Consider the following 72,089-nt stretch of genomic DNA (forward strand, 5'->3'; position numbering starts at 1 on the left):
ACTAATCTGGAAGCTTCTTATCTACTGGATTGCTTCCATAGTGCTACAGGGTACAGTGCATGCTGCCAGAGAAGAAAAATAATCATTACTCACACACATCTATGAATCTTGCAAACTACAATAATAACCAGCTGGGCAAGACATGCCCACTGATGCAACAGTAGGAAAGTTGTCATGGGAGTAACCAGCCAACTTCGATTTACGGCCCAATTCATAAGATGACACCCATCCCTGGAACTATCAATTGGACCGAAGTTCTGTACTTAAGCAGGCCACAGGCCTTAGAGGAGAACTTAGTACTATTATTATGCTAAATGGTCACAATAGTAAACTAACACCTAATGACATTGTTATACCCACTGTACCTGTAGATTAGTGCATGGGTCAACCCTGTCAGAAAAGCTTCTTTGTGCAGTGGATGGCAGTTGAGACAGAGACCCACCACTGACAAAGTGCAGAGCATAAGAGACTGCAACATGTCCAGCCTCAAATGGACCATATGTATACCACGTTCTTCCTCCTAAGGCTCAGGAATCATCGCAGAAAAAAAGAAAGAGTGTAAGAGCCAGAGACAGCGGACAAGCACAAAGAAACAACATTTTTTAGACACAATAGGGCAAAATTGTACCCATGAATTCACAGCAGAGAGACAGCATGCACAAGACCTAGGCTTGATGTTGCATGAAGAAGAAAGGAGAGGAGGGGAGGGGAGGGGAGGGGAGGGGAGGCAGAGGAGGGGAGAGGAGAGGGAGATGAAAGGGAGAGGAGAGGAGAGGAGAAATGGGCATGAAGTCGGAGGAGCTGTTGGAAATTGATGGCTGCTGGGAGGAGAGACAGTTTTCTTTAAAAGGTGTGGCCCCTGGCAGATGAACCATGTCCCAGTGGTTGCCCACAAACTAAAGAGGATATATGCAGCAAAACTGCACTCAATAGGTTTTTCAAACATGAGAACCCAAAAATTTCATGGTGTGTCCATCTGTTTTCATCAGCTGGACACAAATCTAGACATGCCCAGGAGGAGGGAATCTCAAATGAATAATTGATGATATCAAATTGGTCTGTGTACAAGTCTGTGAGGTGTTTTCTTGATGAATGATTGGTATAGGAGGACCCAGACCACGGTGGGTCGTGCCAACTCTGGCCATGTGATCCTGGGGGTGTATAAGAAAGCAAGTTGAGCAAGCCAATGGGGGGCAAGCCATAAGCAGGATTCCTACATGGCCTCTACTTCAGTTCCTGTCTCCAAGTTCCTGCCCTGATTTTCCTTCATGATGTACTATAACTGCAAGAAGAATAAACCCTTTCCTCTCTGAGTTGCTTTTGGTGATGGTTTTTAATCTCAGCAATAGAAACCAAAGTAGGACACGTGGGTAGGGAGATGAGGTGAAACTGGGAGGAGTTAGGGGAGTGGATGAATACAATCAAAATACATTACAAAATTCTCCAAGAATAATAAAAGTCAGCACATGATTCTATTTTGATGGCAAATTTAGAAGAGATTTCTGGAAAATTGCACATGAGGTATGCTAAAAGATAAACCATATAAAACATATCAAAAAAGTAACAAGCAATCGTATTTAATTTAAGCAAGCAATTTAATTAATATGTATTTATAAATAAGTTAAAAAATAAAATATAACAAGTTTATTTGAACTAATAGGAATTCACGAAGCACATAGTGCCATTTGACAAGCAGATTGGGAATTCATAAAGTGGGGATTTAAGTGAAACTTTTGTGAATTACCTGAGGAATAAGAAAAAGAAAGTATTCAGTTGGAGTGAGATGGTTAATCCCTACTTAGAGGTGAGGTGGTGATTTCTTAAATTCTGTGTTACTATTTTCATTTAGTTCAACTTGTGTGTTACCGGGAACCCAAGGCATAGGGCTTTCTCAGTCCCAGAGCCACTCCGTTCTTAATCTAAACAGCTGTGAAGGGGGAGTGGCCAATTAGCTGGAAAGACAGTGTGGCCATTCTCTGACAGCTTTGGGAGGTGTCAGACTGAGATAACTCTAGTACATACAAATGGGGGTGAAAAGTTGAGATCTTACATGTGATCCCTGATTGGACACAGAAGCCTGGACTAGAGACAGAAATCTCAATCCTTGACATATCAGTGACTTATCAGTCCCATGTCAACTAGTGGGATGAGAATTTAGATTTTGCTGGCTTTGTTTTTGGTGTTCTCTCATTCATAATCATTTTTCCTAATTAAATGACTGAGAGAGAAATCTTGGATTCTTAATTACGACCGACTCCACCCCACTGTTGTCCTGCAAAGAAGAAAATGAAAATGTATTCAGAGAAAATTGAGCTAGGGCAGGGGTGCTATTGATGAAGGCCTACCAGCAAGCTGTGGCGAGCACTTCACCGTGGACTGTGTGAGTTTGCTTAAACAGACCGGTTGATGACAGTAGAGAGTTCACAGTCAGCCAAATGCCTTCCTGGAATTCATCTTCAGATTTGTGGGTTTTTAATCCTGAAGCAAAAAATCTAAACAGACGCCACAGAAACTCACTTTTTTTGCTACCAGCCTGCAGGAACGGAATGGGGGTGATGTCACAACCGTGCAGCACGCAGTGTGCAGAGCCCCACCGATGAGAATTGCATTCCAAAAGGCCATGTGACCTTGTCTGGAGCCCTCATCCTGGCAAGGGCACCTCTACTGCGTCTTCCTCGGTTTGGAGAAACAAATCTTCACTGTCTCCTACACTGATCCCATGGAGGTCTTAATCAGATTTCTTTCTATAACAAGTTAAATTGGAAGAAAAGGATTATCTGATGCTGGAAGTTGTTTTTCCAATCCTGACTCCCATGGGAGTGGGTCCAGGAAAGGGTTCTGAGATGTGAGTGAGGAGATATTCTGAAGCATCTTTCTAAAAGGAGAGACAAAGCACCGCAGTGCTCAGACCCCACAGTGCCTCTATCGGAGAGAGGGGTTAGTTTAGGCAGGACTCCTGCTGTTTATGTAGACAGTGTAGAGAGTGCTCGTCCCCCAGAAGATGGCTGGAGAAGGTGGGCTCCTGCATGCTAATAGAGAAGCCGTAAGTAAACATGCTTTCTTCTAAGACTGGCAATGAAGTCAAGAACTATCCTCTTCAAATCACATGGACACCAGCTCAAGGCTCCTCAAGGGTGAGTGCTGGAGTCCAGGGATTCAGCTAATAAATGTCTTTCATTAGACTTCTCAGTCTGTGACCTACTCAAGGTGGGCAGAAGCCATAAGCATGCCTGAGATGCAACTTCCTTTTGAACAATTGGAACTAGGAAACAGAAAACTGATTTTGTTTATGTGACAATTAAAAGATGCCACGTATCTTTGGTGTCATGCTGAAGAGTACATCAGTCCTACATAATAAGCCCTTAGAAATCTGCTAGAATAATTTTCCTGGTTCTGTTTCTCACCAGTTCTTTTGGTCATCCGCTCTATCCTCAATTCTGCTTCTCTGATCACTTTAACACACATCTTAGTGTCATATACCTATGTGTCTTGTGGGCACTTCAAATGTAACCGCCTTTTCAATTTCTTCAAAATAACTATCTTTGGATACTCTTTCTTATGCTTCTATTTTAACAATTACATAGATAGCATAGAATAAATACTAAGTGATATACATGTTTTTGACCCTTGCCTATGTTATTACTTATTAGGAACAGTTACACAATTATTTTTGCCTTTCTGGCCCTATTAAGTGAACATGTATGGTTTATTTCAGGGTTCAATAAACAGGCATGGTCTGTGTTTAATTAAATGTCTATAAAGGAAAGGCAAGGGGATAAAATGCTTGGAAAGAGAAACAGAACCAATCCTAATTGTTGGTGACTTGATTTTGTTCATACACAAAAAAAAAATATAAATAACTACAGAAATACTTCTAGATGTAGCTGAGTGTAATTAGCAAGAGTGTGGAATATGAGATCTTATAAAAACAGTCAGTCATTTTCCTGTAGGCAAGTAATCAGCAAAAGGGAACTAATATTATACACACAATTCAATAAGTACATCCTATTACACTAAATAAAGTGGGTAAGTTTAAGTCTACTAAAACAAGTATGAGACTTTTATGCTAAAAAAATGTCTAATAAGGGAAACCAGGACCTAGACAAATAAGAGATATATCAATTATCTTTATTTTATAATTATCTTAGCAGTTTAATACAATTTTTATAAAAATTCTAGAGTACTCATTGAAGATATGGATAAAATAATCCTAAAAATTACATGTAAAGGAAAAAGAACCACTGATGAAACAAATTCAGAAAAGAAGGTAGTTGAAGAATCACACTACCTGATCTTCAGGCTTCCCTGACGATAATAATCAGGTCACTGTGCTGCTGGCAGAAGATGGGGCAAATCCACGGGGTAGAAGAGAATGGCCGCCCTGAGGCGCCACCAATGGTGTTTGACAAAGATGGAAAACACCACAGTAAAGCTGGGTCAAAGGAATAGTGAGTCAGAGTCAGCCTGAGCTGCAGAATGAGACCCTGACTCAGTCAGTCAATCAATCAATCAATCAATCAATCAATCAAAGAAACAAAAAAACAAGAACAAAAATAAGAAAACAAATTAGTAATGGGAAAAAGTCATAAACCAACACACCACAAAGGTGGGTATAAAGCCCCAAATAAACAAATGAAGACAGATTCCCCACCATTAGTCCTTGGGAAAATGTACATTGAAATCCTAATGAGATTATTGGCTTATAACTATATAAATAGAAAAATAAAAAAATGATGTAAAAGTCTATTATAAAATAAAATCTTGCCAAATACTGTCAAGAAGCTGCACCACTTGGGAGGAAACAGATGGCACAGCCATCTTGGAAATGGTTTAGTCATTTCCTACAGACTACACACGTTTTATCACACAGCCCAGCAAACTACCTCCTAGATCGCCATCTTGAAGAAATAAAAGGTTATTTATGCACATAAAGTTTTGTGCAATATTCACATATATGCACAATATTCATGAATTATACATCCCAACCAAAATGATAAATTACAAAAACTGGTGAAATAAAGTTTTTACCTTAATTAATAATGTCCTAACATCAGGTTCCTGGTTTTGGTAACGTATTATGATTGCAATCATATAATATGCTATCATTAGAAGACTCAGATGGGCGGTACACAGGACCTGTTTATACTGGTCTGGGTAAATAGGAATTCTCTGTCATTTCTTATCAATTTTGCTGTGAACCTGAAACTACTTTAAATATATGTTCATTCTGGAGAAATAAAATGAAGATAAAATTAAATGTCCAACAAATTTAAAGAGTGTGGAGTATCTCCCCCTCTAACTGGTGTTGGGGGCAATGTGTCAGTTTTATAACACTCCCAGAGAAGCTGTTACATATGAATGCACCTCCCAGAAATGAACGATTGTGTATTAAAAGCCACTCACAGCACATGAACATAAAGTCCTACGTGACAGGACAGGGGAACCATTCTAGAGGTGCATCGTGTGAAATGTCTACAGAACAATACTCACTCCAGCAGTGTGTTAGTCAGGGGACCCGGAGGAACAGAGCCAATGTGGTGTAAATATAGTTGTAAAAAGTGTTTCACCAGACTCAATTTTGCACTCAATAGCTGAATAATTCCTCAGTGGCCAACTGCATATTCAAAAGCTGAGGAACCCAGTAGGTGGTCTATTCGAGTAACTTGGAGGCTTAGCGCAAAAGGAGTCAAAATGTAGACCACTCAGAGGCTGTCACAGTTAGGATTGTTATTGCTGTGATGAAATACCATATGAAATACCATGACCAAGAGCAAGTTGGAGAAGAAAGGGTATATATATATATATATATATCCTAAACTGCAGTTCACTAAGGGAAGCCAAGACAGGAATTCAAACTGGGCAGGAACCTAGAGGCAGGAACTGATGCAAAGATCATGGAGGAGTGCTGCTTAATGGCTTGCTCTACATGGTTTGCTTAACCTGCTTTCTTATTGCACCCAGGACCAACAACCCAGGGGTGACCCTACTCACAATGTGCTGGGCCCTCCCACATCAATCATCAACTAAGAAAATACCCTACAGGCTTGCCTACATTCCAATTTTATGGAAGCGTTTTCTCAATTGAGATTCCCTTCTTTTAGACGACTTTAGCTTGTGTCATTTTGACAGAAAATTAGCTAGCACAGAGGCTCAAGGTCTGAGCTAATCCTTGTGTGAATTCATTAAGAAGTTGGAACATGCTGTTCAACCTTGTACCCGCCTAAGAAAAATTGAGTTTGTGTGTGCCCATGAACTTCCACTTTCTATCCCATCTTGTTGCATCCCAGTGCCTAGCCTATTAAATGGTACCACTTCCACTCAGGGTGGGTTGTGTTCCTGACTGATCTGCATGCCAATCTTTTCTGGAAATACTTTTGTAAGTATAGATAGAGTATGCATTACTGGTTTTCTAGGCATCTCTCAATCCAGTCAAATTGATGACTAAGAGGAATTAGCAGTTTATTTAGTTATAGATAGACAAAGGCTATGCTTTTGTAGCTCAACATGTAGCCTTGAAAGGGTGTAAGTTCACATCCATTCCAGGGGAATGCAGGAGTTAGTACAGTCATTCACATTAGCTAGCATTGGGAAATATTGGTTACATCACTGGAAATAACCACTATCACAGGGTTGAAGGAAGAGTGCAATGAATGAAGATTCCTTTCACAATACTTTCTTCAAATCAATTTTGTCCAAAATAGTTATATCTCCATGCACCCTGCTAGAGTCTAGATTATATTGGTCACAGTGCACCCAGTATTAGCAGCTATTTTGAAAATCTCTGTTTTTGCTTCCTAAAGTTTCCACTAATTATCATAGAGGTAACTAAAAAGCCTCTTAGCAAAGATCTGGTTGCCTTGAGACATAGTCACACATGTGTCCCATCCATTCCTTAACAGACTTGTCAAAACAACTTAGATCTAAGACTTTCAAGCAAAATTCTTTCTAGGTCCAGTCAATGAATCAATTGACTTCAAAGCTAGAACCATAACTTTACCTAGAGGAGAAAATGGTGAAGAAATATTGAACAGCAGTCATCATGTAGGATGCCCTTGAGTTCTTACACAAACACACAGACCCAAGCTGCGGTACAAATCATGCTGGTGTGAAAGTTCATTTTGCAAGAGCCGCTTTGAGATGACTACTAAAATCACACTCATCTTAGGTGCCAACAATCAATCAATACTATGCTGGGAAGGAGTCTTTAAAACTTCAATGTTCCTCGAGCTTACCAGCAGCTGGGTTTTGAGGTTGATGCTTTTCCCATTCTCTCCACAGCCACCCATCCATTGACAACAAGGAAAAGCACCCAGCATATTAAACAGACCCTGAACCCAAAGGCTCAGGTGTATTAATAGCTGTTACCATTATAAAAACCCTTCAAAAGCAAGTCACATCATTTTTGTATGCCAGGCTCCTTCGAGAAAAGAAGATAAATGTAAAAATAAGACTTCTTGAGTCAACTTGTTCAGCTGTCGCTGTGACGACAGAGCTAGGTTCTTCTAAAAATAGAGTACCTGACCTTTTGTAAGGATACTCAGACGTTCTTCTGGTTTGATCTGTCTTGACCTCAGATAAAACTTTGTCTGCTAGAAAATGCCTTTTTTAAACCCAAGAGCTGTTCATGGAGCAATGTTCCCACAACATTCTACATTATTGACTTTTTTTTCTTAGAATATACAAGAATTTATTTACAAATTGGTACTGTGATATTACAATAGAATTCTCTGCTGTTTGTGATTCTTAACGCTTCTTTGCCTTAGCATATTATCCACAGTTACTGGGTGAAAATGAAGTATCATTTGTCTCGATTGTGTATACGTATTTCTTCTCTCATTGGAAAAGAGGCTCTGAAAACCTTGTAGGAGCCATGATAAACTATTATCTCTGCCCACTTTTTCACAATTAGTGCGTATAACACTGAGACATCTTGTTTTCAAAAGAAATCACACTTCTTAATTGTATCAACAGCAATGTCATTTAGGAATCTTGTTTCCCGAGCTAATTATCCTACAGGTATTACCAGTAACTGTTGTTCTGATAGAGATGATATTGGGTTGAATTATTGTAAGTGAAAATAATATCCTGCCTCTTCAGTGGGTGAAGTTGTATAATCATTTGGTGGGGATTTGCAGGCCAAGTTGAATATAAAGAGAACGCCTGGTGCCTGGCAAGGATATACTTAAGGAATAAATGTATGATCAATATATTTTGCTTCCCTCTTTCTGTGTGTTATGGCTAGTTTTATGTCAACTTGACACACAAGCTAGAATCATCTGAAAGAAGGGAACCTCAATTGAAAAAATACCTCCATAAGATCCATCTGTAAGGTATTTTCTTAATTAGTGATTGATTGGGGAAGGTCCAGCCTATAGTGTGCTATCCCTGGGCTGGTGATCTAGGATTCTGTGTGAAAGCAGGCTGAGCCAAGCCATGGAGTGCCCTCCATGGCCTCTGTATCAGCTCCTGCCTCCAGGATCCTGCCCTGTTTGAGTTCCTGTCCTGACTTCCTTCAATGATGAATAGTGCTGTGGAAATGTAAGTCGAATAAATCCTTTCCTTCCTGAGTTGCTTTGGTCATGGTGTTTCATCACAGCAGCTAAGACACTGATAAAAGCAGCTTGGTCCAAAATCAACCAGAGAGAGGAAATGATTTATTTGACCTACAAGTTGTAGTCCATCATGGAGCAAAGCCAAGCAGGAACTCAAGGCAGGAACAGAAGCAGAGACAATGGAGGAACATTGTTCATGGGCTTGCTTTGCCACTTTGCTTATACGGCCTAGGCCTATTTGCCTAGTAATGGCTTCATCCACAGTGGACTGGGCCCATGTACGTTAATAATTAATCAAGGTCAATCGGTTGGAGGTGTACCTAGATTGAGGCTTCCTCTTCCCAGGGGACTCTAGTTTGGGTCAAATTGACAAAAGCTACTATAAACTCTATGTCTGAAAAGTTGACTCTCATGAGACAAACCTATTATGGGGAGGCGTTTGCTTCTCTCTCACACTGGCATTCTACCCTCTGTGTACCCTCATACAGGAACTGTTTCCAGCACAAATGCATGTTTGGTGGTGTAGATGTTCAAAGGAAGTTTCAGCACATCCTGGTCCACTGGAACCAACTGTGACATGGGAACAGCTGTCGGGACGTGGAGCATGAATTGAACTATGTGTGTAATGAGCCGAAGCATCTACCCTCCCCTGAGAAATGTTCAGGGGACTTGGCTAGGAAGACTTTTACTTTTTAGCTCAATAAATCGCTCTTTTCAGTTTAATTGTAAGGACTTTTGTGAGTGTAGCTCACTCCCAGTACAGTTTTGAGGCCTCAAAAGCATTTTTCAATGGTTCTTTCAGTTGTACAGATCTGCTGAATTCATAGACACTGTGCTTAGCAAGCCCACTCAGGTTTAGCAAGGTGATGGGGACAGGAAGTGAATGGACTTTGCAGTAATATAGTCAATTCCGATGCTTTTTTTTTTCTTTTTGTTTTTGACAAAGTCTCATTTTGTAGCTCAGGCTAGCCTGGAACTCCCAGCATTCCTTTTTTCTCCACCTCCCTAGTTCTGGGATTACACACATGGTGTGGTGTCATGCCTGGCTCTGCAGCAGGATCGTATTGATTTGATTCCCAGGATGCCAGTATAGGGAACATCATATCTCAGCTGCCCAGAGTCTAGCCATGTGTTTAGAGTCAAAGACAATAAAACCTAATGACAAGAATGTCTCAGCAAGGAATGGTGATGTTAGTTGTCACCCTACTATGTGCCCGTGACTCTCTTGTCAGCATAATTATAAATCACATAATTCCATTAAAATTGGTTCTAACTTGACTTTTCTCACTTATGACAGCAGAATTCTAGTTTAGGTATGTGTATAAAATGGAAATATCAAGTAGAGTGACATCAAAAATATTCAATTTTAAAAGGCCAAATTCACATAATGGAATAAAAACCATTTCTATATCATACTAATATACATATATATTCTAATGTAGTTGTAAAATATAAAATTTATGTATGAATTGATTTTAATATAAAGATCACCTGTGAAGTTCTGTTGTTAACCCCCATTATATCTCATTTAGAAGCTGATGAAATGTCTTAGCTCGGAATATTAAATAATCTTCAAAGTTACAGTTTCGTGAATGAACATAATCTCTCACTTTATAAGGATGCCAGGATTAATTCAACTGTACTCAATAGCACTGAAAGACAAGCACACATTGTTATCAGGAGCTAACAAAACCATTTATTAGTTAAGAGGACATACTGCTCTTGCAGAGAACCCATGCCAGGCAGCTTCCAATTATCTGTAACTTCAGCTCCAGGGGATCTGACGTCCTCCTCTGGGTCCTAGGAACACCCGCCCTCACACGTGCACATACTCTCCAAATACACACAATTAAAAGGAAAAATAAAACCTTTTATAAAGAAAATGGTTGAAATTATGTTTTCACATATTAAATCAACTGATTGAATTCTTTAACATGCAGGGGCTGTGTATGTGCTAATGTTGAAAAATAGTCATAGGATCAGTGTAAGAGAACAGCCTGGAAGCAACTGTCAAGTATCTTAAAATGTTCATAGCCTTCATGCTAATGATTATCCTAAAGTAATAGAGAAATAGGTATGTGAAGTTTATGTAGGCAGGGATTGGATATACCATTTCTTGTCCACTCTGTGCCCCTATACATAACTCTATATTTGTTCTGCCATATCTGACTTCTTTCCATTATTAATGAAAACATCATGCAGTTAGTACTGGGTCAGATACTCTGATTTACTCTCTGGATCCTGGGGCTGGTGTAGTTTGCATGAGTGACTAACTAGGTTTGGTTGTTGTAAGAAAAGCGTTGCATGTGGCTGAGTACTGGTACTAGGTACCTGTCCTCAGGGGAAGCACTGGACAGAAGGTTCTCTTGACACTTGCAAATCACAGCTACCAGCTACTCACTGAGTTCACCAGATCCATGTTTTTTAAGGCTGAGTCACAAAGCATTTTAGTAATGTTCCTTTTAGGGAGACTTGCAAAAGAATGCTGTTGATGGTTTTTAAAATCAGTAAATATCTCTACTAGTAGCAAATGCTGCAGTTAATTAGATCAGAGTTACTTTAAAAACACACACATGCAAAAATAACCCAAAGCAGGAGATCTATGACTACTTCCAGGGAACACACTTGTCACCAGCCATTCCCCACCAAATAGCAGCAAATCCAAAGATGTTGTTGCTACTACAACAGAAACCATAAAACCATAATGGAAATATTCTTATGTATACTCAGGTGAAAAAACTCTCTTAAAAACATTTTTAAAAACTACCAAAAGAAGGCCACTGTTTGAGAGGGTGAGGCCCATGATATAATGTCAAGAATCTCTTCTTTTCACTAAGTTGTTAAAAATATGAATCTAACTCCTTAATCAAGTTTACTTAACTATAGGTGATTTAAGTATTAATATAGCTGCTGATACATCTTGGGATTTTAAATTTTAATTTCTTATAGGAATAAAAATGTCCTCAAAGCTTTTACTCTGGCCAAGCATAATGGTCACTTGTGAAATCTCAATATTAAGAGAGGCAGAAAGAATTGTAAGTTGGAGATAACCTGGGCTACACTACAAGTCCCTGTCTCAAAACAAAGCAACCAAGCAACCCAAAGACCATTCTACTATATAACAGCATTTTAGTTCTCTTTCGTGATTTTTTAAAAGAGTTTCTGTCAATGTTAAGATCATTCTTTTGATGATCTCAAGCAATCTTTTTTAAAAAAAATCGTTAAGAAAAGTCCAATTTTTCTTCTGTTTATCTCTGTGTGGGAATGAACACATAAGCCTGTATGAGTGTGGGCACACTTGTGTAGGCCAACCTATGTATGACAGTCAGAGGACAACCTTAGAGGTTGACCCTCACCTTCTACCTTGTTGAGACCCAGTTTTTCTAGTTGTCCACCACTGTGTATGCCAGGCTGGCTAGCCTCTGAGCTCCTGGAGATTCTCCTAGCTGGGCCTCCATTTTGTTCTAGAAGCACTGGAATTACAGACACAGGCTACTGTGTCCAACTTTGTGTGGGATCTAGGGAACTAAACTCTAATTCTCATGCCTTCTGGGCAAGAACTTTATCCACTGACCATCTCCCCAGTTGCCCAAATGAATGTTTTTAAGTTACATGGCACAATTTACTTCTTATAATTGGGGGAGATGGAGAGGGAAGAGAGAGGGAGGGAGGAGAGAGGAGGGAGAAACGGAGGGAAGAGAGAGGGAACAGAAGAGAAGGAAGGAGAGAAGGAAGAGAGGGGAGAAGAGGGGAGGGGAGGGGAGAGGAGGGGAGGGAGTGGAGGAAAGGAAATTTTCAGTTAGACCACAGAAATGATCAACTATTTAAAGACAGGTTTTTAAACATCAGGTTGAGTCTACCTGAGACAGTATGTTCCCCAAAGCAAGAGCTCACTAAACTTTAATGAACACATCAAATGTGGAAAAGAAAATAAACACTATTGTGAAAACAACTTAGTACATTATTTGATTGACTCAGAAACCAGTGAGATGTGGAATTTAATTCATGAATTGAATTATGGGCTAGCTGAGATCTGTATTTTCTCTGCACAAAAGTATTGGAGGGCCAATAAGATAGCTTATCATGTCAAGACAATTGTCATGCAAGGCTGACTACCTAAGTTTGATCACTGGAACCCACGATGGAGGGAAAGAATCAACTCCTGAACATTGTACTCTGCATTCCATACACACCAGCACTTATTTACACATCATAGAGATATGCAAACAAACATGCAACAGTACTAAGCAACTGAAAGATGTATGTGTCATTGAAGATTTTAAAGAGCTAATGAAGAAGAAGGGTGCTTTTATTCTAGCTCATACAAAATAGTATGCTAGTGGGCTTCTGAATTGGGTAGGTTGATAAGGGAGTAGAAAAAAAAGGTAATACAAATATAGCAAGTATTTCAGCAAATAGACACCTGGAGAACAGAATGAGTGCGCACTGCACTTTCAGCAAAGCTTAAGAATGTCCTCATCTGCCTCGGCATGACCCTCAGGGCAGCACAATGGAGGACTCCCTAAAAATATGGAAAATAATCTCTGATTGGTGATGCGGATTAATCCACAAGACAGGAGGTAATGTTTATAGAAGATTCAATAGCACACAGATCCAGGACCACAACTCCTATGCTCAAAGGTGTTCAATGGCTCCTACTGCTTCTCAAGGGGCATATTCTCAAGGGATCACTTCTATTGATTAGCTCCAGGGTATGCCTCCAAGTTCTCTGCCCAGTTCCACTTCTCATATTGTCATGTTGATGTTGGTTCATATACTATGTATATGGCATCAATATTATTATTCCTTCTGCTCAGTATTCTGCCAATTCCTACTCTTTCTATAATGGCATCTAGCTATCCCTGCCTTTTCTCAAGCCTCAGCAGAGGGATCAGTTTATCCATAGCATCACCTAATTACTTAAACCAAGAAGCCCTTCCCTCCCCCTTTTCTTGCTCCTTTCCTTTATTTACTATACTTTGAATAGTCATTTTAATTTCTTTCCATTCTGTTTTAAAATAACTTCATTGTAGATAAAGAATCTGACCCAGTATTTTTACTAAATGCTCTGTCTCTCTGTCTCTCTGTCTCTGTCTCTCTGTCTCTCTCTCTGTCTCTGTCTCTGTGTCTCTGTCTCTGTCTCTGTCTCTGTCTCTCTCTCTCTCTCTCTCTCTCTCTCTCTCTCTCTCTCTCTCTCTCTCTCTGTGGTAGGGTAGTATGTGTGCATCTGTGTGTGATGTCCACATATTTGCTTGTTAACTAATTCCTCTCAAGTGCCTGCCTTGAAGAGATTTCTATCAGGGTCCAGAACAGATGCTACAAGTGGCTAAGGTTACTAATCTGAGGGATAGCAAATGAATCTAAGCACATTGAGTTCTTTAGTCCATTCACTTTATTCTTCTAAGTCAATTCTATCTACACAGTTCTTTTCTGTTCTCATTCTTAGCTCCTCTCAGTTCTTCCTGTTCTCAGTCCCTTCTGCTGTTCTCTCATCTCTATCTTGTTCTTTCCAACTCTGTCCTCATCTTTGTTCTTCCAAATCCATCCTCACCATGCTGTGAGGGGACCAGTATATATACACAAGCAGTAATTCTTTGGCAAAACAATTCCAGGCTTGAAGTTTTCAGGGTCATAGAGAGAGGTGATAAGGACCCACACATAAAGCAATAAATGTCAGCTTCCAATTACAACCCAAAAGGGGAGTGACTAAAGGGGAGTTCTCTGGTAGGGTCAACTAAAGGCTAAGATCAATTAGGGAATCTAGGAACAGCACCTGGCTGAGGAGGAATTAAAACTTAATTTGCACAAGAAAGAAGCTTGGCACCTATCAACTACCTGGCCTGGAAGGCAATCTCCTTAGGTTGGTGGGAAGTAACTGCCTTAACTCAGTAACTAGCATGTGGCTAAAACATCATCCCAGGAATATAAGTAGTAAATCTCTTAAATTAGGGTCTTGTGTAAATAACCTGGGGTGAACGTAAGGAGTTGAGGATTTAATTGTAGTAGTTCTTTTTCTCTATCTGTGAGTGAGATGAGATAATGTTTACCTATGCACAGTTTTGTCCTTGGAAAAAGGTATCTTTGCTGAAACACTTCTGTCTGGAGAGTGGCCCTGGCCAGATATATGTTAATGAAAAATAAACACAGCTGGGGACAGTTGTCCAAATACCCCAAATGTATAGGGAAAGTTGTGCCCAAGATTGAGATGCAGTCGTGAGATTACATGTGTATATACATGGAAATACACGGTAAATGGGGAGAATCATAGCTGTTATTGCACAAGAAGTTTACAACAAGAGACAGCCAATTCATTCAAAAGGCCGTAACTCCATAACGCCTTGCATGATGGTTTCTATAACAGAACCCATAGTTCTGATAGATTGACCTTCTGAACTCTAGTTGTCACTGCTGTATACTCCATGGACTTTTGCTACCAACAGCTCTCAATAGCTCGTGCATGTAGAGGCCGGAAGAGGACATTGGGTGCCCTACTCTATTGCTCTCAGACTCACTTCTTTGAGTCAAAGTCTCTCCCTGAGCCTGGAGCTGGGCTGGTAGCCAGAAAATCCCAGTGTGTCTCTACCATCCCAACCACAACCCCACATTTCTGGGGTTACGGTCATGTGCCCAGCCACATCCAGTTTTTTACATGGATGCTGGAATCAAAACCCAGGTCTTAATGCTTGTACAACAAGTGCATTTGCTCAATGAGTCATCTCTCTGCCCATCAGAGAATGTCTCTTTCCTACAGGGTTATAAAATCTTTTATATTACAATCTCCAAGAATAGTTATCATCTATTTCCTTAAAATGTTTTTTTAATTGAAGTGTCAGCACTGTATTTTCAGCATGTATCATGAAACTTGCAATATAATACATGTGATATGTCAGATAATGATACATTTTTACAATAAAATAATAGAGATAGGTGCTGTGATGCTGAAGGATGGATGCTGAAGTTTAAAATTCAGCCACCTCACAAAACCTCCCTGAGAAGACCATGACTGACAATACCAGCTTCAGAAGATAGTGAGTCAAGAGAAAGTGCTGGAGTTTGTAGACGTGAGGCACTCAAATTGGAGGTGGAGGAACTCAGCGTTGTTTCCAGTTTGAAAGGAATGGTCATGGTATGAGGAAATTAGATAAGCAAAAACTAATAAAAGAAAACAAAACAAAATCCAAACTCTGGCCTTGATAGAATTATAGGAATTTTAGGTAAAAATTAACATCTTGGAAATGAAAACTCAGCATTTTAAAGGAGGAAACCATAATCCACACATCTTATAATATATCCACAATATTCATAATATGGTGGAAAATTAGAGGAACAAAAAACTAGAGATTGTGGCCACCCTCAAGAAATGAAGTAGTCAACATAGAACAGACCTTAGGTGACAGAGTCACTCATGTTTGCAAAGATGGCAGTGGTTACTTAGAGTTTTAACAAAAGGAAAATGTGGCTCCAGTAAGAATAAATTTTGAATCTCTACATAGAAACAGAAAGTAACAAAATACCCAAATGAAGTTCTAGCAACACGGAGTTCAATATCTGAAATGAAAATTTCAATGGGTGGATTTCACCTATAATTGGAGAGGACAGAACAAAAAGGTCAGTGCACTTTAAACCGTATAGAATTTTTATTGTGAAGAAGAAAGATCAAAAGAATTGGAATAAAAATATCGAGGTCCCAGTGACCTATGAGAAACTAAACATGTGCATATGAATAACTGAGCTACAGAAGGAAGCAATAATGAGATGGCACAGAAAAATCCCTGAAGAAATGGCTGTCTAAATGTTCCTAATATGGTGAAAATGCCCACCTAGAGCCTTATGAAGCTCAAAGAAGGCTAAACAAAAGCAATCTGCAAGTAAAATCCTTCACAGTCCAAATGCTGAAAACCAAACAAACAAGAAGCAAAATCAACAGGAAAAGCAAGGCACATTGCTCACAAAACAAAGTATGCTTCATTTAAATTCAACTCCTCATCAGAGATAACATGGGAGGAAAGCAGTTAAAAGGCAATTCTAAAACACTGACAGAAAAACAAATACCGGGGATTCCCAGGTCCAAGCAATCCTTGTGATTTAGGACAAGAAATTGTAACAGTTCCCTGACATTAAAGAGAGGACATAATTTGTCAGAAATGTATCTGACCAAAAAGAAATAGATGAGAGCATTCTCCAAGCTGTAAAATATGATGCCACACAGAGAGACAAAAGAGACAGTAAGCAACAAATAACATAATAAACAGGGGGTTAAATAAAAAAGCCTAATGTATAAGGGTAGTTTTATATACTTTCTTAAAAGAAAATTGACTTTCCAGAACAAAAGAAGTCACCACACAAAGATATTTAAGATATATGTGGAAGTAAAATATAATACCGGCATAGCAATAAGGAAGGTAGAAATAGATTTGTCTCATTATAAAGGTGTAAAGGAGATAAATGAATAAACTAGGATGTATGGGGAGTGGATTTTAAAATAGAAAAATAGTAATTCTAAATTCTAAATATATTTTGTTACATGAATAATATAATGATGCCTGCCATAGCCGTTAAAAATGTACAAAATGAATTAAAATATAATAAAGGAAACAAACATAACAATTAAAGCATTGGTTAAGCCAAATAAGTATGGGAAAAAGTAAAAAAAAAAACAACAAACCCACAGGTGGAACGAATAGACACCAAATAACAGTGAGATAGAGCTAAATCCAACCATATTACACTAAATCCAACTATAATTACACTGAAGGGAAATAAAACATCAATTCAAATGAAAGAAAAGAAGTTGTGAGATTGGGATGTGTAGCTACATAAGATGGCCTGTAAATATGAGAAACACGTTGAAACAAGATTGAGAAAGACAGGCCATGCCTACAAATAAGCTTTAGAAAGCAGAAAGGTGGATATGGATATCAAAGTAAAATTCAAGAAGCGTGAATTCGTAATGATAAAATGACAAAATGTAGCCATCTTAAATAAGTAGTTTTATGATGACTAGTGTTGAAAACACATGAGAAAAAAGGAAGAAATAATATAAGTCCACAATGATGGTTGAGGATTTTAACACTTCTCTCTCTTAGTAAATGTTGAGAAAATTATATGAGAATATGGACTGAGAGGATGGCTTAGTGGGAAAAGGTCTTGCCTTGCAGACATGAGAATGTAAGTTCAAATTCTAGGAACCCACATAAAACCGGGCACATAAAGTCCATATCTGTAATCCCAAATCCCCACAGTGAGAAAGAAGGTAGACAAGGAGAGTCCAGAAGCATGCAGGCCAGCTAGTCTGACATAGACAGCACAGAACAAGAGAGAGACTTCTTCTCACATATGATGGACTAGGAAGGCCAACACCTGAGGTTGTCCCCTGTTCTCCACATGTTCATCATCACATACACATGCTCATAAATACATACACAACCACACCCCCACACATGTGCACACATATACACACATCATAAATATACATACCATACACACACAAGAGAGAAAGAAATGTATGTGAAAATAAAACTTTACAGGTACATATTCAACCAGGGTGATATAACTGTCATTTACAAAACGCTCTTCCAACAACTGTTTAACATACATAATTCTAACAAAATATTTTGACATAGTTCTAATTGACTATGTCAGAAAAAATATTATTTAAGGATAGCAATCTAAGTTTCTACCCCAAGAAGTGAAACAAAGAAGAGCAAATGAAGCTGAAAGTGTACTCAAAAGAGTAAATAATCAATGTAAAAGTAATGAAATAAAGCAGAGAACACAAAGCATAGAGAAAAAATCATTCAAAACAAGAACTGGTTCCCTGAAAAGATCAGTAAAATCAATCCACTGCTTAGAAACCCCCAGCAAAATAAAAGAAATTTTGTTCGTTTATGAGATATCCACAGCTAACATCTTATGTAGTAATGCAATATTGGAAATGTTCTTATTCATCATGGGAAAGGACAGGAATGTGCCCTCACTCAGTAAGACAAGACTATGCCAGGCATTGTCAAGTTCATGTGGACACTCAATATTACCAATGTGCACTTTCTCTCTAAATTGATCTACACATGTAACAAACTGCAATCCATATCTCATTGGGCTTTATTGAAACATAAAGATGCAAAACATCTAACATAGTCCAACATTTTGGGGAAATCAATGTTGTATGACTTATCCCATATGACTTCAAGGCTTACTCTAAAGCTTCAGTATTCAAGATGATATGGGATTGCTATGAAGGTTTACAGCTTGATCAATAGTACAAAATACACCCACATAATGAATTGATTTGGTGGAAAGGAAAGAAAGATCCCTCCTATAGACATTACTCCATCTGAATATGTACCGGGAAACCCATCCACAATCAACTCAATTTGAATTAGAAGTCTGAGAGACAAATCCTAAACACCGTTTAAAAGCATCTTCAAAGAGGCTTCCCAAATAAAGCTTCTAGATGAAAACCTCTGCAATCTTGCAGAAGGAGGGAAATAAATGCTCTGAGCACAGCAGAACTGAAAATTGGGCTTTGTGGTAAAAAATGAAACAAACAAGAAAACAAACAAACAAACAAAACCCATATTATCTGTTTAACCAGAAGATCATTAAGCAAACAAGAGGGCAAGACAAGCGTTAGAATGAACCAATGAAACTGTCTCACAAAGACCTCCTCTCCAGAGCATAGGGTTTTCTAACCCCAGAATCTGCTCTCTGAACAAACTCTTTATAAAATAACATCATGAATGGTTTAATGGGAGCAGGAAAAAGTGGTTAGCAGTACTAACCAGCAGAAAGGTACACACCACAAACTTCAAGCTCAACGTGCATTAGGATGATTAGCCTCTACAATTAACATCCAGTGGAGGGGAAACATCTGGAAAGCTTATCATTCTTGGCAAGGGTATGAACACTAAAGCTGTTCAAGGAGAAATATAGTATATTCTTCCAAAGTTAGGCTATGCTATATATGGCCCAGAGATTTCAGATCTGGGGGTTTATTCAAGAGAAATGAAAGTATATCTACAAGAAGGCTTACAGGTGCCTGTGAATCCATAATTCATTCATTCTAGCCCTAACATGGAAAATAACTGAAGTGCCCAACAACCCGAAGAGTGAGTAGACAAAATTGTTTTGTTCCTATAGTGTAACAGTTCTCAGTGAGTTTAAAAAAAAAAAACCTAAGCAGCTGATGTGCAGAGCACAAGGGCTATATTTCAGAAGAACTTTCAGGCTAAAGAGCCTATATTATACAGAGAGCATACTCTAGACAATTTCATTTTTATGAAATACCAGGGTAGATAGAACGATCTACACTATAGTGATTATAAAACATAGATGGTTCTTGTGGTAGAAACAGGGGACAGGAGGCAGCAATTAATTATCAAGGTCAGAGGAGGCTTTCTATGTAATACAGATGCTTTACATGCTTTCTGGGCTAGAGCTATTATATACATATACACATATATGTGTGTATATATAATATTTATAACATATATAAATATCATTGTCTTATACTTAAAACAAGAGCAATTTATCATGTAAATCATTACACCTCAGTGTGGTATATTAACACATGAAAAATTTAATCATGGAATACACAGCAAGTAGCTGGCACATAGTGTTAATTTTTTTAATCAATGGGATGAATAAGTTTTCTAATACTTTACAAAGAAAGCAAAGTGAATCTCCCTTATTCGACTTCCATTTGTACTAGTTCTAAATATTTGCGGCACAAAATGATAACACACATCCCTTGCTACAGTCTCACAGTGCAGACACACTGCAGATGGAAGAGGAGTCTGGGAAACTGTCAGACAAACTCCAATTCAGTTTCTTTGAGAAATACTGTCAATGCATTAGCAGTATTGTTTTTTGACTTGTGTGCCTCCGAAGCTGATCAGCTGCAATGAATTAACATAAATATGTATATATGGACGGATGGATGGAATGCCTTCCTGGAAACTACACAGAATGTTGACCGAGAATGTTGAATTCTGAACTGGAGTGAAAGCAAGAAGAAAAAGGAAGCAGAAGAAGGAGGGAGGAAGGAGGAGAAGAGGAAGAGAGTGGCACGCAATTGCATTGTGCCTGTCGCCCTGTCTTGCCAGAGACAGGAAGAATAAAAGCTTGTAAATGTGAGAGCAGCAGTGGTCGCCCGAGCCTAGCGTTTTAACATTTTACTTGCTTCTAGCTGCTTTTCTTTCAGGGCAGTCCAAATCCCTTTCAGATCCATGTGACTGCACTAATCAATTGTTAACATTAGCCTTCTAACTATTTTAGCTGTTAAAAATCTACAGGGCTGGAAGCCAAAATTGTAGTGTTAAAATATTTAAGAAGCCCTTAAATCGGGGTCACAGGCTGAGCAACAGCAGGAGGCTGAAAGACAACCCCCTTGGTACTGAATGACTTTGCTGCAGTCCCTTGAAACCTCTGATTTGTTCCCATTTCAAAGCCAAGACAAGACAGAACCAGGGCCACTGAGCAGGCACTTGGGTCTTGCAGTTTCTTATCTCACACTTGGAAGATGATTGGGAGATGATGTAATCAGATTCAAAAGAGGGCATGCTTCATACAGGACACAGAGAAAAGAGACTCTAGGTCTGTGGGTTGAAGACAGATGCCCCAACTTTACAGACAACTTTGAATGACTGTCCAGGCTGCCAGGTGTCTGTCTACTCTCACAAGACTCCCGAAAGTTGCTTGAATCCTTCTCCCATTTCTCAGGTAATATTATATCCTTCTGAGGTCTTTGATGTAGTTGAAGACTAGATAGTTATAATTTTCCTTAGTTATGATAAAAAAGTTACATATAAAACCTCAGACTTACAAATATAGGATAGATAGGATATCTTCTTTAATTTTGCCAAATACAAATAGACTAGATATTATAACTATAATTCTTGCTTGATAATTGTTTTGTTATATGTAATTCTACTATGTTAAAATTAAAAACTTTTCTTTTTGAAAAAAAGAAAAAGGGAAGTGCTGTGGATGATTGATTGATAAATAAAACACTGATTGGCCAGTAGCCAGGCAGGAACTATAGGTGGGACAAAGAGAGAGGAGAATTCTGGGAACAGGAGGGCTGAGGTAGAGAGACGCTACCAGCCACCACAATGAGAAGCAGATGTTAAGATACCGGTAAGCCACGAGTCACATGGTAATTTATAGATTACTAGAAATGGGTTAATTTAAGATAGAAGAACAGTTACCAAGAAGCCTGCCATGGCCATACAGTTTATAAGTAATATAAGTCTCTGTGTGTTTACTTGGTTGGGTCTGAGTGGCTACAGGACTGGCGGGTAAGAGAGATTTGTCCTGACTGTGGGCCAGGCAGGACCAGGAAAACTTCAGCTACATCTTGGTGTGGCATGGGTTCATATCATTCTTGTACAAAGCTAAATTGTAACTGGATCCAGGAAGACCCATTAAATACCCCCATTGTGGCTCTTCAGTAACCAGTGCTGGATATTCCTAAGTGACTGTAGACAGTGTTTGATGAATTAACTAGGAATTTGTCTTCCACATTTTCTTGGTTGATAATCTACAGTTCAGAGAGCATTTGAGCAAAGGGAAAGAGACTGAAAAAAAAAAAAGATTTAGCAAAGACAGTTTGATACCTTTTGTTCACTTAGAGTCACATGTTTTAAAAATCGTGTTAGGGACTAAGGGAGATATTTCAATAATATTAAAATGTTGACTAGGGTGAATCATTGTTCTCTGTGTGTCATTAAAAGCCAGTGGGTGGAAACATACAACCTGCTCTTGCCAGAAATAAAAGACTTAGAAGAGATAGCTTAGTGTGTTCCACCTCTTCTAGAAACTGGGTGTGGGGGTTGGGGGGGGCAGTGGGAATGTACTATGTTCTCAAAATGGAGTTCTTTTAGAATTGTAATCTCATCTTTGACAATATCTTTCTAATCATGGTCTAGTGCATTTGTTAATATCCACTTTAGTTTATTTTTCAAACTTAAAAATACTCAGTTTGGTTTAGGGGCACTGGAAAAACAGGGGTGCAATTTCTTACAGAACAAATTCACCAGTTAACTTTTAGTCACAAAAAATTCCAGGACACATTTTTGAGGAATGCATTGTGTTTAAATCATGGAGGTGTCACCCTCTCCATACAACTTTGGTAGCTCTTTCTTTGGCTCACCATTGTGGAATCCGTGCTTGATCTTATAAAATATGCCAGACAACGTTTTTGCTGTTTCATACATGGGAGTCATTTAGTTTCTGTAGCAGTCCTGGCCAAAAAATGGCTATCATTCTATGTGACAGAGTTAATTAAGTGTCTGTGGATAACAGTCTTGCTCAAGTCACAAAGCTATGAGGAACTGGGATCGGGCTTTAGGCATGACCTAGCTAGTTTCAGCATTCATTCCTAGTGTAGTAAGTCTTCCAGGTCACTCAAGACATAAGGCTGGGGAGAAAGAACTGGTGTGATTTGAGTTCAGAGCTCCAAGGATGGCCTGCTCTCTGTAGATTCTCCAACAGATCAGGGTCGATAAATGCTTGACGTCATCTGACTCATTTGTAAAAGAGGGTGATGGCACCTGTATTACGTCAGTGAGGAGAGTTTTAAAAAATTATTTCTTTTGTTTTTTGAGACTATTTTACATCATTCCCCCCCGTCCCTTTCCTCCCATATACTCTTCCTTCCTTTTTTTTTTTTCCAAAAGCATGGCTTCTGTTTGCATTAATTTTGTTACATGCATATATGTATATACACACATATTCCTAAATATAGCCTGATAATGTATGTACGAATGGGCTCCACAACTCTGTATTTTGATTGGTTGTGATTTTCTCTTATGGTCTCTGTCTGTTATAAATATAAATTTCCTTAAAGTGGGGTAAGAACTAGTTAGTGGAGGATAATCAGGGAAGAGATTAAATAACTGTGTGTCTATGTAAAGCATCTGGAAGTATCAGTTGTGTCTGCTACTAGGTATTTAGAGTACAAAAATGAATAAGACCAAGACTGTAGAACAATATTTCAACTACGTTCATCAGGACATCATCTTCAGGGAACTTACTAGAAACCTAGAGTCTTGGCACTCACCTCAACCCATGAAATAAAAACCTTCATTTTTAAGGATCTGTTTATACATTAGCATTTGAGAAGTTCTCTTTGTCTAATCCCCAGACTACCACCAATCAGTTTCACTGCCCACCATTTCTGCTCCCCTTTCTATATAATATTAGCTGAATTAAATTCCCTCTCTCACACATACACATTGCTCTCTGCAAAAGCCCTGCTTTCCAGTGTTTTCCCCCTACTAGACTCTGAGTGGGTTACACCATGTGTTCTGATCTTGGGTATGGAAAAAATGATCTGCGTATATGTATTTATGTCTACACATTTTCCTATTTTTCTACGTTAAAAAAATGCCTTTAATCTTAACTAATAATTCCATCCGTGGCTCCGTCTGTCTTGGTGTTGATTGTTCACGTTCCTGAGGGGCTTCTCTGGGGGCAGGCTGCTCGGTACCTTGCCAGATCCCAGAGCATGGTTGCACAATGTTGCATTCTCTGGCACTTTGCATCTCTTCCCAGCACCCCTCAAAGGCCTGAGGAAGCCTAGGATCAAATGCAAAATCGTTAAGAGTTAAATTCTGGACAAAAGACTGGAATGTTTGTTCACATAAAAAAAAAAGCAACAAAATTAAAGTTGGTTTAAGGAGAATAAAGGCAAGCAAGGACCCATAGGAATAGATGTAGAGTGTAGAAAGGAATCTTAGGACCTTCCAAGGGAAGCCCCCACCTCCAGCAAGCAGTTTCTTAGGAAAACAGATCCCATCTCCCCAGCAAGCAGTTTCTTAGGAAAACAGATCCACTCCCCCACAACAAGCAATTTCTTAGGAAAACGGTCTTGCCCTTCCCCACTCCCCCGGCAAGTGGTTTCTTAGGAAAACAGGTCATGGTATGAGTGCAAGCACAGGAAAACTGTATTTCTTAAAGGTGAAATTGCCTCCAGGAATGGTAGGAAATTGAGAAAACCACAACAAAGAATGCCTGGAAGCTACTCATGGGAAGAGATGATCATGAACAGCAAGTCCACAGAAATGTGCACCATGTCCTGTAGCCTAGGACAGCATGTCTCTCCCTTCCTGTATTTTTCAAATACATGCCTATCTGTGCACCACTACACTTTGGGCCTTCACAAGGCACCCAAAGAATGCTGGCCTAGGAGTCAGGAGATAAGGATTTCTTTAGCCCCATTGAGTCCCAGGGTCATTCTTATCACACACGTGATAGTTTCACTTTTCTATCTCCCAGATACTTCCAACTGCAGCATTCTTAGCTCTAAAGATTTCACAGCCCTCCTTCACTATAGGGTGTCCCAAGCCTTGGGCCTTCTTAACAGGTGACTGTGTATCCCCCTTCTACACACAGAGCATTGCACACAGTGTTCTTTGATTTCAGCCTGAGCAAAGACTATCTTCAGCAGCAAGCACAAAGGTGGAGAATAGGATCTTGTGTGGTCCTGAGAGAAAGGAGAAAGACCTGGAGAGAAGAGACAAAATAGAAAGAGAAGTAAAAGAAATGAAGTGTTAGAAAATTCCATGGGTCATCGGGAGGGAAAAGGGAAGGGAGAAAAGATGGGAAGTAAAGAAGGAATAAGAGAGGGAGGGAGGAGGGAGGGAGGGAAGGAGGGAGGGAAGAAGGGAGGGAGGGGGGAGGGAGGGATGTTGACAGAAGCTGTGGCTACAATGGCTGACTGACTGAATTAGAACATTGATGATGTGGAGTGGTTACTTGTTACAAGCAAGACTAAAGGCAAATTATCTTGACAAATCAAGATACTCTTCATTCCTCCTTGATAGTCCTGCATTGCCCCCCTTTGTATGCAATCTAATATCTTTCTGACTATGAGGCAAACCCTTTGGAAGGCGCAGTTCCCACCAGGAACGGCCAGGAAGTGCCTGGAGCTTGTGGCAGAGTTTCTCTCCTCTCTGTTTTGCTCTAACCCACCTACCTGATGTGCCCACCACTGTGTCTGAAAAGGGGGTTACTTCATGACTCTCTTGGTTCTGATACATGAAGACATGAAACTGTCGCCTCATTGGAACTTGGTATGTGGGGAATCCTGAATCTGTGTTCCCGAGCCATGGATACTCAAATTAGACTCCAGAAAAAACCAAACCAAACCAAACCATCTCTTTTGTTCCTTTGAGGTTCCAGATGATTCTTTCCTTGACAAGAGGGCGGGATGGAGGAAGGACCGAAGAAGCAAACTGACAAAGAAGAGAGGAAGGGAAGGTAGAGCGGAACGTCTCCAGATGACTGTCAAGTAAGGGAAGTGGCTTTGTGTGTGTTCCTCCTCACTGTAACCTGTCCTGCTGACACATGCCTCAAAGCCTCAAAAGAGCCAACAGTTGATGGAAGACTCTAAAATGGCACTACCCAGTGGAGACCACACAGACTTCTCATGGTTGACTCTATTCCAGGAAATAGTCCGATTTTGCTTTGAAAGAGAATGCCAGTGTGGCATCCCCTTCCCATGAGAACTTGCAAATTTCAGACGATACCACAAATACCCTTGCTGCTACAAAAGGCAGAGCTGACATTCATTTTCTTAACCACTTCTTTCATGTTTGACAGAAGAATGGTGTTAGCGCTGAGAGCCCAGAGCCCCAATTGGTCTCAAGAAGACCATGGTGCAGCTGATGGAGTACTTGCTTCCCGCTGCAGTTTCTAGAAGTAGAGACTCAGCTGAAAGTGAGATGTGCCAGCATCCATCAAAGGAGCTGGCAGCAGAGAAACCAAAAAATAACGGAGGAGCCAAGACCTGAGTTCCAGCTTGTGCTCTGAGGTAAAGTTTCTGTTTGATCTTGAGAAAGCCAAGCTTTGCGATGACTCATTTTCATACAAAGAGAAAGGAAAACATCATTACTGATTTCCTCAAGGGTGGTGAGAGTACCTATCAGTTTTCTCAGAAATGCACATTTTTCCAGTTCCAGGAACTTTCCCTTGCCTGATATTCCTCATCAAATAAGATGAAATAGATGCTTCTCATTTGGGAAAAGGTTGGAAAGTTGCTTTATCTTGCTAGTTCATTTTTCAGTTCATTTCGAAAAAAGTCAAATATATCTCAACCGTATGACAACATATCTTACTGCATTGGAATTTGGGGTGGGGGGAGAAAAACTTTTCAAATATTACTTGGTCTCCACAAGAGACTAATTCAAATTGATGGAAAGGTTATATTACAGAACTTTGGAGAGAGAAAATTGGTGTGTTTCTTTCATTTTTCACTATAGTTAGGGTTTACACAATAGAATTTTCAATTGACACAACAATTTTGTACATCTGGAAGAAACTTCTAAACTATTTAAGCCCAAATCATTCTCTTTAAATCATTGTTTACACCCCCTCCACACCCAAAAATAATGACAGAATATTAAATAATAGTTTGGCCAAAGTGGAGTTCAAATTTCTCATGTTTCTCGGGAAGTCTTGTCAATAGGACGAGAGGAGATTATAGTTTTTTTTTCTTTCCAGAGTCTTCTTTTTGTAATCAGTATAAGGCCATCAGGAGAAAAATTAATAATGATAAGGTTGGAAATTAAACCCACTCTTATATCCTGTCCTTTTTTGAAGTTTTCATTTCTGCTAGTCAGTAAAATTGGTATTCCCATTGGGAGCTTCTTGTGTGACTTTTCCTGGGTACCTACAAGCAAATGCCCAATCACTCCAGGTACGGTGCCAACAATAAACCAAAGAAACAACCCCACCCATGTCTAGCTTGATGAACCAGTGAGTTTTTCCAGTTTACTTATAGGATCATGAGTGAAGAGATATATACAGGAACATGGATGACTCACGGACAGTGGTGCTAACCAGAAAGTCCATCACGGTGCAGGTGACATCTATGAAAGCTACCTTCCAAGTGCCATTCCAACTTGCAGACAGCTCCACCAAAGAATCTACTCTTCTCCAGCAGTTAATGTGCTTTTAATGTTGGGAAGAGCCTTGTGAATCTCATGACTTTCTGAGCTTCCTGGGTCTTGTAAGTTTTGTGAACATTCTAAGCATAGGAAGTTTCCTTAGCTTCTCAAGTCTTATGAGCATCCCTCCTTCTTCCAGGAGAATATGTTTCGATTCTGACAAAAATCTGATTCCAAAATGGGTTAGGAATTACAATGACTGTAGTTAACTAATAACTCCAGCCTGGAGGAAGTTGTATATAGCATCTCATTGCACATGGATAACAAGGAAGGAGATCGGCTCGACAATGCAAAGAGGATTTTTGTAGGAAACGGCATTATTTCTCTTTATCTTGCTGCTTGCAGCTCCTCTCTGACACTTGTTAAGTGTGTGACCACCTTAGAGGATCTCTGATTGTTATACCCTTTTCATACCAACCACTTTTAACTTCTTTCTCATCCCTCGGGATTTCTACCCAACTCAGGAGTCACATCCTTCAAGGTCATGCCTGGGAGGGATTCCATTTAGAATAACCCAGACAAACTCTGTTTTCAGGGTCTATATCTGGTAGAGAAAACCATAAAGCTTTGCCCATAGTCAGTATAAGAACATCTCACTCCTGAGGCAGGCTTTGTCTCTCTTGGCCCACGTGACTTAAAATGGGTACACGTGCTCCTCTCTCTAGGATGAGGCTGTATAGTGCAGCCAGTGCTTTCTTGATCCTCTTCCTTGCAAGTCTCCTCTGCCTCTTTTCCTTGACTTATTTGACTTCACTATTCTTGCTCATCATTGAAACTTCTGCATTTCAATGGCGATTACATGAGACCAATGTGAATACGCTTTAAAAAGAAGGATGTATTGGGCATTCTCGGTTGATACTATACTGTCGTCATCAACATCCAAACTTCCAGCTAGTTACAAATTAAAGATAGATAGTATTTTCTGTCCAGTATCAGTCTGTCCGTCTTTAACTGTCTTCATCCTCATTTCTCCTCTTGAATCGAAACCCACCTTCAGTGCCCCGGTGGCTGAAGTATACAGATGTGGATGTAAACTAGTAATCACCCTTTACAAATCCCTGCCCAAACCTCTGATTTCAGGGTCTTTTAACCTAGCCAACAAAATTAGCAAACTTATTTGGCACTATAAAACTCAGCCAGGGACTAATCATTTTTTTCCCCTTCTTTATGTAACACTCATGTGCTTTGAGGGTAGAAAAAAAAAGTTAATATTATTTCAGTTGCTACAGATGGTGTTTTCGCCAGTCTTCAAAAATAATTTTTGTTTTGGAGTTAAAAAAATATAGCATTATCTAATACAACTTGATAAAGAACAAATTTAATAGAAGCCACGTGTTTCCTCAACCAGAGAAATAAGAGGCATAAGCAAACTGAGGAAGAAAATAAATTTATATGACACACTGACATTAATACTTAAATTATATTTATAGCCATAGGCCAAGTTCTGGAGCAGTGAGAGACTCTATCTCAAAATCAACATGGATGGCGCCCAATAGTGACGCCTGATTTGCTCACCCACATGTACCTTTGCATACCTGAATACACACATACACACATACACAAAGGTGTGCGGAGTCTTCTTCACTCATTAACGGCGTTTATTCACATTGGAGTTAAAGGACAATTTCCTTTATTTGAAGATTCTTACTATATTCCAGGGGCTGCTTTTGCTCTTGAGTCATGTAGGAATACTACAACCTTGAGTCATATGACACTTGGTAGTGACTTTATTAGTCATGGCTATTAATTCTACAGAACAGGTCTTGAGATAACTACTGGAGGTCAGCTCATTCTTTCTAATTTCCTTTTGCACCATCTTTCCTCTTGGGTACCACAACTTCTGAAATAGGAAATGGGGGCAGGACAAAAGCTTTGTCATTTTAATTGGGAAGAGAAGTCCTTCACAGCATGCAGCTTTCCTAAGATTCTTCCATACATAACCCACAGAGAGGGTGAAGGTGGCGAGAGTGAAAAAGACTTGGACGAGCCTTCTGTGTAGACACCAACCAGTAGTTTCTACTGTTTCACTTTTGACTAATTTAATCCATAATATTATCCCAATACACACTTCAAAACTGAGGCTTAGAGATTTGAAATGTATTTCCTGAACTCCGCCAACAAAGTAAGTTACAGAACCCAGGTCATACCATCACTGCTCAATACTAAGGTCGTACATGGACAGTTTGCTGTACTTTCTTGCATATTAAGCAATTTTAGACTAAGTAAGTTAGAGACTAGAAATTATTTTGTATCATACTATATGGGGACTAAATGAAGGTAGCAAAAATTTGAGTCTAAGAAGCATTATTAGAAACAAAAAACCAAGGTCATGGCAAGAGCTAAACAAATTTAAAATGGCAGCTGTCTTTAAGGCTGATGGCTAACTTTCTAAAGAGCACAACTCTCTTCTCAGTTATAATGTAATGTGGGTAAATAGAAGCTTTACAAGAAAAGGTAAACTATGAGCCAAGAGAGAAAGTATACATTAATTCCATGGGTTCTGTCCTCTTTTGTAATATACTTTTCTTTTCAGCTGTGACTTGCATTTAGCTACTTCATATAAAGCCTAAAAAGCGACAATCACAATTGTCAAATGAGTGTCAGATATGAATATATGTTTTGAAAGCTATAATTATCATCTGTATTCTCTACATGGCTATATCTATAGTTTAAATTGCAGGGAACACTCTTCCCATTTATCCCAGCTGCCTTGTGCTATACCATTTAATAAAAGAAAAAACATATACTTTTAGGAATACTTCAGTGTACTTTGCTTTGATTTTTATAAATGAAGACATTACCAAGATGTCTACAGGATGTAGTGAACTATTTTCTAGTTGCTATCCAAAATCAGATCAGTTCAGTCAGGATGGGTTGTCATGCAAGTCTAGAGCTCAGTCTATGGAGAAGGTTGCCCAAGTCTTCATTCCAAGTAAATATAGCTCTGATAAATGGAACGGAAAACTTTCATTAAGAATATAGGATACCAATAGATAAATATGATGTCATAGAGTATATAATTATTTCTAAAATAATGCTTCCAATAACTAAAAAAAAGTGTGTGTGTGTGTGTGTGTGTGTCCGTGTGTGTGTGTCCGTGTGTGTGTGTGTGTGTGTGTGTGTGTGTGTGTGTGTGTGTGTGTGTATGCCCACAGAAGCCAGAAGAGGGCTTTGGATCTTCTGGAGATGGAGTTACAGGCAGTTATTAGCTGCCTGATACGGCTGGGAACCACACTTGTGTCCTCTGCAAGAGCAGCAAGGACTCTTAACATCTGAGCCACGTCTTCTGGCCTGCAATACATCTTTTTAAAAGTTACTTTTGCCTTAGAAAGCTGTGAGGAAGGTGAGAAGAAAGCCAGTATACTTTTGAATTTTTTCTATGTGTCAGTTACTGCAGCTCTAGTCTGTCCCCTTCCTATAAACAAGAAAATGGAGATTCCTGACTCATCAACAGGGGAGCCAAGAATGGAACTAAAATATAGATGACTCGTAACCATTTGTATAACCCAGACTATCAGAGTTCACAGCATTCCTTAGACGAGATAGTAGAGCAGGATTAGATGAATAAGAATAAACATAACTACTATGCTAGCAATGCCAACTCAACACAAACTAGAGTCGTCTAAGAGGAGGGAACCCCTGCTGAGAAAATGAACCTATAAGATCAGCTACAGGTGAGACTGTAGAGCATCCTCTTTATTAGTGATTGACTGGGAGGGCCGAGCCCACTGTGAGTGGTGCCATCCCTGGGCTAATGGTTTTGGGTGTTATAAGAAAGTAGGCTAAACAAGCCATAGAGAGCAAACCAGAAAAGAACACTCCTCCATGGTCTCATTATCAATTCCTGCCTCGAGATTCCTGCTTGAGTTTCTGTCCTGATTTCTTTCCATGGTGGACTGTGATGTGAAAGTTTAAACACAATAAACCCTTTTCTCTCCAGGCTGCCTTTGGTCCTGGCATTTCATCACACCAATAGAAACCCTAACTAGATAGAAATGGTGCTAGAAGATGGCCATGGATGAACGATCCCTGGTGTCTGGCCAGAGATCAAGACACAAGCCAGCTCTACAGAGCTTTTGAAGTTCCTGTCTCACTCCCCTTTCTGACTCCATCCATTTTAACCTGCTTTATTCTTTTGAGCAACAGCTTTTGCTATTGCTTAAATTCTTCTGATACTGTCTTTAAGGCTGGTCTACCCCTCTTTCCTTCTACATATACGGAAGAAGGCAACATGGTACAATGGATATGATGCAGATAAAAAGTGTATAACAAGGTATTAGTTAACTCTCAACATATTTTAGTCGCTATCTCTTTACTCTTCATAACATATGTATATGTATATCTGTATCTACATATGAAGTGCTATCTTCTTGACATGACATGGACATTGTACTCATGAACTGACTGCAATGTGGACTGACTGCAATGTGGCTACTTACATAAGATCTGAGCAAGATCAAACCAAGATCAGTCAACATTATAAGAAGCAGCACTAAGTGGATTCAGTGTGTTATCAGAGAGAGAGAGAGAGAGAGAGAGAGAGAGAGAGAGAGAGGAAGGTAGGTATGAGGGGCTATGTTGGGTGCATCTGGAGTGAATGGGGGGTAAGTTGGGGTAGATGTGATCAAGATACATTATACATATGCATGAAATTATCAAAAAATAAATAAAAGGTATTTTAAGAAATAAATGATTGATAGTGTCTAGTTTCTCATGCCCAGCACATATAATATAATTGGGGTATTAGACAATACTTCTCCCCATGCTTCATGTCACTTCCATGTAAAAGTGCTCAATAGTCAGAGTCCATTTTGTTATAGTTGACATAAGGTAATATAGTTCAAAGCAGATCAAATAGAACCAGAAGGAGAATTTGTCTCCAAGAACAGCTGAGTCTGGGGACTCATGTCCCTCATGTTTGCTGTCTTTCCATGGGCTCACTGTACAGAGGATTTTCTTGTGGTATCCCAGCAAAAAAATGGGGATTGCATTTGGCTCCTTATCAGTTTCTGTATTTTCAAGGCTTGGAAGAGCTGCGTGGTAATACTATTCCTCTGTTTTTCATTCACCAGTGGCCAGTTACTTCTACCCATAGACAAATTCTTGTGGAAGTGTTCATCTCCATACAGGACTCACAGACTGGGTGTCACAGATGAAAAGAGGAGTATGCTCAATGACCAGAGAAAGGGGAAAGGATGCTGGGCAGGAAAAGCACTGTACAATGACTTCAAAGGGCTCCCTACACAGATACAATCCTTTGAGATTTGACTGCATTTTAGGGGAAAAGGAAAACCCATTGCCTACTGAATATGTTGATTTTTGTGTTTACCTGGACATAGTAGACATATATTTGAATAAATGAATTATTTAATCCCCAGTCCCCCAAAGGACACTGTTGTTTCAAGAAAGCCAAGCCCTAGACTAAGAAGGGTGATCTGAACTGGGTAAGGGTGGAAACTCCAGTGTTCTTGTCCCCAGTATACCATCTCTCCCTTGGAGTATGGACCAGATCCAAGGAAGAGTCCTACACTCATGACTTCACATCAATCAGGTCACTCCAAATTCAAGGCTGGACTTCATGGATACAAGTGCTTTGCATGAGGGACTTCATGCTGTGATGTCACAGTGACAGAGAGTGCCTGGGCTGATGAAGTCAGGGTAAGCTGTAGTGATTCAGAGAATGCTAAGCCTGTCATCTGCCATAGACTACAGGCTTAATTTTGTCATTGCTTATTTTGTCACAAGTAGAAAACTCTCATTATTAACTTTTATTTTGCTCAGCACTCTGTCTACATATTAAGTCATCACAGCTAAAATCTATTTCAGTTTTATATTATATTCGTCTTTTGACAATTTTTTTTGCAAACTTTCCTTAGTATAAAGCAGACTAACATACATAGAATCATATCTAGACTCCTTGCTTGGAAAGCTATCTTAAACTCTAATATCATTTTGGTTATATTTTTCAGAACCAATTCATATCCACACTCTCTTGTTCCATATTAGAGCACATATCTACTTGTTAATGAAGGCTTTGAATTTGTCCATACAACTGCAAGCCTGGATTCATGATTCCTTCTTATCCCTGTGTTCATCACTAATCAATTTGTCAGCATCATCCCTCTACCCATGATCATGACATAAATACAGAAGGGAGAGGGATTTTACATAGGAAGGAGAGGTAATACACACATTCATCATGCCCTTTGGTCTATTCCAGCTTGTCATCAGGCAGGTATTCAACACAGTCCCCACCTCTCTTTCAAGAAGCACTTGTTGGAGGGATGTGCTCAGTACACAATCTCCAGCTCTTGGTACCTTGGTCTCTGCCTCATTTTCTATCAGCCATTTTCTCCCGAGAGTATGTTCTTCCCAGAGCCACCTGCATCTGGCCTAATGCAGGATACATTGGGTGTCTATACTTGTTCCAGAACTTTCTGTCAGTCAAACAGTATAGATTTGCATATTACTTGGCTTCTTTCTCCATAAGGTCTACCTACTTCTCTTTCTCTTTGCAATTTTTGATGCCTAATAAATGTTTTTTTTCTCCCCTGAACTCTGTCTCAATGTGTACTGCCATTGAACATAACTGACTAACCTGACCAAAATGTCACACCCAAATAATTTCTATACTTTCTAATAACAGGCATGTTTCATAAAATCCATAATTTTGATTTTTAAGAGCAATTCAGTAAATCTTACAACATTTGAGAATTTGGATAGTAAGGTTTTGCCCAGAAGGCCAATTCTAATACGTTAGTGTTGGACTCTAAAAGCAGCACTGGGCACAGAACAAGTGACAGCATTTGCATGCCATTATGGTGGGAAACAAACACTATTTGTGCATGGCTGTATTTTTTCAGGGAAAATTAGAGCCAGGTTCATCAAGATAATTAGCACATGCTTCAACTATTACAATTACGGTAACCACAAAGGAAGTCACACACATCATTTAGTTTTAGCACACATATTTTTTGGGATGATCTCTTTCCAGATATAACCCCGGAACAACATATCCTCCCTACCAACAATCTAATGTATCTTTCCCAGTTTCAATAATGAATGCTGACACAATTGTGCTAAGGCTGAAGACACTGACCTGTCATTAAATAACAAAAGCCAAAGCCTGTTTCGATAAATATAACTACGATTTAAAAAAAAAAAAAAACTCTCACCACAAAAGAGAGGTTTCCAATCTCTGGATCATCTGTTTCTTTAAAAGAAGCATTTGTCAGGAAAGCAAAGGATCTTTGAAAGCACAGGCTTAGGCCATCTTCAACTTTAACATTGTTTCATGATATCAGTGAGTTCTCTGCTTCACTACATTGGCTCTGATAATGGCTATTAATTTTAATGGCCCTCATTATGAACAATACAAAAACAGCACCAAACATTTATATAAGGTTTAACAAATTAAATTATGGCATATTAGTTGTGGAGAGATGGTTCAGTGGTTAAGTGTGTTTGTTCCACAATCATGAAAACCAGAGTCCGTCTTCCAGCAACTACATAACCAGATGTGTACCTGGAAATGCCTGTAACCTCAGCTTCCAGAGCGTCGGGCACAGAAGGATCTTTTGGGATGTGCTGGCTTCCTGCCTAGTCTAGAAGGTGTGAGCTCCAAGTTTGCAGAAAGACTGTTCCTGGAAAAAAAAGTAGGTGGAAAGTGAGAGATGAGTCTTGGTGCCTCCTTCTGTACCCCTACACACACACACACACACACACACACACACACATACATATGTACACATACATTCGCACATCTATACACACATAAATATATAAATAATTATTTGACTTCTCACAATCGTTTTCTCATTTTGTTTGTCTTTGATAACTATGCAGTTTTTCTTGCCTCATCACAACATCTTCACAAAGAAATGATAAGGACATTTTTATGGACACATTTTGCTGGATCACCTTGCCCTGCTTCTCTTCTTGAACTACTGCTGTCTTTATGAAAGGCATAAAGAATTCCTTTCTTAAAACACTGTTTACTACCAGACATGATAAGCACAAGGATGCAATGAGTTTCCTCGTTTGCCCCTCACTGAAGAGGGGCAGGAGCTCTATTCCTGGTGACAAGGGAAATGTTATATTTCTTTTCTATTTACTTGCTGCTGGGGGCACTGTATCAACTTGAACTACATATTTGCTTTCTTTTTCTGTTGGTTGTCTGTTTCTTTTTATTTCTTTTACAAGACAGCATCTTGCTATGTAGCCCTGGATGGCCTGAGACTCACTTTGTAGCCCAGGAAGCTCTCAAACTCCCAGCAACACCCCTGCCTCAGTTTCATACATTTTAATTTTTTTTAACCTTAACTCAACTCCTAGATTTTTTTTTTTTTTTTTTTTTTTTGGTTTTTTGAGACAGGGTTTCTCTGTGTAGCTTTGCGCCTCTCCTGGAACTCACTTGGTAGCCCAGGCTGGCCTCGAACTCACAGAGATCCGCCTGGCTCTGCCTCCCAAGTGCTGGGATTAAAGGCGTGCGCCACCACCGCCCGGCAACTCCTAGTTTTTTGTTTAGGATGCTACTATGTAAATAGCCTCAATGTTATACCCCCGAATTGTCATTCTATGCACCTCTCCAATTCCCCTACACACTGTGGATTTTTGTACAGTGAATATGAATAGGGCCATATCATTGTCAGAGCAAAAAACAAGCAATCGACTGTGTGAAATACACTTATTTTTTGCCATTCTCTTTATGGTGATAGATGTCATGAAGATGACAGAAAAACATTTCAATAATTTCATAGGCACACTATCAAACCGGTGGAAAAAAATCTAGCATGGATGAGGGAGGGGGTCCCTGAGACCTCACCCCTTTAGGAGAAGCTATCGGCAGTTAGTTGATGGGTGCTGTGGGAAGGAAAGCCACTCTCTCTAGAGGGAAGGGCCACTGTTACGGCAGCTCCTTGTGCTGCAGTGAATGGCCGCATACCGATGGGAATCAGAGGGTGGAGATGGCTACATCTGGAATTAACTAAACCCCAAGTGGCTTGGTACTCCTGTGAGGGACTTTTTTTTTTCTTATAATTAAATCCTTTGAAGTGGGATGACTCACTTTTAATCCAGAGGTTTCAAGGCGAGAAGAAACACATTTAATCCAGATATTTGAGGTGGGAAGATCCACCTCTGATCTGGGCCACACCTTCTACTGGCAGCCTATATAAAGGACATGAAAGAAGGAAGCTTGCTCTGTTTGCCTGCTTGCTCTCGCTGGAAAGGCCATTCCTTCACTGGCATTAGAACTTAGTTCTTTGGGATTCTGGCATTAACTGAAGACCAGCTTTGACATCCAACCTTGTGGACTCCATAGCTACTGGATTCTTGAACCTTCCATTGGTAGACAACTATTTGTTGGGCTAGTTGAACCACAACCTGTAAGCCATTCTTAATAAATCTCTTTTATATATGTATATATGCCCTTTCTCCTATATATATGGCATTTATTATATATTATATAATATTATGTCATTATATGATAAATATGTTAGTATATGATATATTATATACTATTAATATTACTGATATATAAATCATATATATATATATATATATATATATATACATACATATTCATTATATCAGTTCTCTTCATCTAGAGAACCCTGACCAATACAGAAGATTATTTATAACAACAAAAAGAGAACATGAAGTTGGGAGGGCAGTGGGGAGGGGTATTATGCTGAGTTGGAGGGAGGGAATGGTAGATGGATATGAGCAATACACATTGTATGAATGAAGTTTTCAAAAGAATAAAATATTATTTAAAGACATATAAATAGATAAAATTCAACCAAGACTTTGAAAAAGACCTACTAACGAAACAGAGGTATGAAGAAGATGGCTCAGCATTTAAGAACACACACTGTTCTTTCAGAGGACCTGGGTTCAATTCCCAGCACTCACACTGGGTGCCTCACACCTGCCTGTAACTCCAGTTCCAGAAATTCAGCATCCTCTTCTCTGTACCCTGAGGTTACCTGTATACACACACAGACACACACACAGACACACACACACACACACACACACACACACACACAGAGAGAGAGAGAGAGAGAGAGAGAGAGAGAGAGAGAGAGAGAGAGAGAGACAGAGAGACAGACAGAGATAGACAAAGAGAGACAGAAAGACAGAGACAAAGGGACAGAGACAGTGTGTGTGTGTGTTAAAATAAGTAAATAAATAAGTAAAAAGAATACAATCTACTCATTTACCTCCCATGTAGACTAATTATATTATTATTTGGAACAATGAGTTCAACTGACTTAAAACAATAAAATTAGCCCTGGACACACACACACTTAAGCAATCTTAAATGGGCTCAGCAGGTTGCATATACAAGTGTGTATTTAACGATAGTAATTAAAGAAGAGTTCATGAATTGGGAAAGGAGTGGGAGACACTGGAGAAGTCAAAGGAGAAGGAGTGGAGTAGGAGTGATGAAGATACATTATTCGTGTATGAAATTCTTGGGAAAAAAGAAAAATGAAAAATTCAGGAAAATCATAGAAACCATCTCTCAAATTGCATACAATAAGCAATATCAACACAAATGATGACAACCCCTAAGGACACAGTTCCATCTGCTGTCATTAATATCTACAACTGTAGTCTGTCCAGGATCCAGCTTTTCCCAGAGACAAGTGCTTGTTGCCACTGGCGCTCTTGGTCTCTTTTAACCCAACTTCATTAATTTTCCTCCATAACTAGGCCATCTGAGTTCCCTCTTCACCACAAACAAAACCAAAGCTTTTCATCTTTGGACTCTTCCTGATGTGATGCAGTCCTTTCATCTTCCTCGTTGAAATGGAAAGTTTGCATGTCCCAGAAGACTCCCCTCCCCAGTCACCTTCTTCCTTAAAGCTGCCCTCTTAGCACTCCAGGCAGCCAGAGCAGACAGTTGTGTACTGAATTTTTACATCATCATCCCCAAATTCATGCGTTGACATTGTAGACCCCAAGGTAATAGTATCAGGGAGTGGAGCCTTTGAGAGGAAGCAAAGCCATGAGAGCGAAGCCCTTATTTAACAAAAAATAAACAGAAAGAAGGATTAATAGTCTACATAAGGAATTCACAGGAGGCATACAGAGTGTTCTTCAGAGGGTGCAAAGAGCAAAGGGGAGTATTTAAAGGATAATAGTGGGCTGGTCAAAGAGACTATTGCACCACTTTACATTTCAGGCAGGCTTTATACTATTTTTGGAACAGGGAGCTCTTTGAAAGCTGTATTTTCTGTCCAGGTAACTGACAGGCTCACTAGTGTTGACTCTAACAGGAGGGGCAATAGTATGACCTTGTTGTTTACAAGACAGCCTTGTACAATAATCTCATAAAATCCAGGGCTCCTAAAGCCACATTTAGATAGTCATCGATTGACAACAGTTAAGAATGTTATGTCTCCACTCAAGGTGAAAGATAAGACTCAGGTTCCACTCCCTTGACCACTAATCAGAATCCTGGTGTTCTAGGCCTTAGTACCTCAAGAAGTAGATTATGAGGATGGAGTCAATACATAATGTCATCCTACCCTCCTGATATCTAACCAACTAACCATCAATGTGAGGACACAGTGAGAAGGTAGACATTCGTAAACAAATATGGAGTGTGCTGACATCTTGGTTTTGAATAACCCAGATCTAATACTGGCAGAAATAAGTCTTTTCAAACAGCAAGCCTAACGCTTTATTACAAAAGTCTAAACTGACCAAGACAGAAGGAGACTTTTTTTCCTCCAATGACTTCAGATAATTATCTGCCTATCTTCAAGTGAAAGCCTGTCCTCATCAGGTGTACACACTCCAGCAATCTCCAACTCAAACACTTAGGGATGTTGGCAGGAACATATTTTCCTCACCCGGTCCTTGCTACATCCCAGGAGAATGCAATCTCTTCAGTTCAATGACTTCTTCACTATGTCCTCTGTCTCTTGACTTCTCTGTGTCCAAAGATCTTCTCAATTCTTGGAATTCACTTCCATAGTCATAACCTGGTCCTTAAGGTCAATCAGGTATTCCTCACCTCTGACATCAGAAACTGTGAAGCAAAATCAGCTGCTCCCTTCTCTGACAATAGATACCTCTGTGAATCTCCTACACATCTATACATAGTTCTTGCTTCTTGACAGAAATTCTAATACAAAGTTGTTCATTCATGTTCATATACTTTAATCCCATTCTGTTCTCAGTTCCTCCCTTTTTTAGTTTGGGATGCAAGATGCATTTATGAGTAATGACATTTAATGTATTCATTTTACACTCCACGTTTGTTCTCTGTGCATCTCATCTTTGTCTACTCTTCAGGTTGTGTCAAGTGGAAAGAGATGAGTGAGGACAGCAGTAAAAAAAGATGTGATAATGACTAAATCATTCAGCAATGGAACCAATATTTGTTAAAGCATGGTATTTAAAATGACAGAAAAGAAATATAAGCATTATATTCTCTATTGATATGAAAATTGTAACAACTAAAGAATCCAGATGAGAAAAAGTACATTGTGAGCACAATAAACTTGTTGATGTCTCATTTATAACAGTTGGTGCAAAGGGATATGATTTAATGTCAGCAAATAGAGTAATAAAAGCATAAGAACAGTTAATCATACAAAACAAAACAGGAAAAGAGATAATGTTATTGACCAAATGGGATAGCATATATATACAAACAGACAGATGACATATGGTCCCGGACAGGAATTTCAGAATCAAAACCAAATACAGAGCAGAATCCAGAGTAAGACAACAATGAGCTTGTAAATCCATAGAGAAAATATATGGTCCCATAAGGTATTGGGCAAACTAGGTAGTATTGTGAGCCAATATCTTACAATGCACAGCAGAGTAAACTATAGACAATTCAAAAGATTAATTTTTAAAGGAAAAAATTACTGATTTTCTTTGCATAGTTGATTTCTATAATTTGAATCAGCCTCAGCTCTCTCCTCAACAGTCTTTGTTTCCACTTTGAACCTGTATGAGCTAGGCCTCCATGGTTCTCATTTCTCTCTGCCCTTCCATCAAAATGGCCCACTAAACTCTGTGTACAGCATTCACAGGCTTTCTTAACCCAGAGTTTTAACATCTTTCACATTTGTCCCACAAACCACTTCCAAAGTCCTAAGAACTACATAATCAGGTTTATCATAGTAACAAACCTATTTCTTGGTACCAATTTCATGTCTCAATTTTTCTTTCTGTTGTGTTTAAAAACACCCTTTTGTTGTGGGATGTTGTTCTGTATGCTGTGAATATGTGTTGCTCTGATTGGCTGATAAATAAAACACTGATTGGCCAGTAGCCAGGCAGGAAGTGTAGGTGGGGTGAGCAGACAAGGAGAATTCTGGGAAGAGGAAGAGCTGAGTCAGAAGTTGCCAGCCAAATACAGAGGAAACAAGATGACAAGGAAGAACTGAGAAAAGGTACCAAGTCAAGTGGCTAACCATAGATAAGAAGTATGGGTTAATTCAAGTGTAAGAGCTAGTCAGTAATAAGCCTGAGGTAATGGCCAAGCAGTTATAAATAATATTAAGCCTCTGTATGATTATTTTATAAAAGGCTCCAGGACTGTGGGTGAGAGATTTGTCCCAACCGCAGGCCAGGCTGAACACAGGAAATCTTCCGACTACACCCCTTAAAAGAAGCTTGAGGGAGAAAGGGTTTGTTTGGGCACACAATTAGGTGGAGGGAGGGATGTAGTCAGTCCATCCCATCAGGAGACGCATGGCAGTCAGCAGGGAAGACAGGGAGGCAGGAACAGGGGAGGGGGAGTGCAGCAAGCTAGATTCTTCAAACCTAGACTTAGGAAGAGAGAGAGTGAAGGGCAAGAGAGAATGTTGGGAAGCCTCCATCTTCCACCTCTTAAGTAACCGGCTCCGTCCGGTGAGACACCACTTCCTAAACATTCCACAGCCTTCCCAAACAGCACTACCAACTGGGGACGAAGTGTTCCAACATGTGAGCCTGTAAGGGACATTTCATATTCAAAGCACAATGTCCCCACACCTTGAAAATGACATCGAATCTAAGTAAGTCAAATCACATGGTAAGAAAAGAAAATGTAATTTATATCACAAAACACTAATCTCTACCATGGAGACATTGAGAAGAAAATAGTCAACAACCAATGACAAAGAGAAAAATGGACCAAGTACATAATTAACAATTAATTTGAATGGATTCTGAACTTCTTATTCATGCTAAATTTGTGTACATTTTTTTTCTTTATTCTCTTTCAGAATGGCAAAAATCCAAACAATTTTTTAATCATGTTCCATATGATAATATTTATAGGAAAATATAGTCTCATCACTGTGGTTCAGAATTTTAATTAGAATCATTTTATGGAGGGCAACATTGCACTTGATCATAATTACAGATGAATACATGTTGTCTAGGAAACTCTACTTCCAGAAACTAACCTTTCAGTTACTTTATTTCACATGCTCTATCGTTATTCAGCATAAGCTGTTTATGGTGGTAAAGATTAGAAATACTATGTCCATCAGTAGGAAGTTAAGCAGATAACATTTACCTCAAGTGTTCACTGGAAGACAACACAGCCATTATTCTGATGGGTTACATGGTGCCAGTTTTTCTATGCTAATATGGGAGTTCACGTTCTATAGATAGACCCACTGTCTGATTTCAGAAGCAGCATTTAGATCAATAGCTACACTAGCTGTATCTACTCCTTTGCACATTTTTTATTTGGTTATGTTTGTATGAAACAGCAGAGTTGAAGGATTGCAATCAAAACAATATAACCTGCAAGAGCCCAGATAGTATCTGTCCGTGTATGAAAAACATTTACCGGCCCCTACTAATTACTTTTCCATCTTTCTCTGAACTCATTTAGCCTCCTGAAGGTCCATCTCTCCAGGCTTTGAACTGAGTTGTCTTGCTTCTGCTTTCCTAAGGGAATCAACCCACGGATACATACCAATCATAGTGCCAATAACATCAAAGGTTTGGGGAGAGAGCTCTGGTTCTTCCTTCTCTCTCTCTCTCTCTCTCTCTCTCTCTCTCTCTCTCTCTCTCTCTTTCTCTCTGTGTGTGTGTGTGTGTGTGTGTGTAAGGGGGGTTATTTGACTACCAGTGGTCACAGTCCCGCATGAAACTTTTGATAAATAGGAGGCCTAAGGGGGTTGTGGTTTGTGGGTTGGGAAAAGGCGGGTGGTGCAAAGACCAGAAAACAGATATTTTATTCCATTTTGTTGCTTTTTTTTTCAGTGCTGGAGATTAAAATCAGGGACTTGCATATGCTAGATAAGCACTCTATCACTGAGCTACATCTTTAGCTTTCACTCTCTCACTAATTTTCAACTGACTTTTTTCTTAGAGAAATTTTAGACTCACAGCAAATACAATAGGAAATGCAGAGGATTTTCATGTGGCCGCTGAGCCACACATGTTCATCTTCCATCGGAGCGGTACAGGTAACAAATGAAGAACGTTTAACAACACCAATCAGCACCAATCAGAGTCCACATTTACCTTAATATTCACTAGTACAGTGGTACATTTATTTCTTTTTACTCAAGAATGTAATATGATATTTGCCTGAATAATATTTGATATTAGTCAGTGTTCTATAGCTGTGAAGAGACATCAGGAACAACTCCTACAAGAAGAAAACATTTAATTTGAGGCTTGCTTACAGTTTCAGAGGTTTACTCCATGATCACCATGACAAGGAACTTGGTGGGATCATGGTGGGATCATGGTGGGAGCATGTGAGAGTATAATGGGAGCATGGTGGGAACATGGTGGGATCATGGTGGGAGCATGGTGGGAGCATGGTGGGATCATGGTGGGATCATGGTGGGATCATGGTGGGAGCACTGTGGGAGCATGGTGGGAGCATGGTGGGAGCATGGTGGGATCACAGTGAGATCATGGTGGGAGCATGGTGGGAGCATGGTGGGATCACAGTGAGATCATGGTGGGAGCATGGTGGGAGCATGGTGGGATCACAGTGAGATCATGGTGGGAGCACTGTGGGAGCATGGTGGGATCATGGTGGGAGCACTGTGGGAGCATGGTGGGATCATGATGGGAGCATGATGGGAACATGGTGGGAGCATGGTGGGAGCATGGTGGGATCATGGTGGGAGCACTGTGGGAGCATGGTAGGAGCACAGTGAGATCATGGTGGGAGCATGGTGGGATCATGGTGGGAGCATGGTGGGAGCATGGTGAGAGCACAGTGAGATCATGGTGGGAGCATGGTGGGATCATGGTGGGAGCATGGTGGGAGCATGGTGAGAGCACAGTGAGATCATGGTGGGAGCATGGTGGGAGCATGGTGGGAGCATGGTGGGATCATGGTGGGAGCACCGTGGGAGCATGGTAGGAGCACAGTGAGATCATGGTGGGAGCATGGTAGCCTGCATGGCACTAGAGTAGTAGCTAAGAAGAGCTACATCTTGATCTGCAGATTGAAAAGAGAAAAGGGGGGAGGGAGAAAAAGGGGGGGAGGGAATTGGGCCTAGCATGGACTTTTGAAACCTCAAAGCCCATCCCCAGTGACACACTTCCCCCAGCCAAGCCACACCTCCTCATCCTTTCAAACAGTTCCAGTCCCTGGTGATTAAGCATTCAAACAGATGAGCTTACAGGGGCCATTCTTACTCTATGGACAATGATCAAATGTTTTCAAAATGTTCAGGGCAAGAAAAATACAATGAAAGAAAGTCACATGGGCTGAAGGAGCTTCAATATCAGGATTAGCCCAAGGCTTTCCTAAGCCAACAGTTGATAAGATGAGCTGCACATTTCTATAGAGAGAAAAAGCACTGAACAGTTGGGAACTGGAACAAAGCTTGTGGAGTTCCTGTGAAATAAGTTAGGATGGTTCGTGACAAGGCTGCTAAGATGGACACAGTCAGACAAGGCGAGTCCGCTCAAGGGTCTGATGGAAACCACACATAAACTGAAAAAGTCTCTGTCACTAAACTGTGGGGATACATTAGAGTATAGCAAGGACAGATGTGAGAAGGAGCCGAGGCAGTTGTCTCATCAGCAGAGGTTGATAGCTTGTTTTAGATTGATGGTCACAAGGATTGGAGGGATGTGATGAACCTGACAGTCTCATGACTTACTAATGCTACTGGTTATTGGCCGCAATGTTTCAGGTAAATGGAAAATATGTAAATGGAAAATGGGGAGGACCTGACAAGCACCTCATATTGGTGACACATTATTTAGGGAAATACTGAATCCTAACAAACATACAAAATTATTCTTTCTGTTTTTTTTAAAATATTATTCGTGATTTTTCCATCAGAGTTTCCCAGCCTATTGAAGCCAGCTCTATCTTTAACACATAATTTTTAAGATGTTCTCTGTGAAATTTAATCTGTAAAGTGAAGGAAAAAAGAGTAGGAATTCCAACAGGTAGATTTCATGTGCCAGATTTGAGAAGGAGACCTGTTATTCTCACTGCAAATCCACTGACCAGAAGTGAATGACATCATCTTTCCTGGTTACAAAAGTGGCTGGAAAACCCCTCTTAGAATAGATAACAACTTTGATGGAAGGCTCTCTGTCTCTAGAGGATGGGGAGTTCCCGTTACATTACAAGAAAACAGATGTATAATCATATTGAAAGGCATCAGATAGCCATTTAGTTCAAGCTCGCTTCTAGAAAGGTCTAGCTCAAAATTGGCCTTGCGTGGACCCACCAAGGTCAACAGATCTTCCCTGCAAGAGTTCATCTTGATGAAGATTGATGAGGGAAAAGTTCTCTTTCCTCTATGTCTTTAGTGCACAGTGCTAAAGCATTCTAAAACTGCAAAAGGCATTCATATTCAAGAGAGGACGACAGAGGCATTGCACTCACCGGTCCATAGTGATTCTAAACTCCCATAAGGAGCTGTTGCCATAGCTGTGGTCAATGTCCACCCATCCTGGTGGCCACTCCTTGAGTGTCTTAGTTTTGCCCTCGGGTATCTGTTTTTCTGAGTCATCCTCTTTTTTAGACAAGAAGAATGTAAATTTCCAACCTAGCCATTTTCTCAGCCTTCTTCATGCCTATAAAAGGTTGGAAACAGTGAAGATTATTTTTCTTTCATTTTGAACTTTCCTTGCCTTCAATAAAGTCCAAGTTGGGAGGGAAAAAAAAACAGAAAAAGAAAAAAATTAGATTCTCATATTTTCTAAAACTGTATTAAAATAGGAACCAGGGGAGAAAAGAGGATTGGGCTTACTAAGCTCTCCTTTTGTATTCTGGCATCATTTAAAATTTTAAATTTATATGAAGGATAATTTCTTCTGTAAATTATGACTCACTCTAGATATAAAGAAGTGTGAACAATTAAAACTTAAAAACATATATGCAAAAATAATTGCAGCTGACTTCTATTTCCCTTTTCCCAACCAAACTTCCATGTTCTCAGTAATTAAAATCATCAAATGGGTACACACTAGCTACCTCTTCCAAACTGTGAAAAACATTATACAAATTAGTTAACCTCTTTGTGCCCAAATCTCCTCAATAATATGCAAGTACTATCAGGTTAGTATATAAATTATATATGAAGTAAATAAGTGAGCAGTAAGATGCCACCACTCAGTAAATGCAATGTAGGTGTTGTTTAGTATTAATTTTCCATGGTAGAAACATGCAACTTTCTAACTTGAGTCTTATTGTGAGGTGAATATTCTCTTCCAGTCAGCCAGTGAGAAATTAGCATGAGGCCATCCCGGAAAAAGTTTACCTGCTTTATCACCTTTCAGCCCCACTTTTATACCTCATAGTCTACAAGCACATATTACTTACTATCATGGGTAGTTGCCATCAGTCATATGTCAAGCCTGGTTTCCAAGAAAGATATAAAACTCTCTCTAGAATTTCCTCATGCTGACAGCTCAAGGGAATGCATCTCTTGCATCAGTCCTTCAGTCCCTTTTCTCCTCCCATCTGTCCATCCAGCAGAGAGCTTGCTCCCTAAACCTATCTTGCATCCTCATCACCATGCAAGAATCCAAACCTGAGTCATTTAGTCTGGAGTAGCAAAGCCAGCTGTTCTGCTAGATGCTTATTCCCAAATCAACATGCAAGGAAGAAACTCGGAGTTCTAAGGTCAAGGGTTCTGAGCTTCCAGATTTCTATAACAACATCACCTAAGCTTATTGAAATAACTTTATGCAAAGCAGTAGGCTGGTTACCTTGGTATACATGCATATGAGAGACACATTTCTGAATATCTGTATGTAAACCCATACTAACAAATATATCTCCTCAATTAGTCTGGCTTCTTTGGAGTTTAGAAATAATTCTACTAATAATTATACACTGGAAAGGTATTCACTATGTAATCCACATATAAAGCCACTACAGAAAATGACCTGACTGGGCCCAAAGAACTAAAGTGTAGCAGGGATGTTGTCAAGTTGGTAAATTATTTTTAAAGACTTTAAAATCTCACTAAAACAGTAATAGCTCTTGTACTCGATGAAGAGGTAAGAGGTAAGGGAGGCCTACTTTCCACCCAGAAATATGCTGGCTATCTTTGGTTGCCTGGCATCAGCACTGAGAACATATGGCTCAGAGCCACAGTCCTTGGATTTAATCCTGGCTGTGCTATCTACTAGTAGAGGCCAAGGTTGATAGTGTTCCTCTCAGCATTTTAGACCCTTCTGGAACATCCCCTGTGTGTATCATCCAACTTCCGTGTACTTTTCTCTTACTTGGGGGCTCGCATAGCTTCTTTTCTGGTAGAAAACTGAAGGCATGAACAAACTCATCCCCTGAGGGTGGCACAGCCTGACGGAACCAGATCATGAAGGCCCATGTCACAGCACAAAAGTTACTCAAACAGTGCACTTTATGCTCCACGATGCCTTGATGATCAGGTGGAGGCTGAGACTGTACTTGACACCATCCTGTTCCTGCTTCCTGCACTCCCCTAGCCCTTGACCCTGGTGTCTCTTCTTAGTGCATCACTAGATGAAGAAGCGTTGTTCCCGAAGGCCATCTTCTGAGAAAACTGGCCCCAAACACTTCAAAGTGGCATTGGATAAAAAAATATATTACTATGTGAAGTCAGCTCTCCTCACTTGAAAATTCAAGAAAGATGGGGTTTTTATAAGCAATTATATGAGATCATTTTAAAAAAGAAAGCAGCCCACTGCCAATCACATGGTTAGCTTGTGCACAATATTTACTAATGGGGGAAAGTGCGCAAAGGTTATTGAGCTTAATATGAGTCATGAATTTATGTTCCTCAAAATGATTACTATTCCAAAAGTTCTGACCTTTTCTGGCAACAAATGGTTGTGTAACCTTGACAACATTTCTATAAAATGTAAATACACTTAATCTCTACCTTTCAAGGTGAAGATGACATTTTAATAATAAGAGAAAAACTCATGCCACAGAAACATCATTGTGAAAATGAATGTTTGGAACAGCGCTGTTATGTTGAGAGTAATATAAAGTAGTTCTCATAGAAACCCGCATCTGAGTATTTACAAACTTGGAGCATAGCTCTCTGCTGAGGAGTTTCTGCAGCTTATTAATTCACTTTCAAAGACAGAAAATGGGGTTGGGGATGTGGTTCAGTTGACAGAATACTTACCTAGCATGTACAAAGCCCTGGGTGCTAGCCAGAGCACTACATAGGACCAGGCATGGTGGTGCATACTCGTAATCATAGCATTTGGGGGATGGAAGCTGAGGTCATCCTCTGCTACATAGCAAGTTCAAGGACAGCCTTGAATATATTATTATTATTATTATTATTATTATATATCATGCATTGTATTGTTTGTATATTATATCACTACAATATATTATTAATGTATTATCATAATATGTATTAGAGAAAGGGTCATAAAAGTGCAGTTCCTTGAGATTAGTTCTCAAGAACAACTGATTGACATATGAAAGAAGGAAATTTACTCTAGCATGACTGAAGGTGAAATTATTTTACAATATAAAATATGATATTTAAAAATGTGTAACCTTTATCCAGTTCTTGATACATTTTGCTCTTTATTTAATGATATAATTTTAGCGTTGCTATATAAATATACATTTTAAATAGAAGGATGATGGACAAAGACAGAGAATGACAGAAACATGTGCATAAATTTCTTCCTTTCATAAGAATGTGTGACCAAAAGTTCAGTGAACGAGTTCATTCCTAAAGACTCTTGAGGTCTGGATCTATCAAAAGAGAAACAGAATTTCAGTCTAGACCACCAAAGAAGAATCAGTTATGTGTTTACTATCAGAAGCTCACTTTATATGTAATTTTTAAATTAAATGTAAGGTAATGGAGTAAGATGTACATTATGGTTATATGAATTAGAATATCTCCAGATAAACTATATTAACTTTGTTCAAGGCTGACCTTAGAGCATAGGAAATCATTTAGAGTAGGAAGTGCTCACTTGACCACACCCCTCCTGAAGAGCTATAGACAGTTAACTGTTGCTGGGAAGGGAATGTCATAGTCATCAGTATCGCAGTCTTTGGTAAGAAGCCTTTACTCCAGTGAAGATTCCTCACACATGCTCAGATGAGCAATCCAGGGCTGCCAAAAGGTATGGAAGTAAGAGGGAAACTTGCCAATAAACAAATGTCAGTGGATGGAGGAAATAAAAAAAAGGACAATGGGAATGTGATCAAAGCATGGTGTGTGTGTGTGTGTGTGTGTGTGTGTGTGTGTGTGTGTGTGTGTGTTTTGTAGAATATTATAGAATATTATTTTAAGGTGTGTTACATTTATTTATGCTGCAGGACATTTGTTCAATGATGCAAATATGTGTTGCATTCTTTTATGTTGCACTTGTTTAACTCTGTGAAGCTGTGTAACTTGCCTGTCTAAAACACCCAATAGTCTAACAAAGAGCTGAACAACCAATTAGCGAGATAGGAGAAAGGATAGGTGAGGCTGGCAGGCAAAGGGCATAAATAGAAGGAGAAATCTGGGAGGAAAGGAAGAAAGATCAAAGAAGAGCAAGAGAGGTCAAGGAAGAAGACAGCAGGGGCTAGCTACCCAGCCACCCAGCCAGCCATGGAGTAAGAGTGAAAGTAAGATATACAGAAGTAAGAACAGGAAAAAGCCCAGAGGCAAAAGGTAAATGGGTTAATTTAAAAGGTAAATGGGTTAATTTAAAAGGTAAATGGGTTAATTGGCAAGCAACAAGCCAAGCTAAGGCTGGGCATTTATAATTAAGAATAGTTAATCATCAGAGAAATGCAAATCAAAACGACTCTGAGATACCACCTTACACCCATTAGAATGGCTACGATCAAAAACACCAATGACAACCAATGTTGGAGAGGATGTGGAGCAAAGGGAACACTCCTCCACTGTTAGTGGGAATGTAAACTTGTACAACCACTGTGGAAATCAGTATGGCAGTTTCTCAGAAAATTAGGAGTTGAACTACCTCAAGACCCAGCCATCCCACTCTTGGGCATATACCCAAGGAATGCTGATTCATACCATAAAGATACATGCTCAGCTATGTTCATAGCAGCACTATTTGTAATAGCTAGAACCTGGAAACAACCTAGATGCCCATCAATGGAAGAATGGATGAAAAAAATGTGGTACATATACACAATGGCGTACTACTTAGCAGAGAAAAACAATGAAAGCATGAAATTTGCAGGCAAATGGATGGAACTAGAAAAAATCATCCTGAGTGAGGTAACCCAAACCCAGAAAGACAGTCATGGTATGTACTCACTCATAGGTGGATTCTAGATATAAAATAAAGAACAATCAGACCACACACACACACACAAAAAAAAGAATAGTCCCCAGCTGGGTGGTGGTGGCACACGACTTTAATCCCAGCACTCGGGAGGCAGAGCCAGACGGATCTCTGTGAGTTTGAGGCCAGCCTGGGCTACCAAGTGAGTTCCAGGAAAGGTGCAAAGTTACACAGAGAAATCCTGTCTCAAAAAACAAACAAACAAACAAAAAAATCCCCAGTGTGTGATTTATTTGGGAGCTGGGTCATGGGGTCCACAAAAAGAGCAAAAGAGTGAAAAACAACCAATCACATATGTGTGTATGTATGCATAAAGTTAAGAAAGAAGAAAAACCAAACATATATTAAAAAAAAATAAGAGAGACACTCTGCTGAAGTGGACCATTACCAGTAAGCCAAGAAGAAAGGCCAGAAGGATCCATGTGGCAATGGACTGTAGTGGGAGAAGTCAGTACGGGCTCATGTTTCTCTCATTACAGATAGGTATGGCAATGTGTAGAAGTGTCATTAATATGTAAGGGTGCCTGGTTCATACTGACACTTTCTTTGTCAGCTGAGACTCCATGTGAGCAACAGAGCCCCAGGAGTAGTCAATGGTGATGCAGCCCCCCTGTTTCATCAGTTAGGAGGGCACATTAGTAGTAGAACTGAGCAGTGTGGGTATGTACTATGTCTGCAATTTGTTATAACTCTGCAATTTGTTATTTAGAAATAAACAGTTTATTCTTAACTAATAAAATACATAAAAATATGTTTGAAAATAAAACAGCATATTTTAAATAGCTCCTAAGTAGAAAAATACATTGAAAATTAAAACATGTTTTAAGCTAATAATTAGGGTATCTACATACCCAACCTTGGAGGATATACAGCTTTGTACTAAAGGAAATTTTAGCTTGATATGTATATGATATTAAGAGGCTAAGGAAGGCTGAGGATTAATGAAGGACTGAAGTATCTAATTCAAAACGTGAGAGGAAGAAAAAAAAGAATACTGAGCTAAGCCAGGGGAAATGACAAGTAATAATGGAAGAAGAATCTATGAAATAGAAAATTATTGTTGGAGGCATCATCAGAGGCAAGGTCTGCAAACGCTTAGCAAGTCTAATCAGAAGCAAGGAGAGACAGAGCTGAAACACCAGTTTCAGAAATAAAAAGGCAGACATCACATGAGGGGGAAAACAAGAGACGATGCCGAAGGACTCAACAGTAACAGCAAAACGTCAGCAGCAGGAAAAATGCACGCTACAGATTCAAAACAGGAGAAACATCTGGGCTGCCTTATATCCATTCAAGAACTCAATCTCTAATGAAACCTTCCCACAACAAATGCCCACAGCAGCAGGCTTCTCTAATACATTTCTATCAAACATTTATGGGGTGGAAAAAACCCTCAAACACATCCAGAAAACAAAAACAGGGGAAATACTTCTAAGTTTATGAGGTCACCGTAACCTTGATTTCCAATTTTCAACAGACTTTAGCAGAAAATAAGATTAAAGATAAATATCTGAAGTGAATATATTTGTAAAAATTCTCGAAATAATTTAATAAAATCCAATGATGCATAAATTCACCAACAAATTGGGTTAATTACAGTATTTTAAAGCATGGCGACACATTTTATTAGATTAAAATGAAACAGAGGGAAAGAAAATGCTCATCACGTGCAATGAGACATTTGGAAAATTCAACAGGGCTAAAATAAGAGTTTTAAAGACTTATAAAATGAGAAGGCAACTTTTTTCAATCCAGTAAAGAAAAGTCGAGATTACAACACACTCTACAAAAAGTGTCCACATACAACGGTAAAATGTTGAAAAGATTTCCCTCTGAAAATGGGGGAGAAAAAGTTCTAACTATTATCAGTTCTTTTGGTCCCTTCTCTGGTGTTCTTACCAATATAAAACAAAATCAAACAACCAAACATAAAGCAAGGGAAACAAGCAAAGCCTGAGAATAACAAGTGTTGACAGGATGTGGGAGCTGCTCCTTCCCGTCTGTCTTAATACTGGGTAAAGTGAAGCAGATGTTTTGTTGAAAGGGGAACGAGTTGCTGTCTAATCATGGGATGGGAAACTCCATAGCAAGAGAAAACAAAAGGGTCATGCTTGCTTCTATTTACATGACTACCCTGCAGAGCTCTATGTGTTAAACACTTGCTTCATTGTATGGTGGTGCTATTGCAACAGATGGAACCTATTGAGGGGATGAGTCATTAAGTCACTAGAGACTGCTCTGAAAGAGGATTCCAGGACCCTGGTCTCTTCCCCTCTCTCTCTGTCCTTGCTTCCTAGATCATGATATAACCAGCCATGTTGAACCAGAAGCTGCCTAAAGCTGCCTATTCTTGTTATTCATCACTCCTAGGAGAGGCTCCAAGTGATTACACCACTTGATTATGGACGAGAAGTTCTACTATCAAACCAGATATTGTTACATCTTTTCTTCTTATAAGGTGACACACCACCCAACAACACAAATGAAGATCAGAAATGTTACACTGAGCACAGGCTATCAATCAAAGGGGTATGTGTGTATAATTTTATTTATATGAAATTTAAGGCTGGGAAAATTAATCTGATAGCTATATTTGAGGCTGAAGTGTGGAAGAGATATATAAATGACTACAAAGAATGAAAGAAAATTTAGGGTATTGAAGAGTATGTCTCTGATCTTGATTATTTTGATGATGACATCTGTTGTTTTCAAACATTTCAAACAATCAAAACATTCATTTAAAAGCTATCAAGAATAGTAGGCAAAATATCAAGTGCCATAGGAGAAGCCTGTTGACCAATATCCAAATATCATAAGTCCAGTAAATTATAAAAGACTTAAGCATATATAAAGGATTATACTACATTCCCAAGTTTAAAAAAAAAACCTTAACATTTTAAAAATGTCTGTTTTGCATAAATTTGGGAGATTCAATGTTGTCAATCACTTCAGATGCCTATGTTAAATGAAAATCTGGTTTCAAAGTTTACATGAAAACAAAACATCCTGAATGAATCCCCAGGAAAGAGTTAAAGGATTTACATCATTGACCTTTAAGCTCACTAGATGCTGTATTAATTAATTAATAAATAAGTTTATTAACCAGTTGCAAAAGAAGAGACAGTGGATCTACAGAGTCCATAGGAAGACCACACAGACATGGATGCTTCTGGAATATGGGAAGGAATAAAAGTAATGTCAATAAATGGTGATAGAGTGACTGAAGATGGCCTAGGAAGGGGAAAGGGTCCATATTTCACACCAAGGTCACTTTAATGATGCTAAACAAAGGCAGTCCTAAACCCTTCCCTTTCTCATCATTCCCAGTAGCTCTCAAAGAGTAAAGAATCCCAATGCTCCTCTCTCCTTAGTAGATTTCAAGGGTGGCCATCTTCTCTCACCACTTAAGTGCTTAACTGGAAGATCGTAGCATCCTCATCTCAAAACTAAGTAATGCTTTTACAGGAAGAAACTTAACTTTGTGACAATGCCATCACTTCATAGAAAGCCATTTCTGAATGTCTGCTTTTGTATTCAGTTGTATGAAAATAGTTGAAAAGATGGGCATCTTGGTACCAGATAATTGCGAACACAATGCAGAGTTTGTTGATATTCCTATACTGATAAAAAAAATTAAAGTCAATGGTTAAGCAGATCCCCATGCAATCACTGGGTGGCACACATTGTGGTGGTGTTTTGAACTCATTCTGTGATGTCCTAAAGACCTCATGAACCACAACAGTGATCAGGAAGCCAAGGTTGGCCAGAAGGCAGGAGTGGCACTTCTATCTTGGTGGAAACCAGCAGCTGTTTAATTGGAGTTAAACAAAAAATCAATAGTAAGGAAATCATACCTGGTACTGTAAAGCTAGCCAATTAGCCATGTCCAGTGAGGATATGGATCTTAGAGAAGAACCTACAACGGCTACATTTCCATAGCAACATAGTTCCCAGCTGCATTCTAAATGCTTATCCTGGTACCCACAGATAACTAACTCTCATCTCCATCAAAGAAGCTGCTTTTTGCAACAGATGGACACCATTACAGAAATCCACTACTTGTCAAAATTCAGAGAACAAATGGCCATGAAGTGTCTGTCTCCGGTTGATATATCTCTTGCGCAACTCCTCCATCTAAGACTCAGGCAACATTAAGGAAGGGAAGGCAGAAAGGGTGTACAAGCCAGGCAACCTGGACCTCTGCTGCCAGATAGTGTCTTCTATATCCAGAGAAGCTACACTAATGACATCTTAGCATTATAGCTGACTACACAAGACCTGAACAATAGCAACACTAGTTGACAGGCCAATCATGAATGGAGGGAAATTCTCACAAGGCTCCAACCCTAGATGAAGAGCTACAAGCTGAGAGAGGAAGAATTAATCTTCTCCAGGGATAAGCTCTCTGATTGGTTATCCAATACCAAGTAGTGATATACATATATATATATATATATATATATATATATATATATATATATATATATATATATTACTAAACTAAACAGATTCAGTAGGTTGTATTTATATATTTATTCACATACACATAAATGTGTGTATTATAATAATAATAATAACTTTTTAAAAGAGGCTATGAATTTGAGAGGGGGTAGAAGAGTTGTGGGAGGAGATGGAATGGGGATGATGATGTAAGTACAGTATACATGCCAGGTGTGGTGGTGCTTTAATCCCAGCACTCAGGAAGTGGGAACATGAAGATCTCTTTGAATTCAAATCCAGTCTGGTTTATATAGCCAGTTCCGGGCTAGCTATAAAGTGAGACCGTGGCTTAAAAAAGAAGGAAGAAAAGAAAAGGAAAGAAATTAAAACAGAAAAGAAATAAAAACAAAAAAGGAATAAAATTACAGTATACATTTAAGAATATATAAAATACAGTATACATATATTATTTTTAAAAAATGCAAAGCGCCCCTTTCTGAAAGCATCTTCCAGCTCCCCCCCTCCAAAAAAAAAAATCTCTGTTTTCAACATGAAACTAAAAATCTGAAATTAAAACAAGTATTCAACACTGAGGCACAGTCTGAAGGGATCGACAGGGCCAGTAGGATGTCCCTGAACTTGAAATATTCACTTGCCTATCTGCTCAAGATATTGTTGATCTTTTTTGTAAGTGTGTACATGAAGTTTGCAACTTCAATTCAATGTTAGGATCTTAAACACTGGGCCATGCATTGAAGAGGATGAGCGCAAGGGGCGGTGGTGATGCTACAAAGCACAAATATGTGATGGAGGAATGGGAAAGACAGAAAATCGTGGAGACTTGGGCACTATGGAGAGAGGCAGAACTGGAGACATGATGACAGGTGAGAGAGAAGTCTGAGATCTACTTGCTGTCATCGTAGGACTGTCTGGATGGTGTACAATAGTCTAGAGCTTAAGCAAATGCAGGCCCAGCTCCCAAACAGGCCACCTGACCACAGGTGCTCTCTGGCTCTCGGGAACAAGGGAAGCCCGAAATGAGGAAAGGCTCGCTTTCTGGATTGGACCGCCTCAGAGGACCACTGTGGCCCGCGATGCCACTGGCGGTCATGTTAGTGTCGGTAGTCCATGCTGCTGTCCCAGGCCTCGATGAAACCTGAGACCCACGTGGATGTACGCAGTCTGTGCCGCTATCTGACGCTTTGACGATGTCCTCAGGCTTTGCTGCCTCAGGTGCCATGCTGACGTGGGTGACACGTGTAACTACCTGAGGCCATGTCAAGGCTTGTGGCCCATGCAGCCGCTGAGGGCCACGAGTGGGTCAGAGGTCCTGATACAGCCAAGGACCTTGTTGATGCCTAACAGCCTGTGTTACCACCATGAAGATGCCCTTGGTCTGGGCTGTTGCCTGAAGCTATGTTAAAGTTGGTGCACAGGAGAGCTGGCCCCACCATTTGCCCGCTCACGGCACGGGAATGTGATGTAAGCAGTGACTTCTGGTATGAATTCAGGTTGAGAGAGACTCATCCTCTCTTAGGGGACTGGCCACTAGGAATCTGATCATGCTTATGCTCCAGTGAATATACAGACAACACAATATGGACTTTTTCCCCCTTGGGCAGGTATCATGAAGAGAGGAGGGGTGGACATGGGAAGCCTAGGAGGCGAGTATGATCAGGGTACATGATGTGAGATTCCCAAATAATAATAAAAAAAAGTTTTTTTAATTAAAAAAAAACTCCATGGGGAACCTATGGCTGGATATTCAGAATTATTTAATGGGGGATAAAACATCATGTAAATACTTTTCAAGAGCAGTGTGCATTAATATTGAGACCCATTGTTCTAGAATATTACCTTTTATTCTTCAAGAACACTTGTACCGCAGGAACAAGTAGGTAATCAACACTTATTAGTAAGTTCTTACGGCCAATCTTGGTTGACTGTTAGACTGGATTTGGAATCAACTAAGAGATAAGATTCTGAGCATGCATTGGAGGAACTTTCTTGATCATTTCTTTTAAGTGAGAAGACGCCCCTAAATGTGTGTAGCACCTTCCCATGGGAGCCAGAGAACAGGAGGTCCCCAGGGGAAAGCTTTGCTTTCACCCTATGGCATTTGCATTTAGGTGGTCAGTTCGCTTACCCTGTGCCACCCCTGTAGTCACTGTCCCGGCTGCTGCTGCTTTCCTGTTTTGACACCAGGAACCAGCTTCTTCAGGCTCCCAATGTGGACTGAAGACAAGTGGCTCTCCAGGCGTGCTCCAAGTCTTCCGTACCACGTTGAGACTGATGAGTCATCCAGCCTCAGGGACTGAGTAGCTACCAGGTTGTCAGCTTCTCCAAAGTGAAGGCAGCCATTGTTGGACTACTCAGACATAAAGTGTAATCCAGTCTCATAAACCCCCATTTTCTTTTCAATTGGTGCTGTTTCTCTAGAGAAATAAGTCTGAATGGATAGCATACTAAAGAAATACAGGGGCACCCCTTAAAGCTGTTGGCATGGTGGCACTAGTTCTCTTTTGAAAAGAAGAATTTCTTGAGAAATAAGGTCTTGAGGAACCAGAGAAGAGAAGCACCATCCCTGGAAAGAGCTGAATGAAAGGTTTCGTGAAACAGTATGCTGTAGTTTCTTTTCCTGTTGCTGTGATAAAATTATTGGCTTTGACTTTTTTCCATCATTGCTACAATTTTTTTAAATCTTTACATGTTCTTTGTAACTTCTTAAGTGCATGAATTTTAAATGCCTCACTTTTATTACCTAGTACTTTCATGATTATTTCTGGTTTTTAACTATTTTACAACCTTTTGGTTTCTTCTAATCCAGTTTCTCATTTTCTTTTCTTAATCCCAAACTTTCTAAATTCAGTATTTGTCTTTAGTTTTCTTTCTCTTTGTCATTTAAGTTTTATTTATTCTCAATAATTTAAAATGTTGATCCTTATTTTTTATTACTTTTTAAGAGTACAATAACATGGTACTTTTGGAACTTTTCTCATACTTTTTTATTTTCTTTTGTAACTTTAATACTTTGTCACCTGTTATTATTTTAATTAAATATGGATATAATTCCCACTTTAAATTTCAGTTTATGATTTGGCAGATAAAATGTATTGTCACAGAAAAAATTGGTCTAACAAACCTAGCCCAACCTAGTAAAGGATAAGAAACACCTTCACTGTGGCTAGACTTCCTGTCCTAGCTGTACATTTCCTATTTGGTTTGATATTGGTTCTATAACACATCTTTCTTCTTGTGACTTTGAGCATTTAGCTCTTCAGAAAAGCTGCCATTCTATCAACCTGACAAATCCACAAAATATGGGATAGTACTTTATTAGACATCTTATGTTAAACCATCTTTTCATGAGATGCTACGTTTTGAAACCCATGGTCTCAGCATCTAAAACTACTAAGCTTTAGGGAAAGGATGCTGCCTAACAGTAGGGGGAGACAGATAGCAGTGTGAATCTGTGCCACTAAGCATCTCCAGCAAAGTCACTATCCTGGTCCTGGTTCTCACTAAGATTCCCTGATGATAAATTTCCTAACGTAAGAAGAATATTAAGTATCTTACCCATTTGAATTGACCACCTTGACTCCAAGTCTTACCCTTTTTCTGTAGGTCAGTTTTGGCGACCCCTTAATGACCAGAATGCTGGCCAGAAGTTGTCAACCAACAAAGTCTGGTTTTAGGTAGGTCCAGGGGTACTTGTGAAGGGTTACTCATTATTTTATATTTTTCTTCATGTAGACTCCAGCTTGGAGCAGATTTCCACAGCCCAAAGAGAAAGAAGGAGCATCCTAACCACAAGTTGTGGGCTTTGACAAGCTTGAAAAGCATCTTGTGAATTAGAAAGGTAGAAAGATACATCTCTACCCATTATTCTTCATTCAAGGGTGGGATTTAGGACATAAAAGGCTTTTAAGGTAGATTTGATAGTTTCTTACGATTTGAGTCTTTGTATCACAAGTTTTAAAACTCCTGTTATAAATGCTGCATGGCTTTAGTTCAAGAGTTGTATTATGGCCAAGAGCACTTAGCCCAGATGCCAAACATAATTTTAAAATACCTGAAATCTTTCACTTATATTTCACATAAACCACATAGAAAAAAAGCAAACTGCATTATTACCTTCCTATTGTGCCTTATGTTCATGGACCAACTTGCTAATTTCTGCAGAAATCTCATTGCTGAATTCTCTCCACTGATTCATTTCCCCCAATTCCTTGTCCCATCTCCTTAATGAAGCACAGTCTCCTTTTTTAGGGGAATGATAACTTTGAACCAAAAATCATGATTCTTTTTTGGCAAGCTGAAGGGGAAACAGTGGTCGGGGAAAGCTTCGTGCACTCAAAAATGAGTCACATTTATATAGTTACAGCTGTTTTAATGTCCTTGTAATTGGGAGAACAACTGTTTGTTCAGCCATTATGTTCATGGAGTCTCTGTTCTCGCACTTGGTGACATTTTTTCTTCAGTACAAAATGTATTGTTGTTATTCCCATTTTCAAATAAGGACATTGAAGCTTAGAGAGAACAATTTCCTCAAGTTTACCAGTCAGATGTAGCAGAGGAGATATGAAATTCTTAGGAGTCTGACTCACAGCCAATATTCCTAACAACCTGTGTTGAACAAATGTCAGTTTAAATCTTTGACAGCCTAGGAAGTTGATTTCTGGGACCAAAACTAAAATCTCTACCCTCTAAATCTGATTTCTTTCCTAAATTTCTACCCTCTAAGATTTCTTTCCTAAATCAGATGCCATCTTCTTAGGAACCTTTTGTGTTTGTAAGGATTCAGGGACATGTCAACTACTTTTAATTCTCCAAATTGGTTTTAACATCCATTCACATAAGACAATTTCTGGTCTTCAAAAGATATTGAAAAAAGCAGAGGAGGCTGCTGTCCTTAGTCTATAGTTAAAGCTGAATGACATGTCAGTGGTTGCCCTGAAGCCTCAGTGCTTGTCTTCCTCAGGAAATAACTTTTTTTCTTATTTGAAAAAGAGGTATGACATTATCTCCTCTCCCCATGTTGGCCTTCTCTGGGTAATTCCTTCAAAGGTAGGTCCATTTTGGTAAATTTTAACAGCCCCCTTCCCCAACACCAATGGATATACTTGACAATAATGAAATCAAATTAAAATGCCATCAATTCTTTTGAGAAAGGCTATGGAGGCAGACCCCTCACTGGTTATGTACTGGGAACGTATTCAAAGTAAGTTGGCATCATTGGGGGAGGTGGCAAAAATTACTCACAGGAAATGTACTTGAAAGTTCTCAAGATCCATTCATCGAAATGGTAACTCATAGTTCTTGGTATGACTAAGCTGAGAATAATATCTAACTGTAACTATTATTTCCGTCAATTTTGTTTTCTTACAAGAGAAATTGTAGAAGTTATTAAATTTACAGCAAGAAACAGGAGGCACCTCTATGCCTATGACTAAAGTTTGATCACAGCATCTCTGGGAAAGTATGTGCCGAAATCATCTCCTAAAGACTGAGTCACAGGTTCTAGCAAATGTTAGGGAAACTAGCTGGAGGCAACTACATACTGGGTACCTGCTCTGCTGTGCATGGGCCACTTATCCAGAGAAGAGCTGCTCAGAGGTGGTCCAACACACACCCACCTCTTGTTTTCAATATGACTCTTGGACACTAACCAACCTCCTCCACATCAGATGTTCCAGGAATAGAGCTTGGGAAACGTACATTTTCAGCAAGCTCCTTAAGTGATTCTTTTATACACTAAAATTTGAGAAATGTTTTAAGGGGAAATTAACAACAATGTAACAGAAAATACCTCAGCAAGTGTTATTGAGTGCAATTAAAAAAGAGTGCAGTGGTAAGGGAAATGCCTAGGAAGGAGACTCTTCAAGCTGCTTCTTAATATCAGAGCCCAAGGCTAGAATAGACTGCTACTTTTTGCAGACTTGAATCCTTGATCTTAGAGTTAGCAACTGCTAATACCTGCCTTAGTTTGCTTTATGTTTGAGGTGGATCAACCCCCACCAACGTTTACCCCAGGGACTCTTGAGGAATGAGGGATAAGAGACTTAGAAATAGAGGGGGAGAGAAACAGAGAGAACAGGATAGACCCAGGTGGGCCTGGATCCTTATCCACCGGCCCAGAACTTTATTCCAAAGATCTATTTATAACAGCCAAGGGATGGAGAAAAAGACCTCCCGCTTGCTAGTTGCAGTCAAGTGTAGACCCTTACAAATACCAGGTACCCAGGTCCGTGGTCCAATCAACCTCTTATGCAGTCCTGCTGGGTACAGCCACTAAGAAACCTAGGGGACTACAACATATGTTGCTGTGATAAATACCACGATCAAAAGCAATATGGGTAGGAAAGGGTTTATTTCAGTTTACAATTCCAGGTAAGAAACCATCCAGAGAAGTAGGGTCAGAAGAAATAATGCAGGCATCTAGATCTGAAACCATGGAGGAACACTGCTGACTGGATCACTCTCTGGCCCATCCTTACTTAGATAGCATTCTTCTACAGTCCAATTACCTCTGCCACCCCCAGTGGGCTGGGCCCTCACACATCGATCACCAGCCAAGACAGTCTTTCACACAGAGAGGGCCACAGATCAATCTGGTCTAGATAATTCTTCAACTGAGGCCCATTCTTTCCAGTTGATCCTGTTGGACCAAATTGACAACAAAAACTAATCAGAACAATATTTATCTTAGTTACTAGTCTATTGCTGTGAAGAGGCATCATGACCAAGGCAACTCTTATAAAAGAAAGCATTTGATTCAGGCCTTGCTTACAGTTTCAGAGGCCTAGTCCATTATCATCAACATGGTACTGGAGAGCTACATACTGATCCATAGGCAGAGCAAGACAATGGGTCTAGTATGGGCTTTGGAAACCTCAAAAGCCATCCCCAATAGCCACACCACTACCAATAAGGTCATACCTCTTAGTCTTTCTAATCCTTCTCAAATAGTGTCACTCCCTGATTGCTAAGCAGTCAAATCTATGCACCTGGGAGGGGGCATTATTATTAACCACAATAGTGAAAAGAAACTGAAAGGAATAACATTCAAGATCAGGTTTTATTTTTTAATGCTAGTTATACAGTTTCTATTTGCAGAAAGTAACCATTTGAATAGTATTTCCTTTCCTTCGCCTTACCAATGGGTTGTTATAAAACTAAATGAACATTTTAAATATGTCCAGATGTTGGGGCTACCCAGTTGATAAGAACTGTAGAGCAGCTAATACAGAGCACTGGACAGATGGAAAATACATGCAAATCAAAGTTCCAAAGGAGTCTACTTGGGAAATCTAGAAACTGTTTATAGCATTCCTTATTCACTATATTGTCTCTCAGTATTGTTAAGATTACTAAAATGGTCATTTGCAAACCAATGATTTTGTTGTTGCTGTTGCTTGTTTGTTTTGGGATTTTTGTTTGTTTGTGAGGTTTTTAGCATTTGTATTTTGCCTGGCCCATGCTATGTGCAGTAGGTGTTTGGGTGATTTTTGATGATGAAACTTCATCTAAGCTTGCTTGTTAGTAGACTTTAATCAGTTTTAAAGTTAATTCAGGAGAGTTCAAATGCATTTTATTACCTATGCAAACAATCTCTCAAACATTCCTTTTTGGTAACAAGACTTATAGCTTCCTTGAATCAACATGTCCTTGATGGAACTTTCCTTTTCAAGCCAGAGAGGTCATTTATATCCTAGGCACAAGAGCATCTACAAGGAAATCATATGGAATATTCTCGTGTCAACTGAAACAGGACAACTGCACAGGGACCATAAACTCCTTTCCTAGAGGTTTATTCTCTGCTCTGAATACTGGTTGTAGGAATGACTCATAGGGCTGTCCCTCTAGGATTGGGCTTAAAAGTAGCTAGACCTTCCTATGTTTTCTTCCTTGTCTGCTATGGTGACAGGTAATGCCTAATCTGCTGTCTGTTCCTGTGTGTTGAATACTGCCTTACTGTGTATCCCACTGTTAGACACACGTTTGAGATTTTTGTCTTCTCTCAATTTATGGGACTAGGACCTTCTATCCTTATAAATGAGAGGTGATATTATAGGTTCCTGGCCTGGGACAGAAAAAGAGAAGTATATATATACTTCATATATATATATATATATATATATATATATATATATATATATATATAGAGAGAGAGAGAGAGAGAGAGAGAGAGAGAGAGAGAGAGAGCCTCAAAGGTCAGTATCTTTGACTCCACAGGTGAAATTTATTACTGTGGGGCCCATTGCTACCAGCATTGAAATTCTGACTTACCTACAACCTACTATAAGACTCCTTTCAGGCTGTGAGCTCATATGCTCATAAATAACCAAAATGGAGAGAAAAACAGACAGATACTGGCTTTATATCATAGAACAGGGGATGGGAATAGTAAGAGTATCAAGTACCAAGTCTTTAAAATATTCATTGTGAACCACCCAAAGGAAGACTCTGGGATAACCATAGCAACACAGAAACATGTAAGCTGTAAATCCTGCAAAACAGATAAACCAACAGCACTGATTATGGCAGAGAAGTTATGGCCATTTAGTCTATGTTATATTTAGTGTGAGGTCTTCTTGCTGATTCTTAGCATTGAATATACTGATTCATTTTTAAGATACCTAGTAGAATATTTGTTACATGTTTTTGTTTTTCACAGAATAGAGTCTTTATGATCCCTACGCTTCAGATAGTCTGCAGGGATTCTTTATTCTTTGTCCCTTTACTTAATCTTATGGCTCTAGAAAGTCACCATGTCTGTGAGGCAGAACGGAGTTATAAGATGGCTAGCCTATGATGAGCAACTGTTTTTTCATTTTTCAAACAGATATTTTTCCCTTTGTTGTATCTTCTATGTAATGAACATTCCTCTTGAGCTCACAAAGCTTAGAAGATAAAAATAGTCTCTCTGTTATTTTAATAGGGTTTTCTTAGCAAAGCACAAGAAATGGGGTATAGGCATCAAAGAAATGAGTGAAGGTGGTCACAGAGAGGATGCCATAGAATTATGTTTGATCTCCAAATCCACGTTTTAACTTAAAGTGTTCCACCATTAGAAACATTTCTTTATTGCCTTCCCCAAATGCTCTACCTTTACCACAGGCATAAGAAGACCTTACATGAAAATGAAACATAACATAGAATGATGATGGTATATAAAGATAGATTGGCCATCTGGTCAACTCACGGCCTTGTAATTATAAAGGTGAAATACATAGGGTAACTTATTCACTGGCTCTCTAAAGCATAGACAGTATGAGGATTACTATTGTATTAATGAGTGTACATTGTAAATTCTGTTACTTTGAAAAATTGGGTTTCTAAAAAACATACAGAAGTATGGTTTTGCATAGTGGACACTAAAAGGAGAACAGAGTAGATAGTCATTAAATTGTTCATGTAATTTTTCGTTTAATTTCACAATAGTGTAGAAATTATTCATCCCACTTAGAAATGATGCAGCATTTATAGACTTTGAAGCCTTTTCTAAACTGATGGTAAAAGAAAGGCATTTACTTTGTGACATGTACAGCTGAAACTTCTGTATTACAGAGTGCCTGAGGCCATGAAGTTTGGAATTATCTCATTCCCTATAATTTATCACTAGTGATCTACTTTGGAAATTTTGTAGTCTTTGTCTTCCAATGCCAAAGTTTTCGATATGTTTGGAAAATATTTACAAATGATATTTGTGATGGCTATTCTTGGTTGTCAAATTGACTATATCTGAATTAAATAAAATCCCAAAATGGGGGGCACACCTGTGAGGAATTTCTGTTTAATTTGAAGGGGAAAATCTACTTCTAATCAGGATCTTTGAGGTAGAAAGACACACCTTTAATCCAGATCTACTCTGGGCCTTCTGCTGGAAGCCTATATAGCACATACAGCTATGGAAGAAGGAAGCATTTGCTCTTTACCTGCTTGCCCTCATGCTAGTTGGCAAGCTCATTTCTTCACTGGTATTAGAACCTACTTCTTTGGGATTCAGGACTATACTGAAGACAAGCTGACACATCCAGCCTCATAAACTGAACAACTACTGGGCTCTTGGACTTTCCATCAGGAGACAGCCATTATTGGAATAATCATAACTCATAACCATAACTTATAAACCATTCTAATAAATTCTGTATATACATACATATATGCATATACATGAAAGATTCATTCTATCAGTTCTGTTTCTCTAGAGAACCCAAACTAATACAGTGTTTAAGACTTATCTCAGTACAGTCTCTCTCTCTCTCTCTCTCTCTCTCTCTCTCTCTATATATATATATATATATATATATATATATATATATGTGTGTGTGTGTGTGTGTGTGTGTGTGTGTGTGTGTGTGTGTTGCTTAGCACTCATAATAATGGAGCAATGGAGATTTACTTCCTATTCAGAGACCTTCCTTCATCTGCTGTCCATGCTCTATTAGGACCAACTCCAGAAGACTCCTGAATCAATCCCAAGGATGGAGCTTACTTCATACAGGATCATCAGAAAAAAGGAGCTCCTTCTATCTAGTTCATTTATCACAATTTTCTGTTTTCCTAAAAATATATAAGTAATGCATGTTCATTAAAACAGTCTGAAAGTACTAACAATGGAAACAAAATAAAATTAATACTACGTATAATCCTGCCACCTAGAGATAATCACCCATTTATTAATGGGTGTTATATCTTTTTTAATTGAATATAACATACATTTTCTACAAAATTGAGATCTACTCTACATATAATTCACTATTGTTACACACAGTGAATTTTAGTGATTATTTGATATTCCATTATATACAAATACACACAATTCATCCAGCCAACATGCCTAGTATAAGGAATTTGATCAGTATGGCAGGATGTCACTGTGACTGTGTGATCTTACTCTGCTATGGTTTGCTATATATGAAAACAGAAACTTCATATTTGAGACAACTGAGTTCAGAAACCTTGGGCCAGGTGTATGGGGAAAGATATCCAATGGATACTTGCTATGCCATCCTTGGCTTTCACTCTTATTCACATAACTCTTCCCATCCCAACCCATGAAGGGCAAAACCATCTTTTAAACCAATGAAAGCAGATGCTACTAAGATTTACGAAAATACTCTGCTCACTGCTCTTACCCCATATCCTGTGTTTAGCCAAAAGTAAAAATGGCAATAGAATGGATAAACATCATGGGCTACGAGAACTGAGGAAGCTGAGTCCATCTCTCAGACTGGGACTTAGACATTCCATTCTGCTGAAACTCCCTGAGCCAGAGATACAAGAATGTTGGGAGTAGAAAGTTGGAGACAGGCTCTTCCATGTACCCTAAGAAAAGACCACTGAGTGGGTTGCTGGCCTGTCTGCCAAGCCTTGCTCTGGAGTGAGGAGAGGCAGCCAGGGAATGAATAAAGGATGCAAAGGACTGGGAACAAATGCGTTGCACTGGAGTGATAGCTACAGCCCAGGACTTGATGGGTCAGTGTAGGTGTTAGGGTTTGTTTGCATGAGCACACCAAGAGAAGACCAGATGATTTTTCTTCACAATAATCACTAAAATCATGTAAGCTTAGATGCCATTGCAGAGAGAAAAGAAAAATACTAATTTAAGCCTTAGGAAAGACACTAAAGTAATTTAGAGTACACTGTCAATGAGTAAAAGGGGAATGGACATAAAAAAGAAGCTTGTGGGAATGTGTGTTGCATTTGGTTGCACATGTAATTTTTAACAGCTTTCCTAAGATATTCAAATCCAAATCCCCAAAACTGTGCCCATTTATAATGTATAACTCAGTGGCTTCTAGTATAACTATAGTGCTGCATAACCATTCATGGAATCTTATTTTTAAAATTTGCTATATCCCCCCAAAATCAAATCATGCCAGTCAACAGCTGTAAAGACTTTGTATTCTCCCATCCTCCCTCTGGATTTGTTTCCCTAGATATGGGAAATTATTATCCTGGTTTTTGCCTCTATACATGTGTACATTCTTGAATTTTGCACAAATGAATATAGATGACAAAGTATTTTAAGTTGACTTTCCTCACCTAACAATGACTCTGGGTCATTTTCAGGTTGTAGTGTCTTATTATGGACTGAGTTGTTTCCTAGAAAGACTGGACATGTTGCTGTCCTAGCTCTCAATATCTTGAAATATGGCTGGGTTTGGAGACCAACGTTATTTGGGAAAGCCTTGATCCAACAGGGTTGGTGCTTTTATAAAAAGACACCAGGACATACGCACTCAAGAAGACTGTGTAAAAGGTGGGAGAAAGATGGCCTTCTACAGACCAAGGAGGAAGGCTTAGAACAAATCAATGCAAGTGATACTTGGAGCTCAGATTTCCTGCCTTTAGAACTGTGAGAAACATACCTTGATTGTTTAAGCCATCTGCTTTCTAACACTTTATCATGATAGCCTAAGCTAATTAGTAAATGTGTACATGTACTATATCACATTAATATTATCATATTTTGTTCCTTTTGTTCATTGATAATATTGCAGGCTATGGACATGCTATTCATTTATCAGTTGATGGACTGAGGTTCTTTGCACTATTATAATTAATGCTGCTTGGAACATTTGCATGTAATTGTTATATGGCCCTATATTTCCATTTTTCTCTGATGTACACCTAAGATTGGACCTTGGGTCATATGGTTACCCTGTGCTTAACATGTGAAAGAGTGGCCAAACTGCATTCCAAAGAGACTCTGACATTTAGCCCATGAAGTACATTTCCTCTCTGCAGAATGCATGAAGAAAATCAGGTTTTTCATAAAAGAATCTAAGGCTGGCATGAATCTGTTAGTGATTGTCATGCTTAGGTTTCTGGTCCTTCTCATACCCTCTACATACAGGTCATCCAGTTACAGTCACCAACAGCACCAATGCCAACTGAGCACATATTTAAAATTAATGATCAAAACACAGATCAAAGAGAAGGTATTCTGTTACCTTTGGTTAAAGAGTAATTCAATGCTTTGACAACTGGCCAAGCTACCAGTGCTTCTGAAATATAATAAGTCGTTCACAAATCAACCTTTAGTGCCACCCTAATTGGTAATGTTATCTCCAGTGTGAGCTTTAGAAGGATATTTTCTTGATACAACCTTGGACTGGAGTCAGGCAGCTCTGAAAGAAAACTGTGGCCTCATTATTTGTTGCTTGCCTTGCAGACATTTGAATAAGTTGTGCATAGCTCAACCTGTCCCCACAAGAGCTAAATTATGGCTCTCTTTTATCATTAGGCACGTTGATTTTTTATTTATCCATTGGTGGTTCCATATATAAAATATATTTTTTTATCATATTTACCCTTTCTATCCCCTCCAACTCATCCTGGGTGCCATTCCCACCATGTCACCTCCCAAATTCATCTCCTCTTTTCTCTTTCTCTTTTAAACTCACTGAAACTAATTAGTGTTGCCCGTAGGTACATGAGTGTAGGGGCATCCACCAAAGCGTGGGTGGCCACTGGAGGGCTGCACTCCTGAAGAAAACTGACCCTCTCTCCCACAGCAGCCAACAATGGCCAATAGCTATTCAGTTAGACATAGTGTCACATGAGTCCTTCTCACCTCCAGTCTAGAATGAGGACTGGCTTGATCTTGTGCCGTCTGTGCAAACAACCACAGCTCCTGTTATTCATGTGTGCAGTAGTTGGGTCATGTCTGAAAGACAGTTTCTCTGAAGTCTTTCTTAATGTATACTCTTCATATCTCCTCTTCTAGGATATCGTCTGAGGCTTGAGGAGCAGACGTGATAGGGAAATCCCATTTGGCTGAGCACTCCATGATCACTGATTCTCTGCACTTTGACCAGTTTCAGTTCTGATGTAATGGCTTCCACTCACTGCAAAAAGAAGCTTCTTTGAAAGGCAGAAGAACTACACTAACCTATTGGTGTAAGGATAAGGATTCAGAAGGTAGTTAGGTTCATTATTATTTCAGAAAAATGAGAGTAGTGGATTCTCCTCTTTTGTCCATGACCTCTCCAGTCATATGTTCTTGGCTAGGTTTAGAGTCCCAAACACAATTTCCCTTCCACTAAGCAGGGCTGAATTACAAGACACCCGTTTATTGACATTAGTTCCCAAGATATTCATGCCACTATTGACCATTGGGCATACCTATGTGGGCCAGTCATTATTACAATTTACAGGATTTACAACTGGGTAGAACCACTGATAACTTTTCTGCCTCAATAGCCTTCATAGCACTTTCTAATACTATGAAAACTAGCCTATGCTTCCAGGTCAGGGCTATTTTTGACCCGTCCTGTGACCACAATGTATGTTGTCTACAACAGCAACTTACTCTAAATTTCTGGCACTCAACCAAGAGCAATGGGATTCGCCTGTATTGTTTTAGGAGTCTCTTGGACTACAAAAAGTAACAACTCAAAAGAGAGGTATCTCACATCTGACTCAGGGCATTTTGTTTGATAATCTATGGCTTCTAAAAGGAGCACTACCCCCCCCCAAATATGGAGTCATTCTAGCTAAACTGTATGCTTACATATACATATATATTAAAGCATATAAAACAGTTCTAGAGAGGGTGATAGGACACAGGTGCTATGAAAAGTGGAAGGGGAAACAAGTGTGGGGTGATTTGGGTGGGTAGGGGGGTAGAAGGGCAAAGCAGGGAAGAGGGCTGAATAACACTGAGGATATTGGGAAACAATAAAGAAGCCTGTTTTATAAGCTGTTTTAATATTTTTCCACATGTCCCGTGTACATGACACATGCTATGGACAAAGCTAACTTTATGGTGTGGGTGTTCTTTAGACATGACCATGTAACTCAAATTTAATTTATAAAAATGAAAGGAAATTTACTGAGGTCTTTTTTCTCTCATTAAATGAAAAAGCACATTGAATTAGACCTTAACTCCCTTGTCTCCAAAATTAAAATAATGACAGATAAGGGGCCTCTCATCTGAAGCAGAAAGAACATTAGAAAAATGGATATCCAATTTGGTGGGGAAAATTATGCTCTTATCATGTTCTAAATAGCAGGAACTATTAGGACCTCAAAGTAGCTGTTCATTAGGCATAGGAGAGGCTTCGGAGCTGCCCTATAACTAAAAGCTTGCTTTATCAAAAATGAGTCATGGGGAAAGCACCCCTGCGGCTACTTGAATTTGAGCCTTTTCTCTCTGGTACAAGTCAGCATGCTAGTGTGGTAGAGCCTGAGAAACTTTAGAACCATCTGGAAACCCTTGCGGATTATGGCTTTTCTATGTACACAAAAGTGTCCTGTGTAGCTAGAGTTTTCCTGCCTTGCCCACAGTCAGGACAAATCTCTCTCACCTGCCAGTCCCATAGCCGCTCAGACCCAACCAAGTAAACACAGAGACTTATATTGCTTACAAACTGTATGGCCATGGCAGGCTTCTTGCTAACTGTTCTTATAGCTTAAATTAATCCATTTCCATAAATCTATACCTTGCCACGTGGCTCGTGGCTTACCAGCATCTTCACATGATGCTTGTCCTGGCGGTGGCTGGCAGTGACTCCTTCTGCCTTCTTGTTCTTTCTTTTCTCCTCTCTGTTAGTCCTGCCTATACTTCCTGCCTAGCCACTGGCCAATCAGTATTTTATTTATTGACCAATCAGAGCAACACATTTGCCATACAGAACATCCCACAGCAGTCCCGCATGCAATTATAATATTTGGGTCAAAAAAGACATCAAAGTCCAAAATGTTTTTATTTTATATAAAAAGAGTAATATAAGAAGAAAGTTGCCCAGCATCACATGACTCTAAAATCTCTCCACTATTCATCTTAACAATGTTCAGTAATTTACTCTTAGATTTTTATCCTTCAGTTCTTGTTAAAATTCAAGGTTGACATGCAGTTTCCATGATTGAAAAGTAAAGGTTCAGCAGAAAGTTCAGGAAGGGACTGAGTTGTTTAGTGTGAGTCATAGATCATTTGGATCTAAGACAAGCCTGAAAATGGAGATGACACTTGAAGGGGCAGAGCGAAGGAAATCCAAGCACGCAGAGACTGAGCTAGAAGTCATGTGTACCTGGGCTTCTTGATAAGTGTGCTGTCACTGATTCAGAATCCATAGTCCAGACATAGAGACTGCAGCTAACTACAACATCAGCCTGAATGTGGCACTCAAAGTGGGAGCTACTCACCTGCATCCTTCCTGACTTACTGACACACAAAATCACCAGTTGATTAGGTAACAGACCACATCTTGCAAGGTGATTTCATCCACATAAACACATTATAAATTAAAAATATAGTAAATAAAACACCCATTTAAGACAACTAATCTATTGATAAATAGCTAAACAGCACAGTATAGATAACATGTTTCCCCTTGTGATTATGGAGAGGACTGGAAGCTGAGGCCCCTGCTGCTACCCAGCATCATGAGAGAGTATTATGCCACATGTCCTCAGAAGAAATCAAAATTTAAAAATGGAACGTCATTATTCCCGAATGCATAATCATGTGTATACCATGATGAAGTTGAAACATCCTGAGTCAGCCCACTCGGCGTCAGGGCCTGTCTGTACCACATTTCTGCATAATTTGCTACATAGCAATAGTCTTTCTCTGAGTAAGTGCATTCATGCTTCTAAGTATTTCATTATATACATTAGGAAGGTGACCACTGACCTCTAGTATTCATTTGCTTTTGTTTGCATTTGTTTTTCCTTGTTCCTGTTTTGGAGTGCCTTTTTCCTTCAAATTAAGTACAACAATACAACATAATTTAGTTCTCTATGTATCATACTTTGCATTCACAATAAAGCAAATGGAGAAATGAAAAACTATCTAAAGATTAATATAACCAAATTGACTCTGATACTAAAATCAAGCTTAAAATAAATTTTAAAGGTTTATTTTATTTTTATTTATGTGTGTGTGTGCATGTATGTATGCACACATGTATGCATATTCATATGAAGGCCAAAAGAGGGCATCAGGTCCCAGGAAGCTAGAGTTACAGGTGTCTATGAGATGCCCAATGATGGTACTGGGATCTAAACTCATGTCCTCTGGAAGAACAACAATAACTCTTAACCTCTGAGCAATCCCGCTACCTCTCAGAAAAACAATTTTCAAAATAAAGAACCCACGGAGGATTTCCCAGAATTCCATAGAATTTCATCTAATGCTTGCATAATATTTCAATGTACAAACAGATAAGTCAGCAGAACTGACATTGCTGTCCACTAGACTTGCCAGGAACACAACTATTTGGTTTCTGCACTGTCTGGTTGAGTAGCAACCAATCCTGGTGGCTTCTAGGCCCTTGAAATGATTCATTAATAAAACTTAAAATTCAAATGACTACATATGGTGAATGGTTACAGTAATGCTCACACAATTCTAGAGTTTTCTTGCTAATCAAGTCTATACTCTAAGACCTGT

Source organism: Peromyscus maniculatus, chromosome 13 (genome assembly GCF_049852395.1).
Source record: "Peromyscus maniculatus bairdii isolate BWxNUB_F1_BW_parent chromosome 13, HU_Pman_BW_mat_3.1, whole genome shotgun sequence".
In the NCBI taxonomy this organism is placed as follows: Eukaryota; Metazoa; Chordata; class Mammalia; order Rodentia; family Cricetidae; genus Peromyscus; species Peromyscus maniculatus.